The sequence below is a fragment of the Polyergus mexicanus genome, unplaced genomic scaffold, assembly GCF_030449975.1.
Source record: "Polyergus mexicanus isolate NDT 795.1 unplaced genomic scaffold, iyPolMexi1.0 SCAF_10, whole genome shotgun sequence".
Taxonomy (NCBI): Eukaryota; Metazoa; Arthropoda; class Insecta; order Hymenoptera; family Formicidae; genus Polyergus; species Polyergus mexicanus.
The window spans coordinates 4,412,426-4,484,514 of NW_027223330.1; the positions used below are offsets into that span (position 1 = coordinate 4,412,426).

The 72,089-nt window shown below is 43.8% G+C and overlaps 5 protein-coding genes and 1 pseudogene across 5 annotated transcripts in view; 2 read left to right on the plus strand and 4 right to left on the minus strand.

Annotated features, from left to right (window-relative positions):
- The window catches only part of LOC138936944 (uncharacterized), a 2,006-nt gene extending 1,131 nt beyond the window's left edge, over positions 1-875 (minus strand). The window contains exon 1 of the mRNA XM_070302737.1: positions 1-875. This exon is cut by the window's left edge and continues 85 nt beyond it. Within this exon, the coding sequence (XP_070158838.1) occupies positions 1-875 (875 nt within the window).
- A 6,942-nt stretch (positions 876-7,817) lies between these two features.
- LOC138937151 (uncharacterized) lies at positions 7,818-11,900 on the plus strand. Its single transcript, XM_070303124.1, has 2 exons — positions 7,818-7,837; positions 7,907-11,900. The coding sequence occupies exon 2, from the start codon at positions 9,438-9,440 to the stop codon at positions 11,892-11,894; it is 2,457 nt and encodes an 818-aa protein (XP_070159225.1). The 5' UTR covers positions 7,818-7,837; positions 7,907-9,437; the 3' UTR covers positions 11,895-11,900.
- Positions 11,901-22,720: 10,820 nt separating this feature from the next.
- LOC138936949 (uncharacterized) lies at positions 22,721-23,398 on the minus strand. Its single transcript, XM_070302746.1, has one exon. It carries the CDS (start codon positions 23,396-23,398, stop codon positions 22,721-22,723), a length of 678 nt encoding a protein of 225 aa, XP_070158847.1.
- Positions 23,399-23,649: 251 nt separating this feature from the next.
- LOC138936964 (uncharacterized) lies at positions 23,650-24,051 on the plus strand. The gene has a single exon (XM_070302778.1). It carries the CDS (start codon positions 23,650-23,652, stop codon positions 24,049-24,051), a length of 402 nt encoding a protein of 133 aa, XP_070158879.1.
- A 1,247-nt stretch (positions 24,052-25,298) lies between these two features.
- Positions 25,299-25,873, minus strand: LOC138936965 (uncharacterized; annotated as a pseudogene).
- A 46-nt stretch (positions 25,874-25,919) lies between these two features.
- Positions 25,920-29,050, minus strand: LOC138936967 (uncharacterized). The gene is given in 5 exon segments (XM_070302783.1): positions 25,920-25,955; positions 26,027-27,300; positions 27,613-27,872; positions 27,949-28,352; positions 28,355-29,050. Coding segments are annotated over 5 exon segments (2,670 nt in total).
- Positions 29,051-72,089: the final 43,039 nt, after the last annotated feature.

Consider the following 72,089-nt stretch of genomic DNA (forward strand, 5'->3'; position numbering starts at 1 on the left):
CGACGGTCTATGAACAGTTGTAACGCGATATACGACGGAGGTTCTGTCGCATCACCGATAGAAGTTTCCCACTCGCGACGCGACCGAGAATCAAGGAGATCCACGACGAGATGAACGAAGAGATCCTCGCCGCGCGTTATCGGCCGGCCGATGCTTTCGAGAGCGCCGACGGTACTCATTACGCCGTGATATAATTTTCGCAATTTGGTAGCCGATTCACTTTTGAGTTTCGGAAGCGCCGCGAATCGCGAAATGTAAGAACGAACTAGAAGACGTTTATTTTCGTAATATCCTGTCAGGATTTTCCACGCGCGATCGAAATTTTCGGCGGTCGTAGGCAGACTGCGGATTAATAGCTCCGCCTCACCCTTCAAGCACGTCTTCAAGTAGTGAAGTTTCTCGACTTGAGCTGTGGAGGCATCCTTCACAATGAGCGAGTTGAAGAGATCCCGGAAGGAAGGCCACTCCTCGTACCGACCCGAGAACTGCGGCAACTGAATCCGCGGCAAAGTCGTGCGCGATGTCTGCACTGGATTCGCGCTGACTGCAGGCGTTGTCGCGCCGACCTTATCCTTAAGAGAGCGAAGTATATCGAGGAACATACTCTTCTGTGCGATGTAAGCCTCCTCCGTAAGGGACTGCATGTCCTTCTTCAGGTATTCATGTCCCGACAGGACCTCCCTATGTGTAGAGAGGAGCTTGTCGTGCTGGGTGTCGAATTTTCCCCAGTTGGATTCGAGGGCTTGCAGGCGCGCTTCCACTAAGCCGATCGTATATTGAGCAGAGCCTACCTTTTTCAAATTTTCGTACGAGCGAGCGATGCGCCCGTAGAGGTCGAACTGCAGGTTGATGGTAGCTTCCATTTCCTTACTCATCTTAAATCTTCAAATGCAAGTTCTCCGGAAAGGCACAGGCAAACTCATCACTGGCACTGCACTAACTCCACGTACCGGCACCGGACACAGAGAATCCGGCTCGAAGGACCAGCAAATGTTAAAGCGCGATAAGTGGACGCGAGAGTGAGGAGTGCCGCGTTACTTTATTCTCGATGAGTAAAGAGGAACGGTAGGAATAACGAGCGTCTTGACCCTTTCCGCTAGTAACGGAGGGATAATCTGATACGAGTAGACCGCACTGAGACCGATAAGACCGCACAGAGAATCGCTGGGTCGCGGGCCGCGAAAGCGCACTGGATTAACTGTAGCGACGGAACTTAGTCGATTTGTGCCGCGCGAGAAAGACTACGTGTACGCGTTAATTACCCTTGGTCGAGAGCCGGACGCGCCTTGTTCGTGCCCCTTTTATACGGCGTTGATCCTTTTAGAAGGTTCTAGAACGACTGACTTAATTCTTCTTTGTCTTAAGGGAGCGGCAATTATGATCAGACAAATTCGCGGAAGTTTTGGAGCGACGGGGACTAGCAGCCCCTGATTGGGCGCCACTGATGGTTTAACGTGCCGTGATAGGCTTGGAGTGTCGAAAGACTCGAAGCTCCCAATAAGCTAGAGAAAGAGCGACTATAACGAGAGCGGTCATCTCTTTCATCTCGAATTCGCAGAAACTATCGATCGGCCGCGCTATCTCCTATCGCCTTAGACTAAATCTTGAACAAGGCGCCTCGTTTTCCATCGACTTTAATTTGATTTCGAACAAACAATTTACACATACTATTAAAAAGAGAGATTAAAGAATGTTTAGTGCTGTATGCGTACAGCAACTAATTTTATTGTTTGCAAGGAGTGGTTTTCAGAATTGACGATGCGCAAGTGGAGTGACTAGATTTATTTAATTGCCAAGCTACAATGTTCTACGTTTGTGTATGTGGTGGCCCTGAGAAGGGCTGTTTTGTTTGAGCTCTTAAAAGAGCTGGTTATCGCTGTCTCTTCTCTCTCCACGTGATGGAAAGTGTGGTACGAGTATGTTGCAGCGGTCCCCACTGCTCGTGCCGCGCGATCTTCGATGGCTTCCGACTCCCTGTGGACGAGGCTTTAGGCTGATTGTGAGTGTTCGGTGTTCGTGAACTCGGCTTAAGGTCGTTGGTTGTCGCTGTCGATCGTGCGGTAATTTTCGGATCTGTCTGCGTGCTGGAAACGCGTGTGGAAGGTTCCCAGTCACTGTCGGATTGCGACGCCTGGTCAACTCCGAAAGGTGGCCCTGCCTGCACACCGCGATGTACTCGACTCGGCGGTATCGTCTGCGTCTCCCGTGTCACCGGTCGTGTAGGTGAAGCTGGGAGCGGCGACAATAGAGGCGGTGCGGTCCAGGCTTCCCTGGGCGACGTGTAGCGTCTCAAGCGTATGTCCCACGTCTTGAGGAAGAACCGTGTGGGCCGCATTAGTCGAGGCGGCTCCAAGTCTAGCAGGATTAGCTTCCACGGAAGTAGGCTCAACCCTACGCGTTTTTCCTTCAGAAGCGGCTCCGGCGCCTGTAGACTCTCGGTTCGAATACTCGGTTTTAATACTTGCGAATTATAATCACCGCGCCGAAATACCTATCACCTAAGATTTCATTATATTCCGCGCGCCGTCAAAATAAACACGGCCTTGCCGTACACGCGCCGACCGACCGTGCCCAATTTCTTGCGCGTCTCGCGCGCCGTCAAAATAAACACGGCCTTGCCGTACACGCGCCGACCGACCGCGCCCGATTTCTTGCGCGTTTCGCGTGCCGTCAAAATAAACACGGTTTTACGAATATTATAAGCGGTTCGATATATCGAACATCGCGCACCGAATAACGAACGCGCATTGCATCTAGCGCGTTGCATCATCCGCTGCGCGCTCACTATTGTAAATCGACCATTGCCGAACGAGGCAAATAAAGACGATATCTGTTAACTAAATCTTTCGTGTGTCTCACCTTTTCACGAGCCCTGATCCCGACCGAGCTCATCCACGCACTCGCGAAAAGTGACCCCGTTACAAAGCAGATAATAACAAACGGTTTTCACTTATTTGGATAGAAATTGTCGGAAAAATTAAAATCAGATATCTGTTCGATTTTCCAAAAATCAGTAATATTTGAATTTCTTGGTACGGGAATCGTATCAGAGATTGAATTGTTAAAAATAATTACAATATTATTAGCCGCAGGCTTTATATACACTCATGAAAAAAATTTGAATACGGGTATAGATAGCGAATAGCGTGCCGCATAGCGGTAAGCAAATGAACTATAATCCCAATATTAGTTACAAAAGGATTTTATTTGGACGATCATAGGATGTCTTCAAAATTACATTTTTGGCTAATCTAAGAAACGAGGTCTTTTAAACATCAATCATTAGTCGCCGACATTATAGATCAAAAATAGATGTCATTATGTCATCTTTCGACGTTACTGTATTACTTGGACTGCTACATTACATATTACTCCCATGTTACATAGCAGTTATATTCTGATATTATATTGCATAAATAAAATACAGTTATATAATCTCAATATAAATTAGGTATAACAAGTGTTACATTACATGTTACTCCCAGGTTATATAGCAGTTATATTCTGTGTTTGCTGAGTTGGTTAAATTTTGGTCACAAAATGACTATCGGACATTTATCTGTCCGATTTGCTAAAAATCAATTTGATATCTGGATTTCCGATACGGAAATTGTATCAGAAATTAAGCTGATAGAAATAATTACAATGTTATTAGTCGTAGAATTTTGCAGGTTTTATATACATTCATGACAAGAATTTGAATACGAATATATAGAAAGTGAATAGTGCGCCGCGGTAAGCAAATGAACACGTAATTCTCTAATAAATATCTTTGGTAGCTTCTTGGTAGACATAGATATGTAGCTAATATGTGAATATTTAATGAATATTTTCGGTAGCTACCCAATCAGCAAAGTTTGTTCGAACAGATTTTACCAAACGTCTGCTACAAATTTTTGTTAGCAGAAAGATTGCAGATTGTATACAAAATCTGTTATAATCAAATAATGATAGTAGAATGTCAGCAAAAATATTATAGAACCTGCTGACATAATTTGACAACAGATTAATAGTAAAAACCGAACAGGATTTGCACAGGAATTATCATAGCAGATTGGCAGCAGAAACCAAGCAGGATCTGCGCAATGCAGTTTGATGCCAGATTGATGGCAGAAACCGCGCAAGATTTGCGCGTGCGCAATCTAATAACAAACTGGCAGCAGAAATCGAGCAGAATATACAGCTTTTAGCTATTTATTGAAATAGTATATTTTGTTCGCTTACTACTATGCGGCGTATTATTCATTTTGTATATTCGTATTCAAGTTTTTGTCATGAGCATATATAAAGCCTGCAAAATGGGGCTAATAATATATAATTATTTCCATCAATTTAATTTCTGATATGATTTGACGTCATTTTCGAATCTTATGAGACCTAATTTAGGACGGCTAATTGGTCATTTGTGACCAAAATTTAACATTTTTTGTCTCAATAAAATAAAGATATATTACATACATTGTATATCTCATTTATTATCTTTTAAGCGAAACAAGCAATATAAATTAATGAAGCGTTTAAATGCCCGCTATTGCATTTAAATTATGACGACAGATCCTGCTCGATTTTTGCCACTAATCTGACATCAAATTGCATTGCGCAGATCCTGTTCGGTTTCTGCCGCCAATCTGGCATTTAACTGCGTTGCGCAGATCCTGTTTGATTTCTGCCGTTAATTTGCTGTCAGCTTATGTCGACAGGTTCTACCGGCAAAACACAAGTTTAATGCGAACGCAGTTGATGCCAATCTGCTGCAATATTCTGCTTGCAAACTGCTAGCAGACTGCTAACATTTTGCTTACTGGGTACTTGATGGACATGGATATATGCATAATACGTTTATATCTAATAGATATCTTTGGTAGTTACTTCCCAGATAGCCAAGTTTGTCCGATTATGTATTGCAAATTATGCATTACATGTTATATCGGTAGAACTCTGGCAGCAAGAAATGCAGCAGAAAACAAACAATTTCTGCATTATTACATGCTACAAAAATGCTGCAAAATTTAAGCAGAAGTCCTTGGTATAAAAACAATAGATTTAAAGCATTGCGTCTTAGCACAATATGTCAACAAAAGCTAAATAAAGTTGAACATAACATCCCATACAACACAGAACATTGTAGGAACATTGCAGCAATATTGCAACATTGCGGCAATGTTGCAATGTTACTGCAATATTGCTGCAATGTTCTGTGCTGTATGGGATGACACATCATGCTATATCGGTAGAATATCGTTAAAAATCGAGTTCATCTTCAAGCACGGCATAACGGCAGAAATGCTGCAAAAATTAAGCATGCGCTGCCATTTCAGAAGATAACAGCAAAAATAAAGCAGAAACATAGCATGATCTGCTGTATGATCTTCTATACAGATCTGGGCACTCGCTATCCCCACTCCGGATTTTGTGTAGTACCAAAATCGGACATTGTTTCCGCTCTTAGCTACGGCGCTACAATCAGACGGGCCGGTGTGTCATTTTTAATTTTTGGTGATCAATATTACAAAATTCACGAATGATAAAACTACAAACCATAATTGAATCGATCTATTTTGATGAGATTAGGGGAAGTAAAATAAGCTGGTGTGATTAAAAATGTTACGCATACGCACTTTATACTGTTTATACTATCTTTATATTATCTGTCTATCACTAACAAACCCACGCGACAGAAACGAGAAAGATTGCCCGCATTTGCGGCACGGCTTCCAGAAGCAAGTGCCCAGACTTGCATAGAAGACCGTGATTTGTTGTCATAAAATAATGGTAGAATCACAGCAATATTAAGATATGCTATATCAAGTTATAATTCTTTCGTTTACCGTTATATGATGTATCCATATCTCATATTCAAATTTCTGTTACAAGCAAATATAAGATTGTAAAACGCGGTTAATATTATTAAAAATGTGTAATGGCTTTTGCACACAGGACGAGACGACGCGGCAAGCGTTGCCGCTTTCTGTGTCCTGTGTACAGAAGCCATAATATCTATTTTTATCAGCTTAAGAAGATGCCGGACTGTCCTGTTTTACCGGCCATAATAATTATATTTTTGTACACCGAAATTTTTTTATTGGTTACATGAAATGAGAAATCCTTTTCCACGATTAAATTATATACATCAACAAAGTGGGAACTATGCGCTTTTATGTTAAAAACGAAGAAAAGCTAAAAAATTACAGTTTTTTTATCGACTTCTTGCGTCAGGTCGTAACAATATTTGCTTAATATAAAAGTTGTGCAGTTTGTACGTACAAAATAAGATAGGTTCCCACTCGGAAATGCATGAAAGAATATAAGTGAACGTTTAAAAATGTATTTAGAAGCCTAGTAAAAAAGATCATTGTTTATAAAAATTTCGTACATATGTGTGTGTGCGAAATCGAGGCTCAAGAGTAAAACAGAGCAGTAGATTAGTTGCGTGATGTCGCGATAGACGGAGCTGCAATCTTACATGACAAGGACAAACATAATCATACCATCTTTGTTTCTTTTATGGATGTGAGAGTAATATACATGTATGCACCAACATTATTGCAGTATCTTTTCTCTCTCGATCATACGCTCTGTCTCTTTCTAATCGCTCGCTCGCTATGTATTACGTATCGCATATCGTTTAACTTCATGCTTTTCGCATATTCACTTACACGTTCACTCACGCTTCTCTCTCTCTCTCTCTCTCTCTCTCTCTCTCTTTCTGCTTGTTCATTATTATACTCTTTTATTCATTTATTCCAATTATTATATTCTTTTATTTGTTCAACTTTTATTCTTTCTATTCTCGTCTCCCTACATGAAAATAAATAAATTTATTAGTAGTAATACTATGCGGGTTCTAACTCAGGTCCTCTGAGGGGGGGTGAGGGGCGAGGGGAAACCGCGCTGGCGAGGGGGCATGACGTCACGCGGGCGGAGGGGGATTTTGGTGGCGCGGGGTCCGCGGAGAGGGGGAGGGGTCCGCGGCGGAACGGTAGGCGCGGTGTATTACAAAAGGTGAGTGTCGATGTCCGGCTGCTCGAGAATTTATAAACATTATAAACAAAATAAAACCATCGCGGTGGTCTCTTCATCTTTTTTTTCCAGGAAGAGCCGCTCGCGCACTATTGCGCGTAACATTAAAATTAGATGATAAGGCGAGCGCCGATATCCGGCTGCTAGAATTCGCGTCGGGACATGTTTATCGGTGTACTTACAAAAGGCGGGTGTCGATGTCTGAAATATAATGCAAGCGCCGATTTCCGGCTGCTCGATAATTTATAAATAATATAGCGTCAGTAATAAACACTGCCGCAGCAGATCTGGATTTTTCCGATGCTATAGGATAGTATCGTTCGAGTTGCCGGCGAGAACACTACATAGTGAAAAAAGGAAAAGTCTGATAAGTTCGTCACAATTTTCTTCGATAGTAATGCCATCATTAATGGAAATAGTGTTGCGCCGCGGGCTATGGAACGCGGCATGGTGGGCGGAGGATGTGGCAATAGGGCTGTTGAGAGCCCTATTAAATTTAGTGGTGTTCCAAAGAGTAAGTAGCATATTTTATTTCATGTCATATTAATCATTTGTAATATATTAATTATTTGTAATATATTACAATTAAAATTTTGATTGAATTATAATTTTGATTTATAGTACGACTTTACTTGCGAGATCCAGATTCCTGGTTTTATGAATTTTGAACATCGACAAATGATTCGAATGTTTCGGCGGCACGAGCGCGATTTGCGTGAGGACGTATGGGAGGATAACGACCCCGACGACCTCTATTTAATGTGAAGACGTCTCTTCGACCCTACGAGGAGGACATAGAGGAATTATGGGGATGATTGTATCTATTTTTAAAATTTTAGAACGTTCAAACTAGATATTTTAATAAGACGTATTTTTTCTGTTTCAGATGGAGCACCGCCGTATATTTTATTTTTATCCGTATATTATATTTTATTTTTATCCGTATATTATATTTTATTTTTATTATTTTTTTATTGTTATTATTTTTTTATTTTTATTATTTTTTTATTTTTATTATTTTTTATTTTTAACACGATGTTATAGCCCGAGAAGGCTATATACGAATTATTAGATACATATTATTTTAAAGAGATATTATTTTATACAATAAGATATTGCTCAACGTGTAACGCGAATACAGATCACGTTACGAACGTTGACCGAACGAAGCGCTGACAACGCGAGCCACGCGCGAAGCCCGAGCGACCGCGCAATCACCCATTACGAAAACGCGGAAACCAAGGCACGCGGAATAAGGATGTTGCGAAAATGCAACGTAGAAGTCCTACCGAAAAGCAGAAAGGAAATTGCGAAAATGCAAGCAAAGAAGTCCTACTTAGAACTCCTTAGCTTGCATCCGGATCTTGCCGCAAAATCGAGCGACACGACGCATGGTCTGGTCGCTAAACGATCCCCTCTTGGGAAACCAAGGGGAGTTAATAAAAAGGCCCACCGCTAACGAACGGCGGGCAGTCTTTACCATAAATATTACGCGGGCAGTCTTTACCATAAATATTACGCGGGCAGTCTTGATCATTAATTAATATTACGCGGGCAATCTTTATTCCTTTACGCGAGTAATATCTCTAGCAACCGCGAGTGTCAAAACGAATATCAATAATTATTATAATATTAAATAGCCACGCAGTCGGCAGAAATATACACGAAGAAGCGAGAGGCGAGTCTCGAGACCGAAACTCGATTCTAGACACGCGCACGTTAAGATAACCGTTATCGTGATACGCGACGTGAGCGAAAGTGCGGGAACATTGTAAATAAACCAAACCACAAATAAATCTGATATTAATCTATTTATTTAATGTGGAAAGTGTCCGAATTATTTAAATAAAGTTCTCAGGCGGAGCCCGAATTCCCAAATTCCTTCCGGCAAACGATCCCAACTACCGTGCCTCTCCGGAGGCACAACATAATTTGGTGGCAGCGGTGGGATCTGCCGAGGCATCGCCAGAACTAAGCAAGACCTGCAAAAGACACGGTTGTGTTAAAAAGCGGGCACGCCAACAATCAATTCAATTGAAGTTGACGGACGGAAGCAGCAGCTAAGCCTTCCCAAGACCTGCAAAGCACCCAGAGTGTAAACAGGACAGGCACGCCAGCACACGTAAAACGTAAGCTGACGGAAACTACAATCAACGGAAGACACCGCACGGACAACAGAACGAGCATCGCCACAACAGCTGTAGCAGAAACGTGAGCCGCCAAGCATCGCGACCTACGATAACTCTACAGACAACGCACCGACGCCGGACAACGACCGCCGTACGACGAGCATCGTCAGCCGTATCAGCCGCCGAGCGAAGGACTGCAGCGTCAGCAACCTACTGACACAGCGAGCGATCATGCGAGCCGTTATACTATTGTAAGTCCGAAAAAATTTAATAAATATAATAGCGTGAATGTCGGAAGGTTCTAACATACCGAAACCAATAGCGAACCGATCGTGGTTACTGAGTGAACCAGCCCGACGAGCGATTAAATTAAGTTTAGCACCGCGAGAAAATTCTTATAACGTGCGAAAAAACTTAGAAACTCAATACTCGAGCGAAAGCGAGCCCGAGTTACCGGAAAACGTCGTCACAGAACGCGAATTTCCGTTTAACAATTTTGACGAAAGCCTATTCCCGCGTAATACGACTGACCCCACTGACGACACTCAACGCGAGACTAGACGTACGCGACCGTATATTAGTAGAACTCCAAGTAGAGTATCCCTACGGCGCGAATTCTCATTAACTTCCTACGAAAGCGATCTATTCGATCCGGAAGAAATTTATAGCCAACAAGAAAGTAATATGGCCGAATCGCGAAATCCGCGAGAAAACACTCCCGCGAACCTGCCACAAAGCGCGGTAGACGAGGAAATAGAAAGGATGCGACGATCCATTCACCAAATGGACCGAAATATAGTGGAGGCGGATCACACACCGCCCCACGAGAGAAACCGCGAAGAAAAAGGAGATTATACACAGATAATCCACATTTTAAATGAAATACGCGCGGACATCCATTCGTTAAACATACGAGTAACGCGATTAGAGAGCGCGGACGCGCAATTACCCCGTCATACAGACATTAACAGGGAAAACGATAATGATGCGTTTGAAACGACATATGGGCGAACGGGACGCGATATCAGAAATCGACGAAGCGTCGCCCCGAATTATCTACCGTTAAAGGAAGCGAGAATGATGATCCCCGAGTTCGACGGAACCTCGCGACATAAACTGCAAGAATTTTTAAACGCGTGCAAATACGCTGTTCAGAACATAAACCCCGCAGACGAAGAATCGTTAATTCAAGCAATCTTATTTACAAAATTAAAAGGGAAAGCGATGCAGGACTTTGAGACGCGAGATATACAAACGTTCGACGAATTAAAGCAGCAACTCGAGACTTGTTACCAGTCGAAACAAAGCACGACACATTTACAGATCGAATTCAACTCGCTAAAACAAAAGCCGAATGAAACTGCGTACGCTTTCGGACAACGCGTTGATCTACTAGCGATGAAATTATACGATTCAATGATCGAAGGACAAGAGCATTCCGCATTATCCAAACGCACGATTCAACAGACAATCCAGGCGCAGGCATTAATAAATTTCCAAATCGGGTTACACGACGAATTACAAGTGCTCGTACGCGCGCAGCGATATACGACGCTCCAAGAAGCGATAACGGGCGCGAGCGCCGAAGAAAAACTCAGACCGGGAACAGCGAGAACGAGTGGTTTTGCTAATAAAAATAAAACCGAATTTAGTTACTCGCGAAATAGTCGAAGTTCAAACTCGCAATGCTTTAAATGCGGAAAAAACGGACATTTCGGACGCGATTGCCGTAGCAGCCGATACGCGCTCCCGAAACCGGAAAAACCCTCGCGAATAAACGCGATAAATAAATACTGCTCGCATTGCAAAAGAACAGGACACAGCCGCGACGAATGCTGGAGTCTAAAAGGGAAACCGAAAAACAATACAAATAAACTAAAAGTCGGAAATCAGCAAAAAACGCGCGACGAAAATATACGCGATCGAAAGAAACCGCGACAACAAAACAGAAACGCCGATAGCGCAAGTAGCAGCAGCGAAGACGAGCAGGAGGAAGCGAGAAAGAGACAACCGCGACCTGCATCCGAGTATCGCGTTACGCATATTAAAGATATGCCACGTGCGAAGAAAAAGACGGACTTATTGCTAATAACATTACCAATGCGACAAGCAAAAGACGGGAAAATACAGATGTTATACGACTCAGGGTCGACCATTTCATTAATAAAATTGAAACAGTTAAAAGATGACACACTAATACATGAAGGTAAAATCGCGCTCACAGGCATAACCGGACATAAAATACATACCATCGGAAAAATGTACGCCACTATTAAAATGGACAATCACAAGGTAAAACATGCATTTTACGTTGTAAGAGACGACATTCCGATAGAATATGAAGGAATAATAGGAATCGATTTCCTTCGACAACATTCGGTATCCTGTGATTATAATCAAAATCAATTAAAAATAGGAGACGCCGTGCTAAGATTCCATACGTTTAACAAAACAATTCTAAAACCGCGCAGCGAGACCATCGTAAAAGCGATAACAAAGCAAAATCGGATAGGAATAGTACGAGCAGAGGAAACAGCTCCAGGAATCTACCTTGGAAACTGCTTAGTAGAACCGAAGGATTATACTTGTCCAGTTAGTATCATAAACACAACCGATACGGAAGTCGAGATACAAACGCCGAACGTCACACTCGAGGACATAGAACGCGAAATCAAATCCAAAATACACACGATACAAGCAAGAAAAAATTTTAAGCCTACTAACTCGAGACACGGACAAATATGACAACTACTACGCACACAACATTTAAATACGGAAGAAAAACAGGCACTCCTACGGATATGCGAAGAATATTACGATACATTTCAGTTGGACGGAGAACCACTGACGTGCACCGCGACGATAGAGCACGAGATAAACACGCGCGCCGACACCTCGCCGGTGAACACGAGACCGTATCGTCTTCCCGAAAAGCACAAAACGGAAGTAAATAAACAAGTGCAAGAAATGCTAAAAAATGGCATAATCAGAACAAGCGCGAGTCAATGGAACGCACCCTTATTGGTGGTACCAAAAAAGGCCGACGCATCCGGAAAACCTAAGCTCCGAGTAGTAGTAGATTTTCGGAAGCTAAACGATTTAACAATAGGCGATTCATTTCCACTGCCCAATATCACCGATATACTGGACCAGCTAGGAAACGCTAAATATTTTACTACACTAGACTTAGCGTCAGGATATCACCAGATACCGATGGCTGAGCGGGATAAACAAAAGACAGCTTTTTCAACGCCCTACGGACACTATGAATTTAATAGAATGCCGTTTGGATTGAAAAATGCGCCAGCAACATTCCAGAGATTGATGAATTCAATTTTAACAGGAATGCAAGGACTTAAATGTCTAGTTTATTTAGACGACATCGTCATATACGGATCGAGCCTAGAGGACCACAATAGAAGACTCAAGGAAGTACTACAGAGACTCCGAGAAAATAATCTAAAATTGCAACCAGATAAATGCGAGTTTTTGCGCAAAGAAGTAATTTATCTAGGTCACATTATTTCGGAGAATGGAATATCTCCGGACCCGTCAAAGCTAACCGCGATAAAAGAATTTCCGACGCCGAAGAAAGTAAAAGATATACAATCTTTCATAGGACTAGCCGGATACTACAGAAAATTCATAGAAGATTTTTCAAAAATAGCCAAGCCACTAACGAAATTAACAAAGAAAACGGAAAAATTCGAGTGGACAATGGAACAGCAAAATGCTTTTGAAATATTAAAAGAAAAATTAATGACGGCGCCAGTGCTAATGTATCCAGATTTCAATCAAGAATTCATAGTGACCACTGATGCTTCCGACTATGCAATCGGAGCAGTATTGTCACAAGGAAAAGTAGGTAATGACCGACCAATTGCTTACGCCAGCAGAGTTTTATCGCGGGCGGAGCAGAATTACAATACAACCGAGAAAGAATTATTAGCGATTGTATGGGCTGTAAAACATTTTAGGCCATACGTATATGGTACGAAATTCAAAATCGTAACCGATCACAAACCATTAATCTGGTTATTTAATGTGAATGATCCCGGATCAAGATTAATCCGATGGAGATTAAAACTCGAAGAATATGATTATGAAATCATTCATAAGGCCGGACGAGCGAACGCGAACGCCGATGCACTGAGCCGCAATGTAACAAGAGAAGCGCATAAAACAGAAGAGGAAGAACGAGAAATCCTCGCAATAGAAGAAGAAACAAACTCCGACGAAGAAAAAATATACACAGAGGAAGACAAGAAACAGATATTATATGAATATCATGATGCACCCACAGGAGGACATCAAGGAGTTGAACGAACGATAAAAAGAATCCGCCTAAATTATAATTGGCCAGGAATAACGAAAGATGTAGAAAAATACATCGCAAAATGCGAATTGTGCCAGAAAAATAAATTATCGCGAAAAAATAAGGTACCGTTAATAATTACGGATACGCCTACTAAACCGTTCGAAAAATGCGCGTTAGATATTGTAGGACCGTTAACAGTTACAACAAACGGAAATAAATATCTCTTAACATTCCAAGACAATTTAACGAAATTCAGCAAAGCGATACCGATTCCAAATCAAGAAGCGAACACGGTTAGCAAGGAATTTGTTACAAAAATTGTACTTGAACACGGAATACCGGAAAAAATTTTAACGGATCAAGGCACAAATTTCCTCAGCGACATATTTAAAAATACATGTAAATTATTAAAAATAAATAAAATACAAACAACTGCCTATCATCCGGAAAGTAATGGCGCGTTAGAACGATCGCATCGAACATTAGCAGAATATTTAAGACACTACATAAACGAAGACCAGACAGACTGGGACGAATGGATACCGTTCGCAATGTTCACATATAATACGACGCCACACACAGCTACGGGGTATACACCCTTCGAATTAGTCTACGGGCACCAAGCGGATTTACCTACGTCACTGACGAGACCGCCTAAACCAACATATAATTATGACGATTACGCGCAAGAATTGAAAGAAAGACTAAGGGCAACGAATCAGCTCGCAAAAGAGCATATCAAAGAAGAAAAATTCAAAGCCAAAAAACAATACGACAAAAATACTAGAGAAATAAAATTTAAAGTCGGAGACAAAGTATTAGTTTACGACGAGACGCTCCGACGCGGACGATCTAAGAAACTTGAATCCCTATGGACCGGACCGTATGTAATAATTGAGAAAAATTCGGACGTGAATTATACAATTAAAAAAGGAAGAAAAGCGGTTCGCATGCATACAAATAAATTAAAACAATTTATAGAAAATTAGAATAAGAAGTAAATTGAAAGATATAAACAATGATTTACAGGACAATAATGACAAATTCTTTACGAAAAAACAATTCGTATATCCTATGGCGACGAGTGGAATAACCACAATAATTATAATAATATTAATAATTTATATAATTGTAAAAAATAAAAAGAAATATACAAAACGACCGTCAGTCAGGATATACGAAGAGGACGAACCACGTATGTCCTACAGATTCCCAAAACCCATACTAAAACGAAGTCTAAGTACACGATTTTAGATAAGTATAGGAATAATAAGAAACGATTATATCTCATATTGTATACGGGAAAAATGTTGTACATTAGAATAAGAAAAAATAATTTTTAAAATAAGTGTGTTTTGCGAAAAACGTCACTTTTACACCTCCGTTTTTCTTTTTTTTACGGGGGAGGGATGTTATAGCCCGAGAAGGCTATATACGAATTATTAGATACATATTATTTTAAAGAGATATTATTTTATACAATAAGATATTGCTCAACGTGTAACGCGAATACAGATCACGTTACGAACGTTGACCGAACGAAGCGCTGACAACGCGAGCCACGCGCGAAGCCCGAGCGACCGCGCAATCACCCATTACGAAAACGCGGAAACCAAGGCACGCGGAATAAGGATGTTGCGAAAATGCAACGTAGAAGTCCTACCGAAAAGCAGAAAGGAAATTGCGAAAATGCAAGCAAAGAAGTCCTACTTAGAACTCCTTAGCTTGCATCCGGATCTTGCCGCAAAATCGAGCGACACGACGCATGGTCTGGTCGCTAAACGATCCCCTCTTGGGAAACCAAGGGGAGTTAATAAAAAGGCCCACCGCTAACGAACGGCGGGCAGTCTTTACCATAAATATTACGCGGGCAGTCTTTACCATAAATATTACGCGGGCAGTCTTGATCATTAATTAATATTACGCGGGCAATCTTTATTCCTTTACGCGAGTAATATCTCTAGCAACCGCGAGTGTCAAAACGAATATCAATAATTATTATAATATTAAATAGCCACGCAGTCGGCAGAAATATACACGAAGAAGCGAGAGGCGAGTCTCGAGACCGAAACTCGATTCTAGACACGCGCACGTTAAGATAACCGTTATCGTGATACGCGACGTGAGCGAAAGTGCGGGAACATTGTAAATAAACCAAACCACAAATAAATCTGATATTAATCTATTTATTTAATGTGGAAAGTGTCCGAATTATTTAAATAAAGTTCTCAGGCGGAGCCCGAATTCCCAAATTCCTTCCGGCAAACGATCCCAACTACCGTGCCTCTCCGGAGGCACAACAACACACACACACACATTTGTATTATACACACATTTTGTAAAATAAACACATTATTATATATAATAAAATGATTATTTCTGCACCTTCTTCTTTCCTTTTCCTACTCGTGCATGCCTAGCATTATCTCTCTTTCTCCCGCGAACGTATCCTTTTCCCACGCCAATGCGAACGCCTCGCGCCGTCCTTTTCCCACACGCGTGCATGCGGTCGCCTCGCGCTATCTCCCTCATACTCACCGTCTTACGAACGCTATACTCATCGCACCGACTTACGAACGCTATCCCTTTCCCGCGCTCATGCGAACGCCTCGCGCCGTCCTTCTCCCACACGCGTGCATGCGGTCGCCTCGCGCTATCTCCCTCATACTCACCGTCTTACGAACGCTATACTCATCGCACCGACTTACGAACGCTATCCCTTTCCCGCGCTCATGCGAACGCCTCGCGCCGTCCTTCTCCCACACGCATGCATGCGGTCGCCTCGCGCTATCTCCCTCATACTAACCGTCTTACGAACGCTATACTCATCGCACCGACTTACGAACGCTATCCCTTTCCCGCGCTCATGCGAACGCCTCGCGCCGTCCTTCTTTTTTTTTTTTTTTGTAACGGAGGGGAAATGCCTTTACGCATACCCCGCCTCGATGGGGTTCGAGGCGGGGTTATGTGGGACTACCCCCGGCCTAAATAAACGGCCGGGGACTACCCACTAAAACCCCTCCAGGTGGCCTATCTCGGGCGTTTCAGGGGGCCTCTCTGGAAACTGGCGTATGCACTACATCAGAGAGACCCCCCGCCCACGGGCCGTGCCCGCTGGGGGAGCGGTTTCTGTCTCCCCCAGTGTCCCCGTTGTTGATGGGGACATCATCCTATCTTGGCGAGAGGGGGACTACCGCCCCTCTCGCCGCCATCCCGGTGTTATTCCCGGGGAGGGCGTGGTCGGGCCCAGGTACCCCACCTGGGTTCCGACCACCGGGCCCAGTTCGGGGTGAGACGTCCGCGACGAAATAGCGGACGTCCCCCCGAGTTGTCCGGGCCCCGCGCATTCGCTGGGGGAGTTCGATGGGGACGGTTGCGACCACGTCCCCTCCCCCTGCGTGCGCCCCCCCTTTGCTGGGATGGGTTTCTGGGATGCCCGGAGGCTTGTGCTGCCCCGGCTCCCATCGGCCCACCCCCGGGGGCCCGTCGGGCGCGATTGCGGCCCCCCGGGTGTTCTCCGGGAGGCCGATCTCGCTCCCTTTCGGCCTCCTCCTTCTGGAGCATAACTGCTTCACAGAAGGTGGAGACCGCCCTCCAGGACTCCTCGCTCTCGAGCATAGCCGCTACGATGCTCGAGAGCGAGAAGTCAATATCCCCTATTACGTTGACGAGAACACGGCGCTCTTCTGCCCACGCTGGGCACACCTCCAGCGTGTGCTGCGCCGTGTCCTCGTCCCCCCCCGTACAATGGTGGCAGCGTGCGCTGTCCTCTTTACCGATGCGACACAGGTACGAGCCAAAACACCCGTGGCCCGTAAATACCTGTGTCGCACGGTACGACATCTCGCCACCCGCCCGTGTGACCCACTTGATCAAATGAGGGCGGATGGCCTCGACGACGCGCCTCCCCGATGTATCTTGGGGGTTGGAGAGGTGTTCGTCCCACCTCTCCAGAGCGCGTCGCCTAGCCTGGAGTCTCACGGCGGCCTTGACCTTAGGGGTCAAAACCACGCCGAGCCCGCCGAGCTCTCGCGTACGCGCGTAAACGTGCGCGTACATGTCTGCGTAGAGCTCGACGGGCGGCATCCCCGCCAATAATGAGGCCGCCGTGTGCGACACCGTCCTATAACCTCGGACTACCCTGATGGCCACCCTCCTAAATACTCTGCGCAGCAGTATGCTGCCGCGCCGATTGGCCACCAGGGCGTCCGCCCACACCGGTGACCCGTAAAGGGCCACCGCCCGGACGGTGTTCGCGTATAGGCGCCGCACCCGGCCATCCGGACCCCCGAGATTGGGCAAGAGTCGGCCGAGGTTAAGTGCCACCGACTCCGCCCTGGGGGCCAGAAGCTCAAAGTGCGCGCCAAAACTCCAGGCCGCGTCCAGGTAGAGACCAAGGTATTTTAACCTGTCTCCCACCCGGACGGAGACGTCACCCACCATGACATGGGCCTCGGCGGGGGGAGCCCCATGCGGGAGTGGTGCACTTGGACACAGTATAATTGGACACGGTGCAAATGGACACGTTACAAATGGACACGAGATTTTGCACACGGTTCAATTGGACACAGTGCATTTGGACACAGTAATTTTGGATACAGTAGCTTTTGGACACATAAGAAAATACGCATCGTTTACTTGGACACCGCTCAATTGGACACTGTTCATTTGGACACCGTTCGTTTGGACACAGAAAGATGCGCACCGTTCATTTGGACACCGTTCGTTTGGACACCGTTATTTGCCCACCGTTCGTTTGGACACCGTTCATTTGCCCACCGTTCGTTTGGACACCGTTCATTTGCCCACTGTTCGTTTGGACACCGTTCATTTGCCCACCGTTCGTTTGGACACCGTTCATTTGCCCACCGTTCGTTTGGACACAAAAATTTGATTTAAATTATACGACGTGATCCACACCAAATTTTTGTTTTAAATAAGAAATAGGTTTGGGTTAGGTTATATCTTCCGGAAGTGGAGCCCCCCCGCAGGGGGGGCGGAACCCACTGTATGCATGCATGACATCCAAATATGTGAAAGGCTAAACAAAGTGCTAAAAGCAATGTAAAATTAATGACATCAGTATCAGAGATATATAAGTATGAATATATTTTATTTTGACAGATATTATAACCTTCAAATGTATCTCCTTTTCACGATTTCATATTTTACATAGATTTACCAGTATAAAGTGTTATAAGAATACTGATTATATTTTCCCAAAATGATTTTTATTTCTCTCCATCTGTTACATATTCAAACAAACAGTGCGCATGTTTCTGTGTACAAATGAACGGTGGGCAAATGCACGGTGTCCAAACGAACGGTGGGCAAATGAACGGTGTCCAAACGAACAGTGGGCAAATGAACGGTGTCCAAACGAACGGTGGGCAAATGAACGGTGTCCAAACGAACGGTGGGCAAATGAACGGTGTCCAAACGAACGGTGGGCAAATAACGGTGTCCAAACGAACGGTGTCCAAATGAACGGTGCGCATTTTTCTGTGTCCAAACGAACAGTGTCCAATTGAGCGGTGTCCAAGTAAACGATGTGTATTTTCTTATGTGTCCAAAAGCTACTGTATCCAAAATTACTGTGTCCAAATGCACTGTGTCCAATTGAACCGTGTGCACAATCTCGTGTCCATTTGTAACGTGTCCATTTGCACCGTGTCCAATTGTACTGTGTCCAAGTGAAGGCCACTCGCCCCATGCTCCCCCCTATGCATGAATAGCGCCTCGGTCTTATGAGGCGCTACCTGCAGGCCCACGCCACGGATCGCGCGGACAGCGCACGCTACCCCGACGTTGGCGATATGAACCGCAGCCCCCCAGCTCTCTCCCCCGGCCAACAGCAAAGTGTCGTCGGCGTAACAGACGACACTGCAGCCGGGGGGGAGGGCAATACCCAGCACCCTATTATAGGCGAGGTTCCACAGGGTGGGGCCCAACACGGACCCCTGTGGAACCCCGCAATATACGCCCCTTCTGCTTAGGAATACCCGGTTGTTGGGGTATTCCAGCCACCTGTCCCGGAAATAGCTTCTCAGGACCTCCACCATGTAGGGGGGAAGGCCGAAGGTGTTCATGGCCTTCCCCACCATACTCCAGGGCAGGGTGTTAAATGCGTTGCGGATGTCTAACGACACCGCAAGTACCACCCTGCCCTCCTCCATAATGGACTCCGCGTTGGACCGGACGCGCAAGATCGCGTCAACGGTCGATCGCCCCCCGCGGAATCCATACTGGTCTCGGTGGAGGTCCATCTCTCCCCGGGACAGGTGTTGGACGAGACGGTTCGCCAACACTCTCTCCAAGAGTTTCCCCGCCTCGTCCAACAGGCAGATAGGCCTGTATGCAGAAGGGGCGTTGCTGGGCTTGCCCCCCTTCGGGATGAGGACCAATCTGGCCCTCACCCATGCTGGGGGGAATATGCCCTCCCTGAGGCAGCTGTTAAACAGCCGCCTCAGGCGCCCGGACAGTTGGGCCAAAGCCAGGACCCAGACCCGGCCGGGGATCCCGTCGGGACCTGGGGCCTTGTTGCCCCGGAGTCTCAACCGCCGGATCACCTCGGCCATCTCTTCCTCCGAAACCTCCAAGTCCTCCGACCACGGGATGGTCGCGTCTTGGCGACCACCCGCGTCAAAAGGGGGACCCTCGGATGGGAAGAGGGTCCCCAGGATATTATCGAGGACTTGGGGTTCCAGAGTTTCCGTCGCGGAGGGCGCTCAAGCTTTCAGCTTGTTCATAACAAACTTATACGGGCGCCCCCATGGGTCTGCGTCCAAGGAGCGCAGGAGCTCGTCCCATGCTCGGGCCTTGGCCCTCCTGATCGCGGCGCTGAGGTCGTTCCTAGCGGCACGGAACGCCCCATACGCCTCTGCCGTCCTCTCGGCGTCGGGTCGACGCCGGGCCTGGGCGCGCCGTCCTTTTCCTACGCATTACGGCATCGTACCTTAAGATCGCGCGCGGTTTGTACGGAGGATATGCAAGGAAGGGAAGCGAAAGAAATACATAATCATTTTTTTCATTTTTTTTAACATATTTATTTATTTATTTATACTACCATACATCACCCCGTCTCAAGGTTTCAGACAAAATTTCATCCACAGCATAAGCTAATAGTTCGCAATCTATGATAGATGTTTTATCATAGACTTCGCGCAAGATTTTAACCGCAGAATCTCTCTCGGAGCCAAACATATTACTTTGCAAACTCCGAACAAATTGATCGAAACTATCATTTACAGCTTCTAGATTCCCGCACAGCTTCAAATATTCGTGATTAACACAGTGTTCGAGTTCGAATAAGAAAAATATAGTTGACGATTTCATGTACAAGCAAGAATCGCGCAACGTAAGTTTGACAACATTCGCATCACTTATTTTAACAATCTCAATTGTTAAATCGTTAATCCATATCGGTGCATGATTAGGCGTCTGTACAAGTTGTTCAACGTCCGCGCGTTTCAGCATTAGCGATTCCCATGTATCGATAGACAAAACGATTCGGTTGCCTCGGTTATCGCCCAGATGCAGTTCCACGTAAGATGTTATTCCAACGCTGATTCCGATATCCAAGTATTTGTAAGCAGTGCGCGTCAAAGCAAATCTGCGTACCAAAATACGTGGTTTATCGCATCTGAAAAATACAAAAAAAAAAATATGAAATAGCATGGAAAAAACATATATGAAAAATATATAAAAAATATATAAAACATTTGTGATACTTACAAATCAAGTGGTTTCTTGTACGGCTTAACTTCATCTCGTGGTTTCTTGCACGGTTTAATTTCGTCTCGTGGAACGTAGTAATTCGCGCGTTTGCAACCGTTGCTGGTGCTTCCTTCAGCGGAGTACATTTTGTCTCTCGGTTATGAGAAGTGAACCGTTGATGCTAGCGGTTGATGCGACACTGATCGTATAAAAATTAATCGAATATACGCGACGCTTATGTTTCAAAAGTATGATGTGGTGGGAGATCAATGCTCTGAAAATTTAGGAGAAGGGGAAACGGTCAACATTACAAAGAATTCTTAGAAACGACTCGCGAGGAAAGGAGTGGGGAGAATAAGAAATAAAAAAAAAACATTAAATACGTTTACACATTTTATTTATAAAAATATTACAATTTTTTTTGGTATTGCGACCACCAGTTAAATATTTTTAATACATTCTGTAATGCGCAATTCTTAACATGTTTTCCACATCGTATAGTATTAGTAACATCTAGATTATTTAAAGATTCAATATCTTCGTAATCAGCATCCAAAGTCTCGATGATTAAATTTTCTCTCGCAAGATTCTCGAGCAAATCCACCAGCCATTCCCGTTTCTGGCATCCCTTAACGTACACGAGAGTCGATGTCTCGTCATCCTCTTCTGTTCCAAGCACGGCTGATGTAATCAAGCGTTTAGCCATGCTGTACGGCACGTTTCCGTCTTCCCATCGTAATCCATGGTGATTCGCGATCAGCCAGGAAGCGCAGGATTTGTCGGATTTCGTGAGGAGATTCCATGGTAGGGGGTATGTAAAAATGTAATGCGCCAGAACGGTCCCCTTTTTCAGCACCGCCACCTCCTTTACGACAAATTTCATCCCGACGAAGAATCCTTGTAGGTCCACGAACGTTGGTACAGACATAACGTTTTTCTTTTTTATATCGACACGTCGAGAACAAGACTGCGATTGATCCTGATGTATTACAGATTTTATATCGTCTCATTCCCCTTAGGTGATTTTGCGCACAACATTGATCAACGGGTTGTACTGAATCACGCGGTCGTGTATGATGAGGCAGTACGCTGTGGTATTCGGCGGCACGTTCTCCTTACACTCGAATTCCAATCTCACATCCACGGTTGCGCTTTTGACCGATTCGTTTTGTCGAGAGCAATCGATGATCACGAATGGACCGTTACGTAAAAATTGCGTGACGGTGAGACTCGGCTCTAGATACTCGTATCCGTAATACTTTTTGCAGAAACGTTGATACGTGTCGTACAAAATCGACCATCTGTTTTTATCGAAATCCAGATTCATATCGTCGTACGGATAACATTCCGAGTTCAGATAGAGTTTCACATTGGTCAATTTGCAGTCGTCGAATCGACTCGTATCCTCGGACATGACGTTCTTCCGACCTGACTGCAGAACGAAAACAACGTATCGCGGCTTCTCCAGCTGAGTCGCGGTCTTAATGGGCCACGAATGTTTGGTTGTACGCTGCAATAGCGGAAATTCGTACAGATCCTACGAGCGAAAACCCATACTGAGGTATTGTCCGCTTTCCAAGGCGCGCAGCATCGATAACTTGTTAATCTCGTTCAATACGACGTGCGGCATTCGCCATTGTATCTTGAATATGTCGATCACAGGCTCCAACACCAAATTTCCAATCATGCAATTGTTGTCGTTGCGCGATCGTATTAAGATCAATTCGTGACGAGCGTTAATCACCACGCGCCTGTAATCCTCGCAAAATCCCAATAACATGTAGAGCGGTACGCAAAAATTAAAGTATCCATTCGTGTTAGTAGGCGAATCCCAGCCGGCGTTTCTCATAATCACGGTTCTATCGGATGATATCGTTACATAGTTCTTGAGTGTGCTGGTTATTCCCACATTTCTGCTACGATCAATCTCCACACCGTCGAGTTCGTATCGAATCTCATCGAACATGAACGCGACGCAATTATTTCCCAGTACCACATCAAACCCTTCAGCTGGTTTGTTTATCACTAGTTTTCCCTCGATGTATAGAAAACTCTCATACGGTAACGTATACAGATCCTGTTGTTGTATGGGTATTCGTATCTCATCGCTGTGCTCAAACGTCGTATTGGCGTACGGGTTGTACGTGTGAGTCTCGATCTTGACGATACGATCGTCAAAGACCGGCTCGCCTTCGATGTTAAGGATATCGGTCATGTTTTCTCAGATATTTCGCACCGCGAATCCCAAAGATTGTAAAAATTCAACGTTTGACGCGTTGAGTTTCTTTTTCTTGGCGCAACCGGATAAGCGAATATTAGCGAATGTTGATGTTGTTGTCGTTGTTGTCGCGTTATCTATCGCGTCTTTCGCTCCGCTCAACACGAGCATCTCATGTATCGCGCGCTAATTTTGTCGCCGTCGTACGTGCAATCGATTACAACACGCGCAAGCATCGAACGATCGGTATGCGACCCGCCGACGTTACCCCCGCGATCGCCGAAAGACTCTTGGATACTGTGTACAGCGCGATAAAGATCGCGGGTCCGGCAAAGTTCAAAGTAGGTGACCCGGTACGCGTTAGCAAGTACAAGACGATCTTCGAGAAGGGTTACACGCCAAACTGGACCACCGAAGTGTTTAAGATCGTTAAAGTGCAACGTACTAATCCCGTAACTTATCTACTCGAGGACTATCGCAAAAAATCTGTCGCTGGAGCGTTCTACGAGTACGAGTTGCGTCGCGCGACTTATTCGGACGTGTATCTCGTGGAGAAAGTACTGCGCAGGAGAGGTGACGAGGTTTACGTCAAATGGTTGGGATTCGATGGATCGCACAACTCTTGGATACACAAGGACAATGTGGTTTAATTCGTACAAACTGTATTTTATTTTTAACATATAAAGAATATGAAATACATATAAAGTATCTGAAATATAAAAAATATATGTAAGATGTATACAGCATATAAAATATGAAATATAAAAAAAGAAAAAAAAGAAAGATAGGAATATATATATATTTATTTTGTTTTCCTTATACATACATACATACATACATACATACATACATACATACATATATACATTACATACATACATATATACATATATACATACATACATACATTACATACGTACATACGTACATACGTACATACGTACATACGTACATACGTACATACGTACATACGTACATACGTACATACGTACATACGTACATACGTACATACGTACATACGTACATACGTACATACGTATATACGTACATACGTACATACATACATACATACATACATACATACATACATACATACATACATACATACGTACATACGTACATACGTACATACATACATACGTACATATGTACATACATACATACGTACATACATACATACATACATACATACGTACATACATACATACATACATACATACATACATACATACATACATACATATATACATTACATACATACATATATACATACATACATACATTACATACGTACATACGTACATACGTACATACGTACATACGTACATACGTACATACGTACATACGTACATTACATACATACATACATACGTACATACATACATACATACATACATACATACATACATACATACATACATATATACATTACATACATACATATATACATACATACATACATTACATACGTACATACGTACATACGTACATACGTACATACGTACATACGTACATACGTACATTACATACATACATACATACGTACATACGTACATACATACATACATACATACATACATACATACGTACATACGTACATACGTACATACGTACATACGTACATACGTACATACATACATACATACATACATACATACATACATACATACATACATACATACGTACGTACATACATACATACATACATACATACATACATACATACATACATACATACATACATACATTACATACATACATATATATACATATATACATGCATACATATACATACATACATATATACATACATTACATTACATTACATTACATTACATTACATTACATTACATTACATTACATTACATTACATTACATTACATTACATTACATTACATTATAAGGGTATCCGGTAATGTCCCCACGGTAGGGTGTCGGTCGAATCAGGTACGATATATCGCTTGTCGTCGTGCGGACTTAGAGCGATTTTTGTCTCGCTGATTGTGTACACTTCGTGCAATTTTGATCTTATGCAGGATTGTTGTCGAGTCATTTCAATGTCATCGCGCAGACACCGCGTGTAATCGTCGAACGTTATCGTTCTCGCTACGACGTTACGCTTGACACCTTTAACCTTTTTGTATCCTTTTTATTATTTACTCGCAACGCGTACATTTTTGCTCTAAGCCCGACAAATTCAGTCATGATCGCACCGTTATTCTCGTCCTTCATCAAACCCGGCACTTTCTTGTTCTCGAGCGGTATACCGTACGCGTTGTTAGCCGGATAATCGCTCGTGTCGAATCTAGCGATATCGCGTTTCATATTCTCGTACACATCCTCGCACTCGATGTGATAAATCAAACTGTCTGTATCGGTGTACATTATTTTACAATTTTTGCGATATAACGGTAACATGTACTCGTGGTGAAATTCGTATAAACACACTTTCGATATATCGAATATACACATACCGACATAGATCGGTTTATTGAATTTCACCTCGAGGTTGCGCAGTTCAACGGCGACCAAATTTTCCGAAAAGACGCTTCTGCTATGAAAATTTGGTTTCGCGATCATCGCCTCCGCGCCGTATCGCCCGTCCCACTTTGTTAATAATTTTACATCGACGTGATTGCGCACGTTTTCCATAGTTTTTCCGAATACCGCGTTGTTCATTAACTTGTATAAATTTTTCTCGAAATCGTTCGTCGCGCGCGTTCTAAACCGGGTGTTGAGTTCGATGTAATCGCGGAGCCATACGGATTGAGCGAATTGCAATACGCGATGTATCTTTGCGATGCGAAGGCCGTGACGCGTGCATTGCTGCAGGTTGTTATAGTGTATGACGTAACGCTTCTTATCGTATAAAGTCGCGAGGAGCTTACCCTGCCGCTTGGCGGGCGGCTTATCGCGCGTTGGACAGAACGGTAGATCAACGTGCGCGTCGTGAAGATGTTGCGGATACTCCAGATCGACCTCGAGAATATAACCTGTGGTTGAATCCGAAGCGATCGCGCTAACGTCAAAGTCAGAGATGTCGTCGACCCATCGAAAATCGGCATAGGGCAACGGTTGACACATTGCCCAACCGTACAAGTTGTTTACATCGAAATACATCATGTACGACGATGGTTTCGATGGGTCGTAAGACGGCATGTACTTGTTATTGGCTCGCGCGTATCTGCCGGAACATTGGCTCAGGCCACCGCGTATTCCCCGTTCGATAAACATAACCATATCGATATCGGTAAGTAATTCGAACGTAATATTCGTATGTTTTAGCATCGCATCCCACGTGTATCCGGGAAGAGTATAATAATACGCGGGGTCGAGCCCGTAACTCTCGATACATTTGTTGCGAAAATTTTCAAAAATGTCGGCCAATAACAAGACATCCGTTTTTAAATACAAGTCGCTGTATTCGCCTAGCGTTCGAACGGAGAACCGCTTCCAAACGTTTTCGGCGTGCGCATAGTCGCTCTCGGATACGGTGTCACCGGTCAAGGAACTATAAAATGATTCGCGCGGTGGTAAACACGTATCGTGCAACCTATCGACACAGTCGATGTATTCGTATGGAAAGACACCTTTTCGCGTCAATAAATTGAACTCTTCGATCGATAAATTTTGAAATTTTGATTTTAAAATTTGAAGTTTATCGTTATTTAGAAACGATGTCAATTTTTCGAGACTAGTACTGAGAAATTTGTACGAATCGATGAACCGTAACTTTATATCGCTTCGGTAATCTGATTTTTCGGCGGTATCTTTAACGTGTTTCGTGAATGAAATATACTTTTCTTTCGTTATCGGTAGTACGTTGATCGAGCCTTCGAACGCGGTAGCTATTTCCTCGATGATAAAATGTGAATCGTAATCGGATAAATTGTGAAATACTATGGGAATGCAAAAAGAGTCTTTATAATTTAAATTGCAGTTTGAATGCGCGGGACCTCGATACCGCCCGGTAAGATGGCAATGATCGCGTACGCGCGTGTCGTCTTGCGCGAACGGTTTTTCGCAAATATGACAGTGTGTCGCGCTGTGAAACTTTTCCCGCTCATCTCGCGTTAAATTTATCATGGGGACATTCGTGGTTAAAATAATCTTTACGCGTTGCGCTAAATTTTTTAATTTTTCCACGAACCACGAAACGCAATCGGTACTACGGTGAGAATGATACGCGGATAACGATTCGTCGTACGAACAATGTACATAATAAGCTACGCTAAATACTTGATGATGCTGAAACGTGTACGTAGACGCCATCGGATCACCGTCGGTCTTCCTCAGCACGCACTCCAAGTCGGCGTATACGACGAAGGGTAGTCGCTCCTTTCTGTTATAGTTGTTGAACGCGAGCCACTTGTCTTTATCGCTCGGTAACCGGATAGCGCACTCGTTCATTTCTCGGCAATCTACAATGTGCGACTGCAACTTATCGTCCGATCCAAAATAGTGTAAACATCTGTAAAAAAAAAAGAAATAATTAATTTTTCTTTCGTATATTTTATATATATTGCATTTTTATTAAATATACGTACCGATCGCAGATATATTGTCTTCGTTTGCCACAACTCAATTGTGAGCTCACGAGCCGGGATAAATTCTTGATCCACGCAAAATGTCCAACGTCTTGCGAATCTTGCATGTACAGCAAGTTGACGTGTCTGTCCTTCTTTTGTTCGCTCAGACGTATCGGGACAATGTTGTTTTCTTTCTCGATGCAGTATACATTTATCGAAATGTTGTTGTGAAGTTCAAATTTTTTAATTTGACTCAATGTCATCGGAAACTCAATGTCTTGGAGATTTAGCACTGTCGTATAATGTGGATACGAAGATTCCCGTTCCGCGTTTCTTTCAACTGGATGTAGAGCGGCGACCACCGCCCACGCGAAACACGCATTGCCTTTGGATTGCACGTTTATTACCGCTCTCTTCATTGTGTTATTTCTCGCGGTAATTTAATATGACACCCCGCGCGCATTGGATTATATTTATTTATATTTACAGTTAAATCGAGAATTCGCGACAAAGCCCACCCGCTATCGCGTTCTTGAAATTCTTCGAGCGAGGCAAGCGTGGGCTCGACGACGCGTCGCTCGTACCACTCGTGTAAATCGGACGTGCGAAAGAGTTCATAGTTTCTGGTATTTACACTTTTATTTGCGCTCTTATCACCCGACACGAATTCACCGTTGAACACAGTGTTCACTTTCACGTTATTATGTCTTTCCATAACTTTTTGCACGTGTTCGAGCACGATGTCTTTGGCGTCCTCGAAAAATTGTCGCGGTTCGATATAATCTGCGTTAATCACCGCACCGGTCAGTATACGGTTTTCGAACGCGGTATCGATCTCTCGCCAAATGAGTCTTTCCGCGGTATTGTCACCACTGTAATCACCACCGCTGTGTATAAACCGTCTCTCTAATCGAGTCCTCGCACCCTCGACTCGCGCGATTCTAGCCACCAAAGATTGTCGAACTCCGATCGAGAGTTGCGGACGCTTGACACGACTGTGTTCTTCGAGCTGTTTGATAAATTCCTCGCATCGCTGCGCCCACGCGAAATACTCGCCCAAGGTAGCGACTCGACGCGACAGCTCCGACAGGTCGCGTTCGGTTTGCTTGGTGTTTTCCATGTTTTTATTATTTTTTCACACTTTTTATGTCAATTTTTTTTTTACTGTGTGCAAATTGGGCACATATTGCACGGAAAGATCTGATACATCGGAAGTCTGCAATTGGAGCAGGACCGGCCACTTATCGCGTCGTATATCTCAATCACATGCTTCCGAACAGCATACATGTATCCGAAATCAGTATCTGCTATGGAGATCATACACGAAGCACATACGGCAAAAGAACCACCCGTGGAATAATAAAAGTATATAGCGCAACACTTTGTACGTCCGTTTAGCGCAATAATTTGCGAATGAGGCACTATCTTGTCAACACGTTCCGTAAGGTCCTCGCTTTGATCACTCTTGTAATTACTATCATCCGACAATGCGTGATCTTCGTCGGACGATTCATCTAATACTACCTCGAAATTATTATCTATTTCCATTTTTATGCAGATTATCACACAATCTTCCTCTACACCGAACACTTGCCACAACAAAATTTACAAGTACCCGTCGTACCTCTTTCAGTCGATATACGGACCGCAAGCTTTCAAATCGCATACTGAGTTTTTGACACCCTTCGTTCTTCATTATATATTTTTAATCTATCGCGTTATGGTATCGCGAAACGTATCCCGACAAGCGATACGATAAACGGCTCTTCATGGAAAAAGATGAAGAGAGCACCGCGATGGTTCTATCTTGTTTATATTATTATTTATAAATTATCGAGCAGCCGGAAATCGGCGCTTGCATTGTATTTCAGACATCGACACCCGCCTTTTGTAAGTACACCGATAAACATGTCCCGACGCGAATTCTAGCAGCCGGATATCGGCGCTCGCCTTATCATCTAATTTTAATGTTACGCGCAATAGTGCGCGAGCGGTTCTTCCTGGAAAAAAAAGATGAAGAGACCACCGCGATGGTTTTATTTTGTTTATAATGTTTATAAATTCTCGAGCAGCCGGACATCGACACTCACCCTTTGTAATACACCGCGCCTACCGTTCCGCCGCGGCCCCCTCCCCCTCTCCGCGGACCCCGCGCCACCAAAATCCCCCTCCGCCCACGTGACGTCATGCCCCCTTGCCCGCGCGGTTTCCCCTCGCCCCTCACCCCCCCTTAGAGGACCTGAGTTAGAACCCGCATAGTATTACTACTTTTATTTATTTATTTTTATTTTATAAAGCATAAATGAGATATACAACAATGAGTTATTTTCTTTTTCTATTTAACTATAATTAAATACAACACATGTACATACAAAAATACACATAATTAATTACTTTTTCTATTTATAATACACAATATCTCATTTATATTCTATAAAAAAAAGATAAATAAATTAATGATTAAACTAATAATTATTATTATGTAGGAAGATGAGAATAAAAAGAATAAAAGTCGAATAAATAAGAGAATATACTAATGGAAAAGAAAGAATGCAACAAAAAGAACGAGCAAAGAAAGAGAGAGAGAGAGAGAGAGAGAGAGAGAGAGAGCAGCGTGAATGAACGTGTAAACGAATGTGCGAGGAGCATGATATATATATATATATATATATATATATATATATATATATATATACATATAATCTTTATGACAATTTATTATTATTCATAGTTATATTTAATAATATATAAATGAGAAAAGAAAATTTGATATATTTTATCCTCTTATGTTATCAAACATTTGTATAAGCTTGCCTATATTTACAGAAAATAAACTTTTTTTAAAGCAAAAATTTAGAAATTTAATTTTTGTGGTAGAATATTTATGAATAATGGTTTTATCAGGGTTGGGAAAGTTACTTTATAAAAGTAACTCGTTACCGTTACTGTTATTTTTTCTAAAAAGTAACTCGTTACCGTTACTCGTTACTAATTTTAAAAAGTAACTCGTTACCGTTACAGTTATTAAAAAGTAACGAGTCGTTACAATTTCCGTTACTTTTTTACAATACAAACTAATAAATTATTTTGCATAAGAAAAACTTTTAAAAAATTGTAAGCAAGATTTCATTCAAGGTTTATTACAAAATAAATGATTAAATTTTATCGAAATTCTTTATTAATTTTTAATAAAATTTGTTGCTCCATAGTATCATCATTTAAATGCCCTCTTTGTGGTGTTAATACAGAGCCACCGATGCTAAACATTCTTTCTACAGATGCACTGCTTGGTAGAGCTGTATTATATTTAATAAAAAGTTTCTTAAGTTTTGGATAGTCGTTTAACATTTCTATATTACAATTATTTGATTTTAAAAGCCGTTGCAATTCTTCTTGTTCAGATTCATTTTGCACCGTTTTTTGCTCAAAAATGAAAAAATCATCGTGATCGTCAGATTTTCCAGCTTTTGAAGAATTTTCAGTTGATCGGATTCCCAATAAATCCTCCAAGTAATTTTCAGCACGTTTTCTTTTTTCTCCGGTTAACCAGTTTAACTTAAATTTTGGATGTAAACATGCTGCTATTATTAATTCTTTTGTTTCAAATATCGTAAGAAATCTAAAATCAAATATAGTAAATTCAGCGACATTGTTTGTTTTATTGAAATTAATACTTTTGAATCAATAGTTTAAAATAAAATAATATTTTTCAATTAAATCCTTATTTAAAATTAAATAACTTATGTATTAATCAAATTAATAAGTTACCTTTTATTTAAATCTTGCTGAATAGCTTCAACTAATGAATGGCAATCTATAAGGTCAGATTTATTGAGATTTTCTAATTTTCGTTGCAAGGTACTTAGAACTGGTAGTAAATGAGAGCTCTGCTTTTCCGAAAAGATAAAGCTCTCATTGGATATCGCGCGTCGCGTCATCGCACTGGTCTGCAAGAGCCATAAGTTGATCAATCACATTCAAGCATTTTTACAACATAATAAGAATGCTAATTGGTCGATTTGCTTACGGCTTTACGGTTAAGATAAAAATTTTATCACGCACAATAGCAAGAATAATATCTTAAATAAATCAAAAAATTTGAAAAAAGTAACGATAAAAGTAACTGTTAAATTCGTTACTCGTTACCGAAAAATGTAACGAAGTTACTTTTTCCGTTACAAATAAAATTTGTAACGCCATTACCGTTACAGTTACCAAAAAAAGTAACTGTAACGGTAACGGCGTTACAAGTAACGCGTTACTTCCCAACCCTGGGTTTTATATATCGAATTAATTTTAATCAATATGAAAATAATTTTTTTATTCAGTTAGAGCAGTGCATGCCACGATCTGCACATTTCGGCCGATTTCCGAGAGTCAACGCCTATCGCTCCCCCCTTGCGTCTTGAGATCCTCAACTAGCAACCGTAACCAAGCGCGCGGCGCTCTGCCTCAGGTACGGTGCATCTGTACCGCGAAGCGGTTCCGTACCCCCTTACTGCCAAATATTAATGTTTTAAACGCGATCTCTTTAGAATTTTTTTAAATAATTAATTCAAGAACAAAGTTTCAATACTCGATTATTAATTACATTTACGATATAATAATTCTAAAATATTATTAAATTATATTCGATAGATTAAATTTGTTAAATGTGTCGCGCGCGGAAACTCTTTCCGATATATAAATTAATAAATAATTGTAAATTTAAAGTTTTATAAAAGACGCTTTTATTAAAAGCACGAAATACTTATGAACGATATTATTTAAGTTATAGACTGTTGGATATTCCCAGTATATGATGTCATTATATAAATTAGAATAACGTAATATTTTTAGAATTATTATATTGTAAATGTAATTAATAATCGAGTATTGAAACTTTATTCTTGAATTAATTATTTTAAAAAATTCTAAAAAGATCGCGTTTAAAACATTGATATTTGGCAGTAAGGGAGTACGGAACGGCTTCGCGGTATAGATGCACCGTACCTGAGGCAGAGCGCGCGCGCTTGGTTACGGTTGCTAGTTGAAGATCTCAAGACGCAAGGGGGGCGCGATAGGCGTTGACTCTCGGAAATCGGCCGAAATGTGCAGATTGTGGCATGCACTGAGTTAGAGGATATTCATTTATAAAGATGCGCATTTGTTTTTATTATTATGCGATATTTGTAGCATGCATGTATGTAAGTATGTATGTATGTATATATCGGGAAATAAGTCGACTGTACCATGCATACACACATGCAGGCAAGCACACGCGATCATATCAGTGCGCGGCAGATACTCAATCGCGCGTGTTGTGTACATACGCGTAACAAGAGATTACCGCAAAAGTACGCTCAACTGTTATAACGCGTTGAATTTAAAAAACGAGTGTTACGTTTTTGTAGTGTGGTTTTAATAGTGTGTCCCCCCACATACTGGGACGAAAATAAAACTTTCGAGAGACGCTTGCCCGCAGACTTTCCTTAAAAAGAATAAGAGTCAAAAAGTTAGTATGTTTATATACCATAATTTTAGAAGGAATTGTTTTGATGTATACTATAGACTAATATGTTGTAGATATTATTTAATTTTATTTCCATGCAGTCTACACAAAAATATAAATATGATAATGTAATATTATGTAAAAATATAATATTCCAAATTTCTTTTTTTTAAATTATATCTTTAAAGCAATTCCTAAATAGAAAACAGCATAAAGATTTTTATATAAAAAGTTGTAATATATAATATTGACCTTCAAATGGAATTTAGAATGACTGTATACACTGTGACGTGACGTTTTTGGGACGTCCGTCACAAGGGCCGAATGGCCCGATCGGGAGCGGTTTTTCGGGGGCCTGCGTCTTCCTAATTTAGGGAGAGAGCGGCCCGATGGTCAGATCAGCGGGATCTGACTTTCGGTTAGAAAAATCGAAAATGTAAGCTCGAGATGAGCCCGCGAATTGGTTGTCGGCACGAGGTCGAGCGGCGGGATCCCATCCGACGGAAGGAGAGGAAGAGAGAAGAGCGGGAGTCCAGGACACCAAGGACACAGGAGACGTCAGGTCGTAATTGTTAACTATTAAAAGACACTTTTGGTGGCTAGTAAACATCGCTGCCGGTAATGTATATTTCTTACGGCAGGAAAGGAGAGCGGAGGGCCGGAATAATCCGGCCAAAGGGGAGGCCACTCCACCCGCACGAAGCGAGGGAGTCCTAAGGACGGGGCGACGAGCGGACTCTCAATCCGGAACCTATTCCATCAAATAGGGAAGAGAGCCGATCGGGCGCAGCCGTAAGCCCGCACCTTTAAGCCGAATAAGAAAATCTGGGAAATTCCGGGGTGATGAAACCACCAACACGGCCGTGATGACAACAAGGATCGCGAGGATCGCAGGACGGCCCTGCGTAACGCGAAAGCGCCACAAGTGGCGCGATAGCGATTTATCGCGCCGGCGTGTCTCCTGCAGGACTCTCGCTCGGCACTGTTCGGCGAGCCTTTAGGAAGGACGCAGGTCGCCCAGAGCGTACGAGCGAGCACGAGATCGCAAAGGAAAGGCCGAGATATTCCTGCCGGTGGGACGAGCGTCATCGACCGATTTTGTTGCCGAATAATTGTAGGTAATTAATTCGGATGAGTCGCGCCTTTAATAGTTGTCGAGCCACGCGTTTTGGTGGATTAACTTGGTGAATATTTTTGGTAGATTAAGTCGCACGGCCGACGGGCCCATGTCGCTCATCCGAATTAGGTAAAATAGGCTCTCTCTCTATTCACTTCGCCGCCGCCGACAGTCATTAGTGTTATTTTCGCGTTTGTCTGTATAATATGTTGTGAATTATCGTGATTTTTGCGTTCACGCGATCGATATTCCGACTCGCGCAAAGTATTGCGCCGCGCGACTCGTACACCACAGTCGTTATCGATAGTTTCCGTATTGTTTCTGTGTATTGCTAGCGCGTGTTTTGTGAGTATTGTAAGAAATTAGAGTCAGGAGAAAGCGAAATCCTAAAACTTCGTACAATAAATCTATCGGGTGTCTGTGAGCCCGCCATTAGTTTCCGCGAGTCCTGCGAGTTAGATATTCGGTATTTCAACGGAAAGGTCACCGTCATTGTTATTGAGACGTATATCGGCTTACCGCGAGCCGGACCAACGGACCGATTTGAGTCGTGCAACCTAGTATTTTCTATTATATCGAAGCGGATTCACGAGCGTGCGTAAAGTAGTTACCGGCGTATTCGAGAGATTTCTTTAGCTGTCGCGGCCTAATTAAGTCTCGTACGGTGGAAACCCTCGCGGCCGAAAAGTCGAGTTAGAGCGCGTAAGACGCCCGGTAATTTGATACTGTTGCGCACGGTCGTGCCGATCTCCGCGGAAATAATATATCTTATTCGCCTGTAAAATAATTACTGTCATCCAAAGCTATTATTTATACGAACTGCTCTATCCTCTTGTTTCTTTCGTTTTAAATATATTATTGTTATCTTTGTTTTAATCGACCGAATGCTCATTTTGGCTCCCGTGTTCTCGACTCTCAAGATTTCTCCCGTCTTCGCCGAACCCCCCTTCCCCCCCTCTACCATTTCGGGTATACTGAATAGCCGCGGAATTTTGCCGTCGCGTTAATTATCGGTCGCGCGATTATCTTTTGGTGTTGCGTTTATCGTGGATGGTGCGGCCTGCCGTACCTGGCGCCCAACTTGATTTATTTTGCGATTCTGGGAATTTTTGTGGATCGCGAGATCGATATTCGAAATACGCGCCGAAGGTGTACCGTGGGCATCGGAGAACCGTCCGCCGAATAAATAATTATTAATTAAATAATTTTAAAAGAAATATATGGTTACAACACATAAACATACATGATGCATATATGATGCACATAGTATTTAATACTCATATAGTATTTTTATTATAAATAAATAGACACATATGGGCAAAAAAAGAAAAAGGAAGAATAAAACGCTGTGAAACGATGTATCGATAGATAATTCACATCAGTCACTAGACATTAGTGAGCATAAAGTATTGCTACATAAAAAGATATAACTATTTCCCTTTTTTTCTTACTTTTAGCACTTGTACAGATACTTGCTCAGTTACACTCAGTTACTATCTTTTTTTTCTCTTTGTCCATTCTTCTCTGTCCATCTCATTTTTATCCGAGCATACTATATATGTATTATATATTATCTATACATGTGTGTATATGTTTGTGTATATGTAATAGTAACTTCAAATTTATTAAAATATAATTAATCTTTTGCTTATTTGTATATTTCACTGAAAATTGATTATATTTATTTTGCAATAGTAGTTGTGTCACAGTAATTAATTAGTCAGAGGCGATCAATTCGTGAACTGGTTGTCGAAAGAAATATTTCTCACCAAAAACGTTTTGCATGTACGCTTTGGTTGAAGAATGTATCCCAGAAGCGATCAATTCGTGAACTGGTTGTCGAAAGAAATATTTCCCACCAAAAACGTTTTGCATGTACGCTTTAGTTGAAGAATGTATCCCAAAAGCGATCAATTCGTGAACTGGTTGTCGAAAGAAATATTTCCCACCAAAAACGTTTTGCATGTGCGCTCTGCTTATTAAAAAAATAACATTTTATTCTAGAGGCGATTTTTAATCGTGAACTAGTTGTTTTAAGAAATATAATATCTCACACTACATGTGATTTGAATGTGTGCTCTGATTATTAAAAAAATAACATTTTGTCCCAGAGGCGATTTTTATTTGTATGCTGGTTGGTTTAAAAAATATTTTACTTCAGAGGCGGTTTGCGTGTGCGCTCTGGTTCTTAAAAATATATTTTATCCCAAAGGCGATTTTTATTCGTGTGCTGGTTGGTCTAAAAAATATTTCATATCATATCCAGTTTGTGCATGAATAATCTGGTTATTAAAAAACAGTTATTCCAGAATTTAAAGAAACTTCCGTTTTTGAAAGACTAAGTGTACAATATCTATTCCTTCATATGATTGCAACCAATCATATATGGTAATAAAAGCTTACAAATTATTGGAAGGAATTATTATTATAATTCCTGGCGACGTATTTTTTCTTTTTTTAATGGCACCAAATTTCGCGTATATAATAGTCTATCAGACTGTGTATATACAAGTTGGTAGCTAAATTGGTAGTTGGTAGTAGTGTATCTAGGCCGGTTCTAAGCCATGGTCCTCTGAGGGGGGGTGAGGGGCGAGGGGAAACCGGCGGGGGAGGGGGGTGACGTCACGGGGGAGGGGGAGGGGGTGACGTCACCGCGGGGAGGGGGTGACGTCACCGCGGGGAGGGGGGTGACGTCACGGGGGAGGGGGTGACGTCACGGGGGAGGGAGATGACGTCACGGGGGAGGGGGTTGACGTCACGGGGGGATGACGTCGGGGGGGGGTGACGTCACGGGGGTGAGTATGACGTCACGGGGGGGGTGGGAATGACGTCATGGGGTGGGAATGACGTCACGGGGGTGACCGCGGCGGAACGGTAGGCGCGGGGTCCGCGGAGAGGGGGAGGGGACCGCGGCGGAACGGTAGGCGCGGGGTCCGCGGAGAGGGGGAGGGGACCGCGGCGGAACGGTAGGCGCGGGGTCCGCGGAGAGGGGGAGGGGGACAGCGCGGAACGGTAGGCGCGGGGTCCGCGGAGAGGGGGAGGGGGACCGCGGCGGAACGGTAGGCGCGGGGTCCGCGGAGAGGGGGAGGGGAACCGCGGCGGAACGGTAGGCGCGGGATCCGCGGAGAGGGGGAGGGGACCGCGGCGGAACGGTAGGCGCGGGGCCGCGGGGAAGAGGGAACGCGGAGGTACGATGTCGCTTGTAGGTGTGGCAATGGTGTTGGAAAAGGATGACGTTCGCGGGAGAAAGAGATAAAGAGAGATAGCGCGAGGCATGCATGTACCGATGAGATAGCGCGAGGCGATGCGAGAGAGAGCATACGCGAGGCGGTGCGAGAGAGAGCATATGCGTGGCGGCGCGAGAGAGAGCAATGCGTGGCGGCGCGAGGCGATCACAGGCACGAGGGAGAGGATGACGTTCGCGGGAGAAAGAGATAAAGAGAGATAGCGCGAGGCATGCATATACCGATGAGATAGCGCGAGGCATGCATGTAGGAAAAGGAAAGAAGAAGGTGTAGAAATAATTGATGCTTTAATTACAATAATAATAATAATAATAATTTATTTCATAATTGTGTGTATATTACAATGTGTGTGTGTGTGTGTGTGTGTGTGTGTGTTAAAATAAAAATAAAAATAATAAAAATAATAATAATAATAATAAAAATAATAATAATAAAAATATATATATATAGGCGGCGCTCCTTCTGAAACAGAAAAATATTAAATATTAAAAATTAAATTTATATTAATATAATAATTTTTTAAATAGATACTTACATTATCCTCCTGGAGCCGCAAGCTCTTCCTCCCAATCTTCCTCCCAATCCTCCTCCACCTCTTCCTCTAAATTTTCTTCCACATCTGGCACCTCTTCCTCTTCCTCTTCCTCCGGCTCCCAATTCTCCTCTTCTTCGTACGGCTCCAAGCCGAAAAGAGGCCGTAAATAAAAAATATCTTCGTATTGCGTTGGGTGCACGCATGCACACTCGCGGGCTTCGCGAGTGTCACCCCACAAGCTCGCATGCGCCCAACGCAAATTTCCTCTCATCCACCGCATGTATCGGCGGTGGATGACATCAATTTGCACGAACTGAAATATATTATTAATTAATACATATCACACATAATGTCGCACACACATACCAAAACACTGAACACTACTTACCAGATTAAGACGAAACATTTTTATTCGTCGTTCTTTAAGTCACTCACTTCTGACTGTCAAACACTTTGTGACGAACATAACGGGATAGACATTGTCTCAAACATTTTATAGTAGGAGATGTATCACTTACGAAGAACGCTTACTCTCAGCTCTTGATAAGAAAACAAAAGTTAGCATGTTTTCACGAGCAAATATCTAAAGCCTTTTAAATATGAATAATATATTATAATATGTAAACCACTATCGAACGACTATCGAACGGCCATTGAACGGCTATCGAACGGCTTTGAACGACCATTGAACGGCTTTGAACGGCTTTTGAACGGCTTTGAACGACTATCGAACGGTCATTGAACGGCTATCGAACGGCTTTGAACGGCTATCGAACGGATTTGAACGGCTTTGAACGACTATTGAACGGCTAATGAACGACAAAACAATTATTTATACACCATTCAAATATTTAAAGTCTATGTGCATGTACTGAAATGTAACATCCGTAGCCTGATAAGGTGGCTGACGCCGCTATCTAACGTCACGTACTGAAATTTAATACTGGGCTATGAAAGAGGAAAAGGGAAGAATAAGAGAGAATAAAATATATTTTAACAGTAGTTTATTCTAAATAATGTTTGGTTGAATCTTTATGATGATTCGTCCACCAATTGAATATTTTAAATACATTTTGTAAAGCGCAATTTTTCAAATGTTTTTCACAGCGCATAGTATTAGTAACATCTAGCTTATTTAACAAAGTGATATCTTCATAATCCGCATCCAAGGTCTCAATAATAACGTTGTTTCTCGCATCATCGTCAAGTATATCGACCAGCCATTCTCGTTTTTCGCATCCTTTAACGTACACGATAGGAGATGCTCCATCTTCCTCTTCCGTCGCACCCATCACAGCTCTCGTAATTAAACGCCTAGCGAAGCTGTATGGAACGTTTCCATCCTCCCATTGAAGTCCATGGTGATGTCCGATTAACCATGAAGCTTGGCATCTCTCAGATTTTGTAAGCGCACGCCATGGTACGGGACTTGCAAAAAAGTAATGAGAGAGAACAGATCCATTTCTCAATATCGCTACTTCCTTCACGACAAAGTTTCTCCCGATAATGAATCCCTGCAGATCCACAAACGTTGGCGCGATCATGCTGATAATATTACCGTACGATTACAAGAACGATGTACGACTGTTGCCGATCGTCAAAATCTCAATCTTTATATATTTTGACATTGGAGGGGATATTTGCTGATTTAGGTAATTTTACGAACTACGTTGGTCAATGGGCAATATTCGACAACACGATCGTGCAAGATGAGACAATAGGCGGTAGTATTTGTCGGTATATCCTCCTTGCACTCAAACTCTAATCTCACGTCCACGGTGGAATTTTTGACAGACTCGTTTTGTCGCGAGCAATCGATAACCGCGAGAGGACCGCAATGTAGAAATTTTGAAATGTTTAATAACACATCATCATTATCACATCCGTAATAAGATTTGCGAAAACGAGAATACATATCGAACAAGAGGGCGAATCTATTTTTATCGAAATCTAAATTCAAATCATCGTAGGGATAAAATTCCGAGTTCAGATAGAGTTTAACGTTGGTCAATTTGCAGTCGTCGAATGTAGTAATATCTTTTGACACAGCATTTTTTCTACCAGTCTGCAGCGCAAAGATCACGTATCGCGGCTTCTCCAGCTGAGAGGCGGCTTTCACGGTCCACGAATGCTTGGTCGTATTATGCAATAGAGGAAATTCGTATAGATCCCAAGAGCGAAAACTGATATTCAAGTATCGCCCGCTTTCCAACGCGCGCAGCAAGGATAGTTTATTGACCTCGCTCAATATTACATGTGGCATACGCCATTGTATCTTGAATAATTCGATATCAGCTTCAGCCGAAGCATGTCCAAATATGCAATTGTTATCGTTGCGCGAACGTATCAGAATTAATTCGTGACGAGCGTTGATCACAATTCGCTTATAATCTTCGCAAAAACCCAATAGTATGTTTAGCGGCACGCAAAAATTGAAGTAAGATTCAACAGCATTATGTGACATATTCCACGCAGCATTCCCCAAGATTTTACCTTTCTCGGTTGTTAGAGAGATATAGTTTTTAATCGTAGAAGTTATTCCAACGTTTCTGTTGCGGTCAATCTCCACACCGTCGAGTTCATATCGAAGTTCATCAAACATAAACGCGACACAATTGTTTCCCAATACCACTCTTCCCTCTTCAGCTACTTTACGCACCATCAACTTTCCTTCGACGTATAGAAAACTTTCACATGGTAACGTGTACAAATCTTGATGTTGTATCGGTATCCGTATCTCGTCGCTATATCCAAGCGTTGTGTTGGCGTATGGATTGTACGTATGAGTCTCAATCTTGATGATACGGTCGTCAAAGATCGGCTCATCTCCGATATTCAAGATGTCAATCATATTGTTATGTATTTCGTACGACGAATCCCAATGATTTTAAAAACTCGCGATTCAACGCGCTGAGCTTCTTTTTAGCGTAACCAGATATCTGATTATTGTCACCCGATACAGTAGTCACTCGCCTTCTAGCAAAAATATTGTCCCTCGCAAAGATATTGTCTCTCGCGTGCTCCGTGCTTCCGTTCAACACAAGCATTTCATTTGTCAAAGGCTTTATTTTTGCCGCCGCCGTATATGCAATCTTACGGTAATTTCCTCTCCTCGAAAATCGAGCAAATGTCCTTCTTGATCAACAATGCGTATCGTTAAATCAGTAATGCTCCGTGCGACGATCGGTAGATAAATGATCTGTGCTGGCGTTTCCGATATTTTATATCCTGGCGGCACGCTCGGTGAAAATTCATGTATCGTGTGTACGCGCTTGTCATTGCTGTACGCGCCAGTGGTTACGCTGCATTCTATACGAATAATATTTACGCTAATAATATTTATTGGTACATCCGATTCGTGCCATTTCCGAGGCTGTAATATACGATTCGACGAGAATCCCAACAACGATCCAACGTTGCCCGGTTTACTAAAATTTATTCTATAGACACATTTGATTTCACTTTTTAGCGTATTATGATTAGCGCGAAGCATTATTGGATATTCATCGTGTTCTTCGTCATCAACAATATCGTTGGAATCAACTACGCGTCGATGTCGTAAAATTGCATGTCGGAGATATTCGTTTATAGCGTGTAATTCGTACGATCCCTCGGGAATCGTAATTTCCTTATCGTCGTTATCAAAATAAAATTTATTATTCCAAGAATTCACGTTCGATATCGTATGATACGTTTCAAAGTCCGTTAAACCAAGCTCGTAATCGTCTAAATCTATAGCCGGAAAGTAACTTACAGCAAGCGCGCTACTCTTGCCGGTCAACGTAAGTGTAAGTGACATGCTGGAAAACTGTCAAACGAATACTGAGTCGCGATGGTGAATTGTCAGGCTTTAAATTTATATCGATCATCGACCGTTTGAAGAAATCCAAGACACAATTGTACACAAATACTTTGATTATAATTTTGATAGGCCGTGTGATTGTATTCTATATTTGCAACATTCTGTCCAAAATATCGCACTAATTCCTTGGGTGGTCGCAGATTTCCAAAACTATCGAAATATACTACACGATCTCCCCTCTTTGCATACGCAACCCAATGAGTACCGGAACCATCGACCTCATCCAAATTGACAATACCGCTCTCATTTCGTCGTACACCGTGTAACGATGCATCCCTCCACCGTTACCCGGCCGTCGATCCGCCGGAAGTCCGCCGCCCGACAAACACCGGTCGGGCATGATGCGGAGGCGCCGAGCGCCCATTTTTAAGATGTCGAAAAGCGTTCGAATTTATAACCGACGCGTTTGTTTACCGGGAGTCGTCGCCGCGCTCGGGTAACCGTACCGACCGTTCCCGAAACCGCCCGAGTCGCGCGCGGCGGCTCAACTTGAAACAATATGCCTTAAAACAATCAGGCATATTACGCACGCGCACCCGCCGGGAAAAACGGTATAAATAAGGGCACATTTTCGATATCGAGACCAGATCTTCCGCAACCGCCAGAGTCGGTAAGAAATGCCTGGAAATCCGATACGATCATATAACCGCTCAAGGAGAGAGAAAACGGGGTTGGGAGTACCCAGCCTCCGCCGAGAGTTTGCGGCATCTCCACGAGCGATCCTTCCGACACACTACGAAAAGAGGAAAACGGGGTTGGGCGTACCCAGCCTCCGTCGAGAGTTCTCGACACCTCATCCGCATCCGTCCGTCCGCGTGCAACGGCAACTGTCCAGTGGTAGGGAGTTCCCTGCCACTGACGGGTGTTCCCGTCGGCCGTTGCACTCCTGCATCTTACGGGAAACTCATCCCCGACGAGGCAATACCGCGATATCCACGAACTCGCGGTAATTCTGCGACCGCCATTACCGCGACCGGACTCGCCATTAATACGGCGCGCTAAGTCCCGCTCAAAGGGGGAGGATCTAACCCAGCCGCGACATCGATCGACGCAATCAGATCGATACCGACGCGTTTAAGGACCGCCCACCGACCCGACCGAAATTACCGCCCGGTAGCTAGCGGCTCCTGCCGAAATCCAGATCCGCGCCAAGTAATCGATATATTTGCGAATCCGCCGAAATCGCATCCCGCACCGTGCATCCGTGAAGCCGTGCATATAATGCGGACGCACAACGACCGCCGCGACTGCCGCTAAACCAATCCGACATTCTCACATACATTGTAAATACCACACCGATATTACACATTCGCACACGCACTCGCTCGCTTATCACTCACTCACATACAAGCGCATACACACCGACACACACCATAATCACACACACACACTCACTCTGTATACACACATATATCTAAACGCAATAAAGTATATTTTACCTAACGCATCTATCGTTCGTCTCTCGATACCCTTTCACGAGCCCCGGATCCCGACCGAGTTATCCACGACCGCCTCGCGAAAGCGGTTTATTACATTGGCGCCCGAACAGGGACCGGTTTTGTTGTTACCTGACCGTATCGAGACACGAACCCTCTGTAAGCGAGACGAAAAGAGTGCAACGCGAAAATGAAAGGGTGGATTTACAACCTACCCAAGACGCAATTGATCGAGGTAGCCATCAGCCGGGGGGTGGATACATCCGGAACCCTCGACGACATCCGACGGCGGATGTCCGCGTACGTCGAGACGCACCCCGAAGAATTCGGGACGCAGGGCGACGAGCCCACCACTGCGACGGGCATACCCGCGCGCATCCTCACGCCGACCGACCACACGATCCCCGCGTCCCTCGCCACCTCCGAAGTGCTGTGTCAGATGCGAAAATGGGGTTGCCACTTCGATGGGCGCGACCCGTTCGATTTTTTAGAAAGGCTCGAGGAACTCACGACCGGGCACCGATACCCCGAAGCCGCGATGCTACTCGGACTCCCCGAGCTATTCAAGGGAGACGCCCTCCGGTGGTACCGCAACCACCGCCACCGCTGGCAAACCTGGGGGGATTTTGACCGCGCATTCCGGGCACAATTCTTGCCCCGCCGGTACCAGGCCGTCCTTCGCCGCGAAGCCGCCGACCGCCGCCAACAAGCCGGTGAACCGTTTAAGCGGTACGTGGCCGACCTCCTCACGCTCATGCGCCGAGCCGGAGGCTTCACACCAGGAGAGGAATACGAACGGGTGTACCAGAACATGCGCCCGGAGCTGAAGCGGTTCATTATTTACGACGAAACCGGAGAAGTCGGGGACCTGCAGGCGCGCGCCACTGAGCTCGAGGAGATTGACGCCGAGTGTGCGACCGAAGCCCGCCGCCACCGCCAGGGGCCGACGACTCCGACCGTCGCCGCCGCCTACAACCGCGACGAATGTTGCTGGCGATGCAAGCAGCGGGGCCACACGCGGTTCAACTGCCAACGCCCACCGCGAAAATTCTGCTCACGATGTGGCAAGGACGGGATACTGACGCGTCAATGTCACCCGCCGTCGGGAAACGCCGGGCGGGCTGGGGCCACGACGGCCGGCGCCCCGAGCCCTGCATAAAATACACGCCACGGCCACACCTACCGGTATCCATTAACCAAGACCGGTACGACGCCCTGCTCGATTCCGGGTCCGAAGTATCGTTTATCAATAACAGGACAGTTACTCGCGCACGCCGGTGGGGACATCAGGTCGCCCTCCGCGAAGGGGAGGTACAACTCGCCGACGGCGAATTTACTAACACCGTGGGCACAATCAGACTGCCCATCCAGATCATCGGCCAGACTTACTGGCATACATTCACGATCCTGCCGACGCTCGAAAGTCCGGTATTAATCGGCGTGGACCTTTGGTCGCGTACCGGTATCATCATCACACCACCACGATGCGTACCCGACACGACGACACCGGCGCTACACGGGACCTCCGGGGGTCTAGCGCGACAAACCGCAAGCGAGGGACAGGCGCTAAAAGAGTTCCTCGAACGGGAACTAGGAAAATTCGCGAATATCCAGGGTCCGACCGACCGCGTACACCACGAAATACGGCTACGGGATACCACGCCAATTAAACAACGGTACCGTCCGCGAAACCCGGCGATGCAAGCCGTTATCGACCGAGAGGTGGCCGAAATGGAGGCCGCCGGCGTCATTGAACCATCCAAGAGCGCCTGGAGCTCGCCCGTAGTACTAGTCAAAAAGAAAGACGGAAAGTACCGATTTTGTATAGACTTCCGCAAGGTAAACGACGCCACGGAGAAAGATGCGTATCCGTTGCCACAAGTGACCGCGACACTAGACAAGCTCCGGGGCGCCCGATACTTATCAACGCTTGATCTCAAAAACGGGTATTGGCAAGTACCACTCGAAACGACCAGCCGACCGATCACCGCTTTTACGATACCCGGAAGGGGGCTGTATCAATTTACCGTCATGCCGTTTGGGTTACATTCCGCACCGGCCACATTCCAACGATTGCTGGACACAATCATCGGTCCAGCCCTCGAGCCCAACGTATTCGTCTACTTAGACGACATAATCGTAATTAGCGAAACCTTTGGAGAACACCTGCAATTACTCAAGGAAGTGTTCCGCCGGCTCCGCGAGGCGAATCTGCGCCTCAACCCAGAGAAGTGTAAATTTTGCGTCGACCGATTGAAATATCTCGGGCACGTGGTGGACCGCGAAGGTATACGGACGGATCCCGAAAAAGTCAGCGCCGTTGCTAACTGGCCCGAGCCGAAAACCGTTAAGCAAGTCCGACAGTTCCTGGGGATGGCGTCCTGGTACCGCCGGTTTATCGCGAATTTCTCGACCGTTGCCGCGCCGCTCACTCAACTCACTAAGAAACGCGCCCGGTGGACATGGGGCAAGGACGAGGAGGAAGCGTTCCGCATCCTGAAGCGGACGCTCATTTCCGCACCGGTGCTCGCCTGCCCCGATTTTACCCGACGTTTCGTATTGCAGACCGACGCCAGCACCAGCGGCCTTGGGGCCGTATTGACACAGTACTTCGAGGAAGGGGAACGCGTAATCGCATATGCGAGCCGAACCTTGAATAGCGCCGAACGAAATTATAGCGCTACCGAGCTGGAATGCCTCGCGGTCGTATGGGGCATCCGACGCATGAAGGGCTACCTCGAAGGGTACCCCTTCACCGTACTGACCGACCATCAGTCATTAAAATGGCTGCAGCGCCTGGACGCTCCCACCGGGCGCCTCGCCCGGTGGCTATTCGAGCTCCAACAGTACGACCTCGAAGTAAAATATCGCAAGGGCACGCTCAACCGCGTAGCCGACGCCCTGTCACGACAGCCCGAACTTTGCGCCGCGACCGCCCGCCGCTGCCGGTGGTACCGACGGATATTCACGGAAGTCGAACGCCAGCCAGCCAGCCGACCAGACTACCGGATCACCGAGGGGAAGCTGTTTCGCCATATCTTGCACACCTTAGATTTCAAGGAAACCGCGGCCGAAGACCAATGGAAGGAGTGCGTACCTGAGGAACAACGACGCACGGTGCTACAGAATGGGCACGATGCACCAACAGCCGGACACCTGGGCATAGCCAAGACCATCGCGCGCATCGCCGAACATTACTATTGGCCGGGGATGTTCCGAACCATCGCCGGATATGTGCGAACCTGCGAGACCTGCCAAAAACACAAGGTGGCACAGCAACAACCGGCCGGGAAGCTCCACGCAACCGACGTTCAGCGACCCTGGGAGCAGGTCACAACCGATCTCGTAGGGCCCCTGCCACGCTCACGGCAAGGCCACACGTGGCTCTACGTGATGCAAGACCGTTTTTCGAAGTGGGTAGAATTAACGCCGCTCCGCCAAGCCACCGCCAGAGCCGTCACGAAGGCTATCACCGAGAGGGTGATACTCCGACACGGCCGCCCAGAATCCATCCTGTCGGATAATGGTACACAGTTTACCTCCAGGGAGTTTGCCGAGCGATTACGCACCTTTAACATCCGGCATAAAACCGCACCAGCCTATGCACCGCACTGCAACCCGGTAGAGAGGACGAACCGGACGATCAAAACGATGATCGGCGAATTCGTCGACAAAGATCACCGAGACTGGGACGAACACCTGCCCGCATTCCAGTTCGCCTTTAATACCGCCGTCCACGACGCCACCGGATATACACCGGCCTACATAAATCACGGGCGAGAGCTCGCCCCACCGTACCGCATCGCACCGGCCACCGAGAGAACCTCGCCAGATACCACGCGAGAACGGCTGGACGACGCGTATAAGATCGTCCGGATCCGACTGGCGAGAGCTTTCCAACAACAGGAGAAGCATTATAACCTCCGACGCCGAGAATGGAGACCGCACATCGGCGAATGGGTGTGGAAGAAGGACCACCCACTGTCGAAAAAAGCCGACAGTTTTAACGCGAAACTCGCGCCAAAATACATCGGGCCGCTCGAAGTTCGCCGAATCATATCGCCGGTAATCGTCGATCTAAGGAGCAAGCGAGGGAAGTGGTACCGACAGGTACACATCCAGGATCTCAAAGTCGCAAAAACCAAAACAGACGGCGACAACAACAACTCCGGAGACGAAGACGACAATACCCCCACTACCGCCAGGGAGGATTAAACCGCCGAGATCCGGGAAGAAACGTCTCAGAAGGCAAAGATGTGCGACTCAGAGAGCATCCTAGCCGCGATTAATGAGCTCCTGGGAGAACCAGGGCTCCCAGCTACACCGCCACCGCCGAATACCAGCCGGAGCAGCGACGGAATACCGCCGACAACCGACCAGCAACCGACCGGCCCAGCCGACCGACCACCCGGCCGGCCACCAAAAATCGGGACGCTAATTCAGCGCTCCGACAGCATCAACCGGAGGAAGATGGAGCAGCTGATGCAGGCTCCACCACCGCTGCCTGCCCGCTCGCGAAGGCCAGCGAGCGCTCCGGCCCGCAAACGACCGCGGGACTCCGAGGAGACCGGAACCGGCGAGGACCAGCCGCGCCTCCTGATGCCGACCGGCCCGCTACCACCGCCACCGATCCGGGTCCAGGTGGAACCCGGCATCACATTCGACGTGCCCCATTTCGCCGTCCACGTCGCCCGGAAATATAAAATACGATCACCGCAGGGGCACTGGGTGATGCGGTTTTCCAAGAACGGGCAACTTCGCTACCGCCGCCGCTTAGATTAGACCAGCGAGCGAAAACACGCCGAACACCGCGCAACCAGAACCGCTATGCCTCTAATTTCAGGCATGCTAGACCGGAGGGGTGATGTAACGATGCATCCCTCCACCGTTACCCGGCCGTCGATCCGCCGGAAGTCCGCCGCCCGACAAACACCGGTCGGGCATGATGCGGAGGCGCCGAGCGCCCATTTTTAAGATGTCGAAAAGCGTTCGAATTTATAACCGACGCGTTTGTTTACCGGGAGTCGTCGCCGCGCTCGGGTAACCGTACCGACCGTTCCCGAAACCGCCCGAGTCGCGCGCGGCGGCTCAACTTGAAACAATATGCCTTAAAACAATCAGGCATATTACGCACGCGCACCCGCCGGGAAAAACGGTATAAATAAGGGCACATTTTCGATATCGAGACCAGATCTTCCGCAACCGCCAGAGTCGGTAAGAAATGCCTGGAAATCCGATACGATCATATAACCGCTCAAGGAGAGAGAAAACGGGGTTGGGAGTACCCAGCCTCCGCCGAGAGTTTGCGGCATCTCCACGAGCGATCCTTCCGACACACTACGAAAAGAGGAAAACGGGGTTGGGCGTACCCAGCCTCCGTCGAGAGTTCTCGACACCTCATCCGCATCCGTCCGTCCGCGTGCAACGGCAACTGTCCAGTGGTAGGGAGTTCCCTGCCACTGACGGGTGTTCCCGTCGGCCGTTGCACTCCTGCATCTTACGGGAAACTCATCCCCGACGAGGCAATACCGCGATATCCACGAACTCGCGGTAATTCTGCGACCGCCATTACCGCGACCGGACTCGCCATTAATACGGCGCGCTAAGTCCCGCTCAAAGGGGGAGGATCTAACCCAGCCGCGACATCGATCGACGCAATCAGATCGATACCGACGCGTTTAAGGACCGCCCACCGACCCGACCGAAATTACCGCCCGGTAGCTAGCGGCTCCTGCCGAAATCCAGATCCGCGCCAAGTAATCGATATATTTGCGAATCCGCCGAAATCGCATCCCGCACCGTGCATCCGTGAAGCCGTGCATATAATGCGGACGCACAACGACCGCCGCGACTGCCGCTAAACCAATCCGACATTCTCACATACATTGTAAATACCACACCGATATTACACATTCGCACACGCACTCGCTCGCTTATCACTCACTCACATACAAGCGCATACACACCGACACACACCATAATCACACACACACACTCACTCTGTATACACACATATATCTAAACGCAATAAAGTATATTTTACCTAACGCATCTATCGTTCGTCTCTCGATACCCTTTCACGAGCCCCGGATCCCGACCGAGTTATCCACGACCGCCTCGCGAAAGCGGTTTATTACAACCGTTTATCGGTAAATTATTGCGCATGAAAACACCTCTAAAAAATTGTATACGCATACGTCTTGCAAGCTGTTCCAATTGTACATTGGTTGTTACACCGACAGGCATTTTTATTTTGACATTTTTTTTTTTCTTGGCTGCTGTTGAGAACCCTCGTCCACGCTTGTATGGAGCGAGATAAAGTCCGTGACCTTCCATGGCGCGATTATGACGCTGCATTTCTTCGAGCTGACGTTGCGTCGCCTTGCTATCGTTCACCGCCTTCGCGATTCCCGCTGCTCCGCCAGCCAACGAACCGAGAACTCCCAATAATGGTAAAATTGGTAAGATACCACCGCGCTTCGCTATAGGAAGTATTCGTTTTTTCGCAGTCTTTTTCTTCATCGATGATTTTTTTGTTTTCAGCCCCATACCGAATTTTGTCTTTGCCTTCATAGCCGCCCAAACAGCTGTAGCGGCTGCTCTTTCGCCAAGAGTCGAATCTCTCGCGGTAATACGCGTTCGCGCTTTCGTAGCGAGTATATTATCCGCAACGTGTCGTCGACCAAGATCGTTGCTTCGGGAATAAGCTATGTCGTGCTCGCGACACGCGGCATCCAATGGATTGATACCTCGATCGCCTCTAGCCAATCGTGTTTCTAAATGAGTTCCTGGTCCGCAAAACTGATAGCCTGGAATATGTAATTCGATAGGAAGTGCGTTTATCGCACGATTTAACAAACCGCTACCTCTTATAATTTTTGCTGACATTTGTCACAATTTTTTATTAACGGTGTTGGACCGTCGAAATGTGTTTGTTGCCACGACAAATTATAATGTCGCGTGCATCGACGATACTGTTGAACCTCTGAGTCAGCTTTTATATGTTTGGGAAGCCTGTCCCACAATTGTTCCACGTAGCTACCAAAGTCTCGCAGTAAAACAATCTTGGAGATAATCTGTAACTGCTCGGTGGTAAGCTCGAGAATATCGCTGTCAACCGATAGAAGAAGAAACATTTTTGAGACTGAGCGGTTTCGATTCGGTGCGCCTCTATAAATAGGGCCCCGATGACTCATTTTCCAAAATCTGATTTGAGATTTGCGAGAGCAGACATGCGGTTCGCGCGACAAGCGACGATAATCAAAGTGATAAATTTTGACGATAAAACACGAGTAATGTCCGAGAAAGAAATACGCAAGCATGGAAACATGCTGCCGACTACTATACGCGGTATCATTTGCGGTCCTTCGAATTGCGGTAAAACTAACGTGTTGATAAGTTTGATAGAAAGTCCACACGGTGTACATTTCGAGAATGTGTACGTATATTCGAAATCGCTTCAACAACCGAAATATCGATACTTGGAAAATTTGCTATTATCGATCGATGAAATTGGCTATTTTACATTCTCTAATAATAGTGACGTTATTCCACCGAGCGAGGCGCTTCCGAATTCTATTTTTATCTTTGACGACGTGGCGTGCGATAAGCAAGATACGATAAGAGAGTACTTTGCAATGGGTCGACACTCGAGCGTCGACTGTTTCTATCTTTGTCAAACGTATGCCAAGATACCCAAGCATCTTATACGGGACAATGCAAATTTACTGATTTTATTTAAACAAGATGGTACAAACTTAAAACATGTATACAACGATCATGTAAATACTGACATGTCTTACAGCGATTTTCGCGCATTCTGTCAGAAATGTTGGCAACACAAGTATGGATTTGTAGTGATTGATAAAGACAGTTTACAGACTAATGGAAGATATCGAAAAGGATTTAACGATTTTGCAATACCCTAAAGTGGTTAGTCGCTATCGATACATCGATCGAGCAACATGACGACGACGATTGACAGTGACGATCGTGAGAAGATTGCGAGAGAGATTGTAAAAACGAGTGAATCAATCCGCAAAAAATATCGTTCTTTAAAAACCGGTCAAATGGAGGAAGACGTCGCATTGGAGAGGCGCTTTAAACCAATTATCAAACCTCTAAAACAACTTGTCGAAAATACAATCAATGTGGAATCTAATGAAGCGAAAATCGAACCATCGAGTATGCTCGAAGACAAGCATCTGAAAAAGAGTCTGGAACAAAGCGAACAAGGTCAAATATATCATTGAACGGTTCGCTAATAGGTTCTACTCCAAATCAATCGAAACGTAAGCGAATGAAACAATTATCGAATGTGATTACTTCTACTCCGATAAAAGATGTACAATCGAGTCAAATATTGCACGAAAGATCGTCTCCGTATGTGGAAGAAGTTTTCGAAACCACGCCTGAAACGCTTGTGACATCGGTTCAACATCTGCTACAAACGTCCGAGGGTCAAAATACATTGCGCACACATCTGGGTCCACTAGGGCAAAAATATGTTGGAGCTATTTTGAGTCAAGATAAAAATAACAGTATGGATTATGTTTACGGTGTTAAATTTTGCAACGAAGGAATGATGCTTGGTGATCAAATTTTTGATGTGGATAAAGATGACAATATAATTATCGGTGGAATAAGATACATGGGAACACCAGGTCTCTATGAGTTGATTTTCAAGAGAATACCCGACGGTGACGTATACAATGATGATGATAAAATTAAATACAAAAATATATTACTGGCGACAAATGCACATAGACGTGGCAATGATATGCGTAATCCAGTGTTAAGTAACAAGGGATACAAGTATAAAAATATAATAGCACCATTAATCTCTATTAAAAATATAATAGCGCCTGGAAAAAAAGCTGGAAGAGGTATAAACATACCGCGCGCTATGACGTTAAACGATAATAAGATCGATTACGTGCATTGGAATGATCCCAACGAGTTGGTAGATCGCTTGCGATTGCTGGAAGCTTCGCGTCAAGCCGGCAACAATGCCCACGACAATGAAATATTATCAATTATCGAGGAACTTTACGAAGCTGGCCTTATTATAAATTAATCTATGCGTCGGCGAAACGAGTCAGTCTGTTATTATTGTTTGTATTGAAATGTCGATTAATAAATTTGGATTATCGTTGGGAACACCCAGCAACTCATACTATCAATGGAATGGATTACTAAGAAATTACGTGCGCGATAACGCTCTGTGTCAGACAGCCTCCGGCTTTGACGCAAGGTCGCGCAAGATACGACGCGTAGCGCAACCAGAAGATGATACTGATGCAGCAAACAAACAGTACGTGGAAACACGTGTCAAGCTTTTGGAAGACAGACAGGAAGAACTTGAGAAAAAAATAGTCACGCTCGAGACGAATGTGCAAACGCTGCAAATAATGATGGATGAGATGAAGAAAATGTTTCGGTATGCAACTCACGCGCAGACTACATCTAATTCAGCGCAGGAGAAGAAAGATATATAAAGAATATATGTGGAGGAATTATCTCATTATTACAAATTATGCCTCGATCAAATATGTCGCAAAAGACCTCTGAAAAACAGCTGCTCGTGGAAGAATTGCATGCTCCAGCGAGAAAAAATTTTCCACGTAGACGTGTCATAGTACGCGGATACGACGATCTGTGGCAGGCGGACGTGGTCGAGATGCGTCTATATGCACGATTCAACAAAGGCTACAACTATATACTCACAGTTATCGATGTGTTGAGCAAGTATGCGTGGGCTGTACCGCTCAAGAGTAAGAGTGGAAACGAGACGGCTGATGCTATCGCAAAGATAATTCGAGACGATGGAAGATGTCCGAAAAATTTTCAAACCGACAGAGGAAAAGAATTTTACAACACAAATGTACAGAAACTCGTGAAGAAACACAGCATTAATCATTATTCAACGTACTCTATCATGAAAGCCTCGGTCGTGGAACGATTCAACCGAACGTTAAAGAGCAATATGTGGAAAATGTTTACGTTTAATGGAAATTACAAGTGGATCGACGCGTTGTCCCGGCTCGTTAGAGAGTACAATGCGCGAAAACATCACACTATCGGCATGAGACCTATCGATGTTACCCCCGCGATCGCCGATAAACTTTTAAATACGGTATACAACAACGTAAAGATTGCGGCACCGGCAAGATTCAAAGTAAGCGATCCGGTACGCGTGAGTAAATTCAAGACCATTTTTGACAAAGGTTATACGCCAAATTGGTCGACCGAAGTGTTTAAGATCGTTAAAGTGCAGAAAACTAATCCCGTGACCTATGTACTCAAAGATTCGCGCGGAAATGCCGTCGCCGGCGGATTTTACGAATACGAGTTACAACGCGTTGCCAATCCCGACATACATCTCGTGGAAAAGGTAATACGCAAAAAGGGCGACGAGGTTTATGTGAAATGGCTGGGATTTGATGCAACGCACAATTCTTGGATACATAAAAATAATATATTATAAATATGTTAACAATAATACATAATATTAAAGATATTTTACAAATATATAAACAAAATTGTACACTTTATAAAATATACATATAATTTACAATAAATATACATATAATTTTAATTTACAATAAATATACAATTTTTATTTACAATAAATATACATGATTTTTATTTACAACGGTATTTTGTAATGTCCCCACGGTAGCGTGTCGGTGGTTTCGGGTACGATATACCGCTTGTCATCGTACGGACTTAGAGCAATTTTTGTCTCGCGAATAGTGTATACTTCGTGTAATTTAGATCTTATACAAGACTGCTGACGCGTCATTTCAATCTCTTCGTTCAAACACCGCGTGTAATCGTTGAACGTTATCGTTCTCGCGACGACGTTACTCTTGACACCTTTTACCTTTTTTGTGTCTTTCTTACCATCTACTCGCAACGCGTACATTTTTGCCCTAAGCCCGACGAATTCGGTCATGATGGCGCCATTATTTTCATCCTTCATTAAACCCGGTATCTTTTTATTCGCGAGCGGTATACCGTACACATTGTCCACCGCATAATCGCTGGTATCGAATCTGTCAACGTTGCACTTTATATTCTCATATACATCTTCACACTCGATGTGATATATGAGACTGTCGGTGTCGGTGTACATGACTTTACATTTCTCTCGATACATAGGTATCATATAATCGTGGTGAAACTCGTACAAACATATCTTGGATATGTCGAGTATACACATACCCACGTAGATTGGTTTATTAAATTTCACCTCGAGATTGCGCAATTCAACGGCGATCAGATTCTCCGAAAACACGCTTCTACTATGAAAATTTGGTTTTGCGATCATTGCCTCTGCGCCATATCTTCCATCCCAATGTGTCACGAGCTTAATATTAACGTGATTGCGCACATTTTCCATCGTTTTGCCAAATACCGCATTATTCATTAATTTATATAAATTTTTTTCAAAATCATTTTTCGCGAGTGTTCGGAATTGTGTATTCAGTTCGATATAACTGTGAAGCCATGGAGATTGCGAAAACTGTAATATTCGATGTATTTTTGTAACGCGAAGTCCGTGTCGCGTGCATTGCTGCAGGTTGCGGTAATGTATTACGTAACGTTTCTTATCGTATAAGGTTGCGAGCAGCTTATCCTGCCGCTTACCAGGTGGTTTGTCGCGTGTCGGGCAAAACGGTAGATCAGTGTGCGCATCGTGAACACGTTGCGGATACTCGAGATCGACTTCAAGGATGTAGCCTATAGGCGAATCGAGCGCGATCGATGATGTATCAAAATCGGATACGTCGTCGACCCATCGAAAATCTGCATAGGGCAAGGGTTGGCACATTGCCCATCCGTACAAATTATTTACATCAAAGTAGGTAAGATACGTTGAAGGTTTCGATGGGTCGTACGATTGCATATACTTATTATTAGCATGTGCGTATCTGTTGGAACATTGACTCAAACCACCGCGTATTCCGCGTTCGATAAATAAAACCATGTCGATATCCGTAAGCAATTCGAATGTAATATTTGTATGCTTCAACATGGCATCCCACGTATATCCGGGAAGAGTGTAGTAATACGCAGGGTCGAGCCCATAACTTTTAATACAACTCTCGCGGAAATTTTCAAAAATGTCTGCTAATAACAAGACATCAATTTTGAGATACAAGTCGCTATATTCGCCCAGCGTTCGAATGGAGAACCGCTCCCACACGTTCTCGGCGTGCGCGTAATCGCTCTCGGATATCGTGTCACCGGTCAAGGAACTGTAAAATGATTCGCGCGGCGGTAAACACGTATCTTGCAACCTGTCGACGCAGTCAATATATTCGTATGGAAAGACGCCCTTCCGTGTTAATAAATTGAAATTGTCATTCGATAAATTTTGAAATTCAGATTTTAAAATTTTGAGTTTGTCTTTATTCAAGAATGATGCCAATTTATCGAGACTAGCTGTGAGAAATTTATACGAATCGATAAAACGCAATTTAATATGATGTTTTGATTTCTCTTCGGTAAGATTAACATTTTTCGTAAATGATATATATTTTTCCTTTGTTATTGGAAGTAACTCGATTCCCCCTTCGAACGCTGTAGCTATTTCCTTGATAATGAAGTGCGCGTCGTAACCGGATAAATTATGAAAAACTATTGGAATGCAAAAAGAATCTTTATAATTTAGATTACAATTTGAATGCGCGGGACCTCTGTATCGCCCGGTCAGATGGCAATGATCGCGTACGCGTGTATCGTCTTGTACAAATGGTTTCTCGCAAATGTGGCATTGTGTCGCGCTATGAAAATTTTCCCATTCATCAGATGTTAAATTTACCATGGGGACATTAGCTGATAAAATACTTTTTACACGCAGTGCTAAATTTTTAAGCTCTTCGACGAACCATGATATGCAATCGATATCGCGACGAGAATGATACGCGGATAACGAATCATCGTACAAACAATGTACATAATATGCTAAGCTAAATACTTTGTGATGTTGGTAGTTTCTCTCTTCCTCCGTCTTCTCTAAAACACACTCTAGATCGGCGTACACGACGAAAGGAAGCCGCTCCATCCGATTATAGTTGGTGAATGTGAGCCACTTGTCCTTATCGCTCGGTAATCGGATAGCGCACTCGTTCATCTCGCGACAGTCCACCGTATGTGATTGTAACTTGTTGTTCGAGCCAAAGTAGTGCAAACATCTGTAAAAGAAATAATTTTTAATTTTTGTTCAAAGATTTCTTTAATATAATTTATTAAATATATACGTACCGATCGCAGATATATTTCTTGTGTTCTTTTTTGCTCAATTGCGAGCTCACGAGGCGGGATAGATTCTTGATCCACGCGAAATGTCCAACGTTGTTGTCTTCCACGTACAACAGGTTGACGTGTTTGTCTTTTTTCAGCTCACTCAGACGTATCGGGACAATGTTCTTTTCCTCGATACTATATACATTGATTGAGATATTGTTGGCATGTTCGAATTTTTTAATTTGATTCACATTCACTGGAAACTCAATGTCCTGGAGATTCAGCACTGTCGTGTAATGCGGGTACGAAGATTCCCGATAAACATGATCTTCAGCTGGGTATAGAGCGGCAACCACAGACCACGCGAAACACGCATTGTCATTAGATTGCACGTTGATTACTGCTCTTTTCATCGTTATTTCTCGCGGTAATTTTATGTGACATCCCGCGCGCAATGGATTATATTTATTTATATTTACATTTAAATCGAGTATTCGCGATAATGCCCACCCGCTATCGCGTTCTTGAAATTCTTCAAGCGATGCTAGAGTGGGCTCGACAACGCGCCGCTCGTACCATTCGCGTAAATCGGATGTGCGAAAGAGTTCATAGTTTCTCGTATTGATACTTTTATTTGCGCGTTTATCACCCGTCACAAATTCACCATTGAACACTGTATTAATTTTCACATTAAAGTGTTTTTTCAGCATGGTTTGCACGTGTTCGAGCACAATGTCTTTAGCATCCTCGAAAAATTGACGAGGCTCGATGTGATTATGATTTATAACCGCACCAGTCAATATGCGGCTCTCGAACGCCGTATCGATCTCTCGCCAAATCAATCCGTGTTGCCGCGTGCTGCATCCTGCACCCGCGTGTACAAAACATGTGCGTAACGAGTTCTTCAATCCCTCGAGTCGTGCAATTCGGGCAATCAGCGATTGTCGAATCCCAATCGATAATCGTGGGCGTTTGATTCGACTTTGCCCTTCTAATGATTCGATATATTCGTCGCATCGTTGCTCCCATGCAACGTACTCCTCTATCGAATTCACCCTTGCAGATTGCTCGCGTAGATTTCGTTCGGCATTGTTTTCCGCCATATTTCCAAATTTATACAAAAAATTTTGAGAATGATGTGCTTTTTAACAGCTCTTGTCTCGGTTGGCGAAAATACTGACAGGGTGTGCCTCTTTACCATGATTTTATATTCTATCTTGATGTCTCTTTCCATCATGTGTATCTAAATCTTTATTTCGCGATTTGTCACGTACATTTTAGCTAATGTCGATTATTGCATTTTGTCGTCTAGAGATGATGTCAAATCCCAGATGTATCGCAAAAGTTTCAAATTACATGCAGCTGCCCAATGTTAGTGCAATTTAATCGTGAGGATTATCCTTATATTTTAGAATTTTGTCATGTTTTGACACACGCGTTTGAAATCTGATATCTATAGACGATGTCATCGCGAAGCAGCCGCACATCGGCGCTTGCAAATTTTATATTACGTTGCATTTTTGTGCATTCGGCTAAATCTCACACCTGGTGATGATGTCATCGCGAAGCAGCCGTATATCGGCGCTTGAATGGAAAAATTGAAAAAAATATCGCGTCATCAATAATCCCCCACCACATTGCAATTTTGAAACGCTAATACATATTTTAAATATGTTCAATACGTTCAGTATTGCATCAACCACTTGTGTGAAAGGTTCATATAAAAATGTATCCCACTGAAGGAAGCCGCATGAATTATTACGTTCCGATTCAAGATGCTGATGAAACTTCACCGTGTAAGAAGAAATGTAACAAGTAAGTTTTAATTAACTTGAATATTTTTTATACTTTTTAAATATTTTTTATACTTTTTAAATATTTATATAAATAATATTGTTTTTACTCCCTAGCATTTCATCCGAGTCTCGTCGCGCGGTTCGTATACTCGGAAGACGATACGCCCTAACTCCGACGTCGTACAAATATTTGGACATTGGAATAAACGTTGGAGCAGTATCTTGCGTGGAATTGGTTCTCGGCGATAATCGGGGCAATCAAATAATATTGCCCTTTGAAACGTGGAAATCGCTAATGCAGAAACGTGCGGACATTGAACGACTTCTACAATCGGCTGAAATCCCATTGCGGATTCGAGATTTAACATTCGAAGTGGTTAAAATATCTGATTCGAATATTATAAAAATTGGATTATCAAATAATTCTTTATATATGAAGCCGCCAACTCTATTCTATTTATTCGATTTTGAAAAATGTATAGATCATATGTATTTCTGGTTATGCGAAAATACATGCCTTAAATGTCTCGAGTGGTTGGAAGAACAGTACCAACACGAGATGTTACAACAGGGGCATGGAATTCAATCGCTGGCTAGCCGAATCGCGCGACTTGAAAGTTTAAGACATTCGTTACGCACAAAATACAAACCTTTAGATATCCGTGTCCCAGCGCTATCGACAAACACTCCTGTCACTTCAATTGTGCAAATGGTGCAAGGTCAAGCAATCGGTTTGAAGAAATCTCGTACAATAGATTTGGATCATTGTCTGCGAGATCATTATATAGTGATGTCCAAGGATTGGGATTTTGATATATAAAAATGTAAGTATCTATTTAAAAAATTATTATATTAATATAAATTTAATTTTTAATATTTAATATTTTTCTGTTTCAGAAGGAGCGCCGCCTATATATATATTTTTATTATTATTATTTTTATTATTATTATTTTTATTTTTATTATTTTTATTTTTATTTTAACACACACACACACACACACACACATTGTAATATACACACAATTATGAAATAAATTATTATTATTATTATTATTGTAATTAAAGCATCAATTATTTCTACACCTTCTTCTTTCCTTTTCCTACATGCATGCCTCGCGCTATCTCATCGGTATATGCATGCCTCGCGCTATCTCTCTTTATCTCTTTCTCCCGCGAACGTCATCCTCTCCCTCGTGCCTGTGATCGCCTCGCGCCGCCACGCATATGCTCTCTCTCGCGCCGCCACGCATATGCTCTCTCTCGCACCGCCTCGCGTATGCTCTCTCTCGCATCGCCTCGCGCTATCTCATCGGTACATGCATGCCTCGCGCTATCTCATCGGTACATGCATGCCTCGCGCTATCTCTCTTTATCTCTTTCTCCCGCGAACGTCATCCTTTTCCAACACCATTGCCACACCTACAAGCGACATCGTACCTCCGCGTTCCCTCTTCCCCGCGGCCCCGCGCCTACCGTTCCGCCGCGGTCCCCTCCCCCTCTCCGCGGATCCCGCGCCTACCGTTCCGCCGCGGTCCCCCTCCCCCTCTCCGCGGACCCCGCGCCTACCGTTCCGCCGCGGTCCCCCTCCCCCTCTCCGCGGACCCCGCGCCTACCGTTCCGCCGCTGTCCCCCTCCCCCTCTCCGCGGACCCCGCGCCTACCGTTCCGCCGCGGTCCCCTCCCCCTCTCCGCGGACCCCGCGCCTACCGTTCCGCCGCGGTCCCCTCCCCCTCTCCGCGGACCCCGCGCCTACCGTTCCGCCGCGGTCACCCCCGTGACGTCATTCCCACCCCATGACGTCATTCCCACCCCCCCGTGACGTCATACTCACCCCCGTGACGTCACCCCCCCCCGACGTCATCCCCCCGTGACGTCAACCCCCTCCCCCGTGACGTCACCCCCCTCCCCGTGACGTCATCTCCCTCCCCCGTGACGTCACCCCCTCCCCGCGGTGACGTCACCCCCTCCCCCACCCCCGTGACGTCACCCCCCTCCCCCGCCGGTTTCCCCTCGCCCCTCACCCCCCCTCAGAGGACCATGGCTTAGAACCGGCCTAGATACACTACTAAAGAGAGAAAATATATACATCTTCGTTATTAGGAGGCAATCCTTATGAGAAAAAATATTCCAAGGATGTAAAGATCTTTACATACTCGAGTATGAGGAAACGGTTTCGTAATATTATAGGAAGTAATAAACTGCTGCTTGTTTTTAAGTGATAAGAAATTATGATTAAAAAAATGTATCCTGATACTCGTAACAATGTTGGCCAGAAAAAAGATGCCTCAATCTCGTTTGCAAATTATAATCGCACATATGAAAATAATAAATAAAATATTTTGGTTGCGTTCTCACGAAAATTGCCGATGAAGGAGCCCTTTGTATATTATAAATATCCAAAATATTGTAACAATCATAAAATTTTGTTGCAATGTTTTGTGGACAGAGTATTTATGTGTTTGTATTTATAAATATTTATATTAATATTTATATAAATGTAACTTTCAATATGTGCATACTTATGTCATAAGAATATATAAACATTCACTTTTATAGTGAAGAAGTTTATATATTACTCATTAGTCCTCAATCATATCAATTATACCGATATACTATCGATGATAAAGATTTATCATCATATTCAAAATTATATGTATAATATATTTATATCCATATATAATATATTTTAAAATATTATAATATATTTAGTTCAATTTTCTCGAACTGTACTGCATAAATTGTAATCCAGAAAATCAAGATATGATTGTTATACATATAATGTGTACATAATTAAAGTGCGTATGTTACATCTATATGTTATATGCAGATATATTCGATGTTTGCTGGATATATGTATCATATATATATATATACTATGATAAAATCAAAAGAGATAGTATATGAGCAATATTATAGATTTGTATTCATGCGACACAAACAGATATCTATGTAAAGTCGTTGCTTCTACGAGACGATAGAACAGAAATAGAGTAGAAATTCAACATATTTTCTGTCTCTACATATTATCTACATATAGCGTATTCGCCCATTGGTGAGGTATCGAGAAAGCGTAAGAAAAAGTGAAGAATGTTCTCGAAGCTTCTATCTCGATAGATAGAAGCCGATTGACGCAAATAAACGCTGGACGGTCGCTCTTTCTCTTTATTATCTCCGCTAATTAGTCCGTTCCGGAACAATATTAATACTTAGCACATATGATATTACTGTGCACATACATATTGCACACATGATATTATTACAGATACACGCATGATATTATTACATATACACACATTACATACATGACATGGTATTAGGTCACTTCATCGTCTGCCACTTATTCATAAAACAATTGCACGCCATTTTACCGTCCGACATTTCATCATCTGCGATAATTAATAATAATAATCTTTATTATGTAACAAAATACATTATGTCAAAGACAGTAGAAAAATATAACAATAATACCGATTGCTGCGACAAGAGGTGGAGCGACAGTCGGCGGGCTGATATAATGCCCAACTCGTATATAAATATGACAATATGGTAAACAGAGTATTAGAATATATAATATATACATTAAAGTTGAACAGATAATAAATGAGTAGAACTGGTGAAGCAGAGAATGAAAGTAAAAGTAAAATTATGAATAATGTAAATAGACGCGGCAGATCAGAAAGAGGAGAGAGAGGGTGAGGAACGGATAGAGGGAAAAAGAAAATTAAAATGTTTTACGGCTAAATAAGAGAAAGAGCTGTGGAATTTTGATGTACGATGAGATGGGATTGAGAGCGAATAGCTAGGACAGAGTCCGTGAAAGTCAAAGCTAAAATGAAGCAAATTTTGAAGATAGAATGGAGTGCGGGAACGAATGATATTGTAAGCGAGACAACAGAGATGTAGGATAAAACATTGATGTATCGTGAGCCATTCAGAACGATGAAATAGAGGAGTCACGTGATCGAACTTCCTGGCTCCGTAGCAAAAATGAAGATACGAATTTTGGACCCTCTGCACATGATAAAGTAAACGCTGATTAAGACACGAAACATAAACAATCAACATAGTCAAACAAGATAGAGCAAGAGATAGAACAAGAAATTATGTGACAAGAAGCTTCTGAGATAAAGAAAAGATATGACATAAGAGATATAACATACGAAGACGAGCATAAGCAGTTTGTCAGTTAATAGAGACATGACATTCGAAAGACAAGGAGGAATATACATGCACACTAAGAATTTTAATACTATTTTGACAGACAAAGAAACGGAAAACATGAAGGAAAACATTAAGAGGTTGAAGGCACGATACAGAAAGAGATGAGTCTATAATTAAAAAGGACAATTTGGAAACGTTGAAATGGAGATCATTTAAAGTAGACCATTTTGTAATTTATTGCAGATGAGAGTTTGCGGAAGAAGAGATTAATTCAATAGTGGAAGGATTTTAAGAGGAAGATGTCATCTACATATACATATAGATCTAAGCATTTAATTGTAGAGATAGGTCTGCGACAAAAATATTGAAAAGTAGAGGGCCGAGAATAGAACCTTGTGCCAATGGGAATGAGGCGGGGCGAGAAAAGGATAGAAAAAGATTTGTGAACGAGAACTTGTTGGAAACGTGATGATAAAAAAGAACGAAATAATGAAAAAGCTGATGTGAACATGCCGTAATAAGATAATTTTGCTAGAAATAACTCGTGATTAATAATGTCAAATGCTTTGGAAAAATCAAGAGTCACTATTAATGATAGTGATTCCCATCAAAAGATCGCAGAATAGAATTTGAAATGTGGAGAAGAGAGGTGATAGTGCTGTATTTTTTGCGAAAACCAGATTGAAAATTGGAAATTATTTTATTATTAGAAAGAAAGTAATTTAGCTGGTTGAAACATATATTTCTGGAGTATAGAAAAAAATGAGGAGGAAGGGAAATAGGACGAAGGGAGGAAGGAGAAGAGGATTTAAAAGATTTAGGGAGAAGATATAATTGAGCGTTTCCAACCGAAAGAAAAAATGCCATTTTCAAGACAGGTGTCAAGTATATAAATAAGAGGATTAATGCATTAGAGAATACAGAATGTAAGCATACGGCTAGACAAGTCAAAAAGCTCAAAGGCGGGGAGATTGTTCTTCGTGATGTTATAGAAATCGAGTAAGTTGTAACGGGGTCACTTTTCGCGAGTGCGTGGATAAACTCGGTCGGGATCAGGGCTCGTGAAAAGGTGAGACACACGAAAGATTTAGATATTGTCTTTATTTGCCTCTTTCGGCAATGGTCGATTTACAATAGTGAGCGCGCGGCGGATGATGCAGCGCGCTAGATGCAACGGGCGTTCGTTATTCGGTGCGCGATGTTCGATATATATCGAACCGCTTATAATATTCGTAACCGTGTTTATTTTGACGGCACGCTAGACGCGCAAGAAATCGGGCGCGGTCGGTCGGCGCGTGTACGGCAAGGCCGTGTTTATTTTGACGGCGCGCGAGACGCGCAAGAAATTGGGCGCGGTCGGTCGGCGCGTATACGGCAAGGCCGTGTTTATTTTGACGGCGCGCGGAATAGAATGAACTATTAGGCGGTAGATATTTCGGCGCGATAATTATAATTATAGTATTATAATATTAGGATTAGTGTGGTCGCGGGATTAATCGCGTGTTCCCAGTGGTCGGGGAATTCGAGCGGAGATCGAGTACCCTCGACCGGGCGGAGAACTCTCCGTCCCTGCTTCCGTTCGCGGAGTGGAGGAGAGCGTGTCGGAGTCGAGAAAACTCGACGGGGCAGCGAACTCGCAAACCCACGATCCGGCTAGCTGGAGCGGTTGAATGATAGACCGTAGTCTCGGAGAGCGGCGAACACTCCGCTCTCGTCGAGTCGGTCGGATCTGTGTCAGGAGTTCGGAGACTGCACGGAAGCCGAGAATGCTCGGCGGAGGCTGCGAACTCGTCAACCCCACGTTCCGTCGTTGCTACGACTGTTCAGGATCGGTTTCTGGTATCTCGGAGCGTACAGCTCGAGCGGATTCAGGAATCGTTCTGGTCCCGAGATGCCGAAACGCTGTCTTCTTATACCCGAGCGTCTATCGGTAATTGCGTCGTTCGCCCCCGGGTGGGGATAACGACGCGTTGTTTTTCGGCGGGTAAATTACGGTAAACGCGTCGCTTCCCCTGGGCGAAACGACGCGGAGTTTCGGCGGGTGACGCTCGGGATCTTCCGGCAGCGCTCGGCTATGCTCGGTCTTCGGCGTAACGGCGGCCGTATAACGGCCGCATGGTTGTTTATCACAACCGCGGTGTTTGAGATATTAAAAAAAGGGCGCTAGGCGCCTCTGCCACTGCCCGGCTGGTGTTCGCCGGGCGGCAGACTTCCGGCTGGCTACGTGCCGGGTAACGATGGGGGGTGCATCGTTACAAAGTTAATGGAAGTGAAATTGAATTTATTGAGAGTGACAGAAGTGGAGAAAAGGAATTGAGCAATAGAGGAAGATAGCTAGGAAATGGCGGGAAGAGAATCAATGAAATAATCGTTTAGAAGACCATGATTTAGGAGACGATCAGAAATATTAGGAGAAAAGGAGGAATGGCCTCTATGAGAGAATAAATCTCTCTAAAACTGCCGAGAAAAATGCCTATAAGACGAGGAATTTATAAAAGACCATTTCTCATGTCGAATCGCAATGGGAGTTATATTTCGCAAATTTTTGTAGCGTTGTTAGTCATGAGAAGAACGAGAATTTTCATATTTACATAAGGTGCGATTTTTTTGACGAATGAATTTACGCATAGCAGCTGTTAGCCAAAGAGATGATTTAATCACATGTTTATAGGTGAGCGGAGTGTATCTATCAAATAAGGCAATGAGTGATGATGTGAAAAAAAAGATCTTGTTGTCGAGATTAGAAGCCATATAAGTTTGCTGCCAGTCAATTTAACTAATTTCCTGAAAATGTCATTAGGAATTGCTTTGAAATTTCGCGTAAGTGATGAGCACATTCGACGACAACGTCTCGCAATTTAAACACGCATATATGGTGAAATGATCGCTAATGTTGACAGTGTTACATATTTTAGACTCGAGTACATCAATATCAAATGATAGTAATATTAAGTCCAACAGAGATGCAGTGTTCTCAATAATACAAGTTAGTGCAGTAATTATTTGTCTAAGAAAGAGAAGAAAAACCATATTCTGAACAGAGCGTACATATAGATCGCTGGGATTCAATATGTTAAGATTTTAATCGCCAAGACAAATGATAACGTTAACATTGTATGTAATAGTATACAGAGTTTGATAGCATCTCGAACATAGGAAAGTGAGGCGAACGATATATCGAAAAGATAACCAAACATACTTCTTCTCGAGAAAAATAATTATACCAACAATGTCTATACCAGGTATATAAATATGAAACCGGAATTTGCCCATAGATGGCCCTAGCTGTCAATGTAGTTACCATCAAACCGCGTCATTGGCGTCATTTTCTTGTTTTGACATCTGATAAAGATTTTCAACTCACACCAATACAAGTTTCATACAACAGCATAGTTTTTAATAGCGTTGAACATGTCGAATTTTGTGCCTGGAAACTACGATTTGCGGACAGCATTTATTTTCTGTTACTATTTGAAGAAAATTGCTGCAGAATCGCATCGAATGCTTGTCGAAGCTTACGGTGAGCATGCTCTTGGTAAATCACAGTGCTTTGAGTGGTTTAAAAAATTCAAAAGTGGCGATTTTGACGTGAGAAACGAAGAACGTGGAAGACCACCGAAAAAGTTTGAAGACAGCGAATTGTTGGATGAGGATGAAGCTCAAACGCAACAACAACTCGCGAATCAATTAAACGTGACACAAGAAGTCGTCTCCATATGTTTGAAAGCCATGGGAAAGATCCAGAAGATGGAAAACTGGACATGAACTGAACGAAAGACAGCAGAAAAACCGAAAAACCACTTGCGAAATGCTGCTCGCCAGGTACAAAAGAAAGTCATTTCTCCATCGAATTGTGACTGGCGATGAAAAGTGGATATATTTCGAGAATCCTAAGCGTAAAAGATCATGGGTAACTCCAGGCGAACCATCGACTTCGACTGCAAGGCCAAATCACTATGGACGGAAGACAATGCTCTGTGTTTGGGGAGATCAGAAGGGTGTGATCTATTATGAGCTGCTAAAACCTGACGAAACCGTTAATACTGAACGCTACCGACAACAAATGATCGATTTGAATCAAGCTTTGTGTGAAAAACGACCAGAATATCAAAAAAGGCAACACAAAGTGATTTTGCTTCATGATAATGCACCATCACACACAGCAAAACCGGTCAAGGGAACGATTGAGGCGTTTAGTTGGGAAATACTTTCGCATGCGGCTTACTCACCAGACTTGGCTCCATCCGATTACTACTTATTTGCATCGATGGGACACGCACTTGCTGAGCAGCACTTCACTTCTTACGAAAATGTACGAAAATGGCTCGATGACTGGTTTGCCTCAAAGGAGCAACAGTTTTTTTGGCGTGGCATCCACAAATTGTCAGAGAGATGGGAAAAATGTATAGCTAGCAATGGGCAATACTTGGAATAAAATATTTTTTATCATTTTCATACAATAAACGTGTATTTTCTATACAAAAATTCCGGTTTCATATTTATATACCTGGTAGATGTATGTGTAAGAATGACTTCAAGCCCAATAATTGAGAAACATAGAGACGTGTTTACATATAAGGCGACTTTCCTACCCCGAGCGCCGGTACGTCTGTCAGATCGGAAGAAACAGAAATCTTAAATAGAAATTTCTATATTGCGTTCCCGGAGAGAACGACCACGCTTTTTGTCCAATTCAGTCAGATCCCGCCCGACCGACTGCCCATTTTGTCCCCTTCATGCTGCCAAATGGGTCTTGCAGCTTGCAGGCTAGATCCGGGTATAGCCGTTAGAGAGGACCCGTACATATAAACCCTAACGCATTATTTCGAACATTTGAGAGTTAGTTGTCACGTGCAGTACTATATTTTGGAAATAATTTAAAGTGATATAAATTGAGCGAGAGATGACTCGCTTTCTGAAACGTCTACAATTATTCTATTTTGTATGTATTTAAAGAAAAATAAAAATTTTTACAGTTAAATACGAGTGAGGATACACGATCGATACGCATACGGCATATGACACTGAAGTAATGTGCTCGAGTAATTCACTTAATCCCTATTCTGCTTAAAGTTGCGCGGAGCGTGGTCATTCTTTCCTTGAACGCAGTATAGAAGCATTGCTCTCCAAATCTCACATAGCGCAAGAATGTCAGGATTTAGAATCGAGATCAAGTCTTATTAATACAAAATGTGGAATGAGTGATCTGATATTTACGTGCGCGACGCAAAATAATTTTTTTTTAATTTTATGTAGTTGATAGCTAGAAGTGAACATGGTTAGAGATAAAGGAGACAGAAGAATCAGAATAGAAGATTGGGAGGATGGAAGTGGAGTAGAGGGTGAAGGAGTAGAAGGAGATGATGGATAGGATATGAAAAAAGGCGAGTTAGGAATAGAATTGAGTTTAGCAGTAGAATCACAATTGAAATTAGAGATGTTAGAATTGCCAGTAATATTTAGTCCATTGCAATCGTGAGAGCTGACGCACAATGTGTCCGTATATGAGTTTAAAGAAGGAGAGTAATGTTATGATGCAGTCAGCTTCCGAGTGAGTTGGTAGAAAGATTTGGGAGATTAAGAGCAGCAGGCAGTAAGTCCCGAGAAATGCAAGAGCTCGAATATTTGCTTGATAAGAAAGAATTTGAAGATAAGTAATGCTACGGAGAAGAATCGAATGTCCTCTTGAAAAATGTGACGCCGCGATGCATCCAAACATTAGGTTTTGATATTGTAATTTCTTGAGAGACGTTTTGCTTCAGCCAAGCTGCATTGTTCAGATGCTGTAGAGTGCTCACGGATATTAATGGAAATAGTAGTCCAAGTGTTGTTATTAGCAGGTATTTAGAAATCAATAAATATGATTACGCTGGTATTATTGTATATTACAAAGATTTATTTGTATAAAAGTACACCTTTCTGTCAAGTGCTTATGGCGAAATGATCTTACATGTACGGCGTTAGATCCGCGGAGACTTCTGATCAAGTGCACGGATTGGAATTCTGCCAACTATATGCAGGTGACTTCAAATGGACGTCGTCATCTCAGACGCTTAGCCTTGAACGCTTAGCCTTGAATACTTAATCTTGATAATACATTGGAATCTATCTCAATATTTCCAACGCTTCCATTTTAGATTGACATAACTAATATCCTTACGTACTCATTAATCTCTTCGCTACATCTAGCATTTCCATTAATTTCTCAAATTGAGTTTTGCTCAACGGCTTAGTACATAGTATAGTTATTTGTTCTTTGGTATGAACATAGTGTAACTCAAATATTTTCTCTTCATAATATTGTCGTACAAAATGGTAGTTTACGTCTATGTTTTACTTCTCTTATGAAATTCAAGATTTTTTACAAGTCTAATAGTGCTCTGGTTATCAATATACATTTTCGAATTCCCATTTTTGCTTTAACTAAATCTTTCATTAATCTACTGACAAATGAATTCTTTGATTGTTTCACTAGCAGCAACGTATTCCTATTTGGTTGTAGATAACGCTATCGATCTTTGTTTTTGTGAACTCTGTTAGGTATGCAAATTAGACATACAAGAGTTTATAAATTATAAAAGCTTTAGTTAAAAGAAGTTCTTTCTTTTATAACAACTTAGAGAGCAAGAGAACAAAAAAGGTACACACGCAATGACATCTATGTTGAATACGCATGAGTATATATCATGAACAAAATAAACATTATAGATACGAAACTTAAAAACACTAGAAAACTAATTCTCTATTCTAACACTCCTCCTGAATTTGTTTTTGGCATAACACCCATTTCTCTTATACAATTGTAATAAACCGCTTTCGCGAGGCGGTCGTGGATAACTCGGTCGGGATCCGGGGCTCGTGAAAGGGTATCGAGAGACGAACGATAGATGCGTTAGGTAAAATATAATTTATTGCGTTTAAATATGTGTGTATACAGAGTGAGTGTGTGTGTAACTATTGTATGTGTCGGTGTGTGCGCTTGTGTGTGAGTAAGTGATAAGCGAGCGAGTGCGTGTGCGAACGTGTAATATCTGCGTGGGAGTTACAATGTATCTCGCAAGTATGTGTGTGTGATCGTGTGTATGCAGCCAAACGCCCTCGTGTATGTGTGTGTGTCGGAATTGTCTAGCGGCGGTCGTGTCGGTCGCGGTGCGTCCGAATTACATGTACGGATTCACGGATGCACGGTGCGGAGCGCGATTTCGGCGATTCGTAAATATATCGATTACGAGAGCGGATTTAGATTTCGGCAGGGGCCGCTGACTACCGGGCGGTAATTTCGGTCGGGTCGGTGGGCGGTCCTTAAACGTGTCGGTATTGATCTGATTGCGTCGATCGATGTCGCGGCCGGGTTAGATCCTCCCCCTTGAGCGGGACTTAGCGCGCCGTATTAATGGCGAGTCCGATCGCGGTAATGGCGGTCGCGGAATTACCGCGAGTTCGCGGATATCGCGGTATGGTTTCGTCGGGGATGATTTTCCCGTAGAATGCAGGAGTGCAACGGCTGACGGGAACACCCGTCAATGGCAGGGAACTCCTTACCACTGGATGATCGCCGTTGCACGCAGGTGGACGGATGCGTGTGAGGTGTCGAGAACTCCCGACGGAGGCTGAGTACGCCCAATCTCGTGTTCCTTGGTCGCAGAGATGTTTAAAGGATCGCTCTTAGAGATGCCGCAAACTCTCGGCGGAGGCTGGGTACTCCCAACCCCGTTTTCTCTCTCGTTGAGCGTGTGTTAGGATCGTTCTGGATTCCAGGCGTCGTACTGACTCTGGCGGTTGCGGAAGATCTGGTCTCGATATGGAAAATGTGCCCTTATTTATACCGCTTTTTCCGGCGGGTGCGTGTGCGTAATATGCCTGATTGTTTTAAGGCATATTGTTTAAATTTGAACCGTCGCGCGCGGGAGTGGTGCACTTGGACACAGTATAATTGGACACGGTGCAAATGGACACGTTACAAATGGACACGAGATTTTGCACACGGTTCAATTGGACACAGTGCATTTGGACACAGTAATTTTGGATACAGTAGCTTTTGGACACATAAGAAAATACGCATCGTTTACTTGGACACCGCTCAATTGGACACTATTCATTTGGACACCGTTCGTTTGGACACAGAAAGATGCGCACCGTTCATTTGGACACCGTTCGTTTGGACACCGTTATTTGCCCACCGTTCGTTTGGACACCGTTCATTTGCCCACCGTTCGTTTGGACACCGTTCGTTTGGACACCAAAATTTGATTTAAATTATACGACGTAATCCACACCAAATTTTTGTTTTAAATAAGAAATAGGTTTGGGTTAGGTTATATCTTCCGGAAGTGGAGCCCCCCCGCAGGGGGGGCGGAACCCACTGTATCCATGCATGACATCCAAATATGCGAAAGGCTAAACAAAGTGCTAAAAGCAATGTAAAATTAATGACATCAGTATCAGAGATATAAAAGTATGAATATATTTTATTTTGACAGATATTATAACCTTCAAATGTATCTCCTTTTCACGATTTCATATTTTACATAGATTTACCAGTATAAAGTGTTATAAGAATACTGATTATATTTTCCCAAAATGATTTTTATTTCTCTCCATCTGTTACATATTCAAACAAACAGTGCGCATGTTTCTGTGTACAAATGAACGGTGTCCAAACGAACGGTGGGCAAATGAACGGTGTCCAAACGAACGGTGGGCAAATGAACGGTGTCCAAACGAACGGTGTCCAAATAACGGTGTCCAAACGAACGGTGTCCAAATGAATAGTGTCCAATTGAGCGGTGTCCAAGTAAACGATGCGTATTTTCTTATGTGTCCAAAAGCTACTGTATCCAAAATTACTGTGTCCAAATGCACTGTGTCCAATTGAACCGTGTGCACAATCTCGTGTCCATTTGTAACGTGTCCATTTGCACCGTGTCCAATTGTACTGTGTCCAAGTGAAGGCCACTCGTCGCGCGCGACTCGGGTGGTTTCGGGAACGGTCGGTACGGTTACCCGAGTGCGGCGACGATTCCCGGTAAACAACGCGTCTTGACGGCGGTTATAAATTTGAACGCTTTTCTTTATATCTTAAAAATGGGCGCTCGGCGCCTCCGCATTATGCCCGACCGGTGTTTGTCGGGCGGCGGACTTCCGGCAGATCGACGGCCGGGTAACGGTGGAGGGATGCATCGTTACATCACCCCTCCGGTCTAGTATGCCTGAAATTAGAGGCATAGCGGTGCAGGTTACGCGGTGTTCGGCGTGTTTTCGC

Excerpts from the sequence above, each read along its gene's own strand:
- LOC138937151 (XM_070303124.1), top strand. The coding sequence starts at position 9,438 with ATGTCGGAAGGTTCTAACATACCGAAACCAATAGCGAACCGATCGTGG.
- LOC138936949 (XM_070302746.1), bottom strand. The coding sequence starts at position 23,398 with ATGACCGATATCCTTAACATCGAAGGCGAGCCGGTCTTTGACGATCGT.
- LOC138936964 (XM_070302778.1), top strand. The coding sequence starts at position 23,650 with ATGCGACCCGCCGACGTTACCCCCGCGATCGCCGAAAGACTCTTGGAT.